The following is a 72,089-nucleotide window of genomic DNA, read 5'->3' on the forward strand; positions in this document are numbered from 1 at the left end:
TTAAAAGGAAGTGGCAGCATTAAAACCACAGCTGCTCGTAGGTCACCTGAGGGCGGGGCGTAAGATGCCGTTGCCGATGATGAAGTGAAGCTTCTCCAGGTTGGAGGTGGGTCGGTCCTCCAGCATGCTGTTCCCCTGGAGGGCGTAGTCGCCATCTGTCAGCCGCCTGGTGACCTGCCGCAGACATTAAAGAGATAAAATTAATAAAAAGAGACGACAAACACTTAACATCACAGACCTGATAACCCTGTACAATACATCCAGGCTCCTCAGATCTTTGGACGATCACATCCACCCCACCCATCATCTCTTTCCAATCATAACATCAAATCAAAACATATTTATTCTCATCAGAGTTCCAGCCACGATAAGCTGTCGCCCTCATTTTGTTTGCTTGTTTGTTGTGCTGTTTTCTTTTCTATTGATGTTTGATTTTCTGTGTTGATTGTTTGTGCTATATAAATGAATTTGAATTGAAAATATTTGCTATTGTCAGTGTAAGTGGCAGCTAAAAGCTAAAATTACAGATGTATAAAGATAAAACACTGGTGATAAGATCAGAAGTTGTTGCTGGTTTGAATCTCACCTCCTCCGTGATCTTGGTTTTCCTCTTCAGGGTGAGAGACACAAGTTTATGTCTGACGCTGTTCCTCTTCTGGATGTCTATGGAGCTGTTCTGTAGACACAACGACAGTTTGATTACAGCTTCCACTGTTGGTGCTAGATGTGACCATCAGTAACGTGACCGTCCTCCTTCCTCATGCTGGCAAAATGCTCAACACTAATTTCCTCCCACCTCTCCTTCCACCTGCAGCTCCTGCAGCTCCCTCTTGTAGGTCCTCTTGCCGAGGGTTTCGTAGATCTTGGTCATGACGGGGATCTTCTCACTGCCGTCATTAATGACCATCTGGCACTTGGGCTCAGGGAGATCCCCCATGAACCTCAGCACGGTGATCCAGACGGCTAATGCAGCCTGGAGGACAGGACAGGACGTTTAAATCAGCAGAAAGGTGAGTAACGCACGTGCTTCGTTTTGTTGACCTCTAACGACAACTAAGGAGAAACCCTGCTTATGCTAAGCTAGGCTAATTAACACACAGACATGGGAGTGGTATCAATCTCGTCATCGAACCCTGGGACAAGAAAGCGATTAATCATATATCCTAAAATATACAACTGTTCCTTTAAGTGAGTTAAATAATGTGAATAACTGAGTGAACAGCTGAGATCACAGGTCAGTCTCACCAGCTGATCTCCTTCATCCTCGTGGAAAAGCAGAGGTTGTTTCAGCGGCCGTCTGATGTAGGTGTGAGTGGAAACGCCCTGGAAGTAGGTGGCCGCAAACTTGGAGAACTTGTACTCGGACAAATCCTCCTCTTCTTCGTCAGGTAACGGCGGAGCTTCATTCAGCACCTCCTCCTCGGCCTCCTCGCCGTGAGGAGTGTTCTCCAAGTCCTGCGTGGCGGGAGAATACACGCAAAGAAACGCATCAATAAAATACCCAGTCAGGATGAGACGGAAACAGGATCAGCAGAAAAACAAAAACCACAAACACGTACTTCAAAGCCAGATGGCGCTTGTCCGTCCTGATTGGGTAACGGCCCCGAGTTCCCCAGGAAACCGAACACACGGTCGACCATGTCAGAGTGATCGACGGGCTGCTCCTTCTCCCTCTCCATCTGCTCCAGCATCTCCTTCTTCCTCCTCGCCTCCTCCCTCTCCTCCCGCTCCCTCTCCTCCTGCTGCTGGACCAGTTGTACGAGCCGCTGCTGGTGTTTCCTCTCGGCCTCCGCCTTGGCCCGCCGAGCCGTCATCTGGTTTCGCAGCTGCTCCTCCTCGGCCAGGCGCTGGCGCTCGGCTTCCAGGCGACGCTGCAGCTGTGAGGGGAGGAAACAGAGGCACCAGGGTTCACAGAGGCAGGTAGGGTGTTGAGCCGAGTAGTATTTTACTTCTTCTGTTCTTTAATTCTTGTCTGTTTAAAACTAGAACTGAGGAACTGAGGGGAAACATCACAGGCGTAAACAAAAAGACATTATTCTAAGAATTACATGACTAGACACCATTAATCAAAGCTGAACACAATATAAAGTACGTTTACCTGTTAATAAGGGCTTATGGTAAATGCTACAGCAGAATAAATTTAAACTTAGTATAATGTAATAAAAAGCAGTGTGGAGGTCAATGTCATAACACAAATATATACACAACATTGACAACATGTAACAGCAGCCGCCTCTGGTCCGCACTCGACGTCCAGCTGCAGTTCTTCCACTTGACGTCTTCATCGTCGGATCGCTGGAACCTGCTCAGGAATATTATCTGACATTTCTCTAAAAGCTGCTATTTAAATTTCTAATCAATTTAATAACAAACTGAGATTAAACAAACATTTACAAAACAAATGATTTATTTAGGAAATGTGCAACAATAGCAGAAAAAAAAAAAACTGCATTTTTCTTTTTGTTTACTAAAAACACAAACATCGTTAAAAAGCTCACAAACATTTCTGTGATGCAACAAAAAGACATGAAATCATGTTCAAACAAACTCATTTAAAAAGACGGTAAAAAAGAAGGTTTTTACGGTGACAATGTTTTAGGCCAGTGTTCAATACAAAATGAATAAACAAAAATAAATAAGTAATTATGAAAGATATTTGAACATGAATAAATTATGTAAAATATACAAATGAAACAATCACTTTGAAAATAATTTGAAAAATAATTAAAACTTTATATTCTGCAATTGCCCAATACTCTTGTCATTGGCAACATGTTCAGAAAAGGAAATAAACTTTAGGTATTGATTGGATTCGGAATCCAGCACCTTTTACTCTTGGTATGTCTATTTGAAAATATATCAGAAAATAATCAGAAAATAATCTATTTATTTTAGCTTTTTTAGCTTAGCTTAGCATAAAGACTGAAAATGGAGGGAAACAGCTAGCCTCTTTCCAAAGGTAAGAAAATCACAACTTGTACATAATAAACAAACTAGATATTATGAGTTAATTAGGTTGTTTCAGAGGTGCTTTTCTGACAAAGGCTAGCTGTTTCCCCCTGTTTCCAGTCTTTGTGCTAAGCTAAGCTAACCACCTGCTGGCTGTAGCTTCATATTAACAAGAGTGTCTCCCAAAATGAATCCCTTAAAATCAGCTGCTGACACAATATCCAGCAAGTCGTTGGTGTTGTGTGAGAAAAACCTCCAACAGTATCTAATCACTGCATTACATGAACAAACGTAATAAGGCTTCACAGTTTCTTTCAACCAAGTAAATAATAAAATGTGTGACGTCCGCCCTCAACACGAGTGTCCCTCTCTGTCTGGCTTGTCATCAACATGATTCAAGTAGCAGTAGTAAATATAGTAACTCTTTACCTCTGCCCTGAGCCTCTGGCAGAGGCGTCTGGCTATCATGCCCCTGGTGTAGGCCTGGATGGTCAACACGGCACGCAGACGCCGCCAGAATGTCTGCCGGATCAGGAAACCACGGCAACGGGCTTGGATGAGAGTCACGCGGAGGCGAGTCATCCGGTAGCTTCTGTAGTGCTTCCTCGACCTGTAGACGGCCTGGAGGCGCAGGAAGCCCGACTGCATCTGGAGGAGAGGAAAAGAAAAGGTGCAGTAATGACATGGTGACACGTGACTTACGCAGCTCATAGCAAATAAACAGTGAGTTTTTCAGGGAAAACTACAACTCTTCACATTGACGGTGTAAAGGACTCACAATTTGGTAATCCTTCCTGCACCGATAACCCCTCCAGACCTTTTGGATAAAAATCACAGCTCTCTTCACTCTGAGAAAGTTAGTCCTGAAGAAGAGTGACGACAGAGGAGACAGAAATTAGATCTGACACCAGGACCGAAAAGAACCGCTTCCTGAATCCTTCCTTTAGAGCTGAACAGGAAAAGGAACATGGAGGTTTCATTCATCAAACACGCTCTTATTTAAAAAGAAAAACAACAACGTGTACAAGATAATAAAATAATGTGATCCTTCAGGACTTCAGGGGCTCTGTATTCTGCATGTAGATCTACAGCTCTGTCCGATAAGTTCCTGACCTCTCTTTAAGTCCGCGAACAGCCTTCTGGATGAGGATGACCTTGTCAGTGATGGCCTTGTCTCTCTCGATCTCCAGCTGCATGTCGTGGTGGTCCTGATGAAAACACACAGCGGCCAAAGAAATTAAACAAACTGGAACCTCATTAAATCTCCTTTTTTTTTAATGTCAGTATAAATGATGCACAACCTTCAGGAAAATCTTGGTCTTCCCGATCTGCCAGTCGTCATGTTTCCCCAGCCGGGCCTGGACGATCTGCTGGCAGGTCCCTCGTAGGTCCTCCTGGAGGGAGAGAGAACTTCGTCAAGGTGACGACTCCCAGACTCATCAGATACTGTGTGATACTCATTTTATATATTACAGAAACATATTCTTTTCTTTTTGCTGGAGCTAATTCTTTATAGTAGAAGTAGTAGTCGTCGTCTGAGTGAACTGATCCTTTATTAACGACACTGGCGCCTCATTCAAACGGGACTAACCCGGACTAAAGGAGGCAGCGGAGACAGGTGTGTGACAGGTGTCAGTGGTTTTATGTTGCTGACCTGTTTGTGAGCAGGTTTGACGCCAGGCATGAGGACTCGGTAACGGTCCACAAACTCAGCAAAGGTGTATCTGATGGGATAACCGGCCCGCCTGATCCGGATGGTCTCCATCATGCCGGAGTAGCGCAGCTGACGAATGCACAGCTCTCTGTCAAATAACTGAGAGAAAACACAAGAAAAAAAAACAAAAACAAAACATGTAACTTTAAATCTAGAAGTCAAAGGAAACCAACCAGCACAGCCTGCGTAAGAAGACGGAGACATTTTACAGCAGCAGCTCAATGTCGCCGGTTATTTTAGGAATTTGTTTGGTGACGTTTAATAAGATGAGAAATGATGACAGGTGTATGACACTGGGACAAAGAAAACTTCAACCTGCGATAAGGTTTTGAATTAATTCCAACACACACACACACACACACACACACACACACACATAAATTTCACTCACCATGGGTCTTTTGAACTCGTTGGGTTTTACACAGCGAACGAAGAACGGCTGACACACGCTGAGAGTTCGCATCAGCATCTCCAGGGAGCGTTTGAACTGACTGCTCAGAGTGGGAGAGCGCTTCCTCGTCTCAGCACCCTGCACAATCACACACACACACACACACACACACACACACACACACACACACACACAGATTCACAGTTTTTTATTTTTGTTATTATTCTGTGGTTGTGTCTGTTCAAGTTTAAAAGTTTGGTCTGTAAAATGCCAGAAAATATATATTAATAAATATATATTTTGTGCAAATGCAGAAAATTAAATGATAATCGTTCCAACTCCACGTCATTTTAATTTCCAAATTTATTTTGTCATAGCAGTATTGCTAAAGTGTGATCTGTGACACTGACCTACCCGCACATTCCTTTAGGTTTCTGATTATGTCTGAGAAAAAACCTTTTAAAGGACGTGATTGGTGATTATCTACATTTTATTGAAAGAAAAGAAAAGTTTAAGCCTGTTTAGCTCATTGGTTTGTGCCATAGAGCTCCACTGTGTTTCTACTGACGTTAACTATTGATATAGATTTTTATGATTTGATCATAATTTCACAGCATCTTGAAACTAAACATTTATATATTTTCAATCATTATATCTAATGATTGCTTATTATAAGATTATTGCTTTCCATGTTTCTGTGTGAACAATCTCAACTATCAAACAATCAGGTTTTCAGTTTTGTCCAGATAAACATCGTGTTTCCACACAGCGGTGATTAATAACTACTTTTGACACAAGCATAAGTTACACAACGCAAACACAGGGTGCAAACACATTACTACTGCTACTACAAATATAACAGGAAACAACACAAAATCTCTGACACCTCTCTTCGCTGCAGTTGTTTCAGTAACGCCAAAATATAACTTCCTGTTTCAAAAGCCTCAAACGCCTCTGAGAGGTTCAACTCCCTTGAACCACATTAGACTTTTTCATGTTAAACCTGGTGAGAGAGAATCAGGTGTCAGAGAGTTTGCTCATTAATGTTCATAAACTTCTCTATAAATTTCCTCAAATCAACACAATTTTCCTTTTGGTTTCTGCTACGACAAAGTTCACACCTGTGGAATAAAAGAGAAGAGCTTAAAAGGAGAGAGGGATGCTGCTCGATGGAGGCGTGAATATGTGGATTCTTGGGTTTTTATTCAGTTTAAACACACACAAAAACACACAAACACACACACACACACACACACAGGGTTTGAGTGAGCGCATGTCGCTAGAGGCCGTTGATTACCTTGGGAGCAGGGGTGCTGGGCTGCTGATAGCCACACAGAAACTGATGTCAGAGGAAAAGACGGAGCACACAGAGAAGAGACAGCAGAATGAGAGGAGGGGTGTGCCATTAGTAAAAAGCCAGTGCTGTGAGGAGAAAAGCTAAAGGGAGGCAAAAGTCACCAATGACATTATCTCCTGAAAGACAACAGCGACAAAAAAAGGAGGTGAAAAATATTAGTCCACCATTATAAGTATTGGTGTGTGGTAAAATCCTTTGGCTCTCACCATGGCCACGTCAGCCTGGAAGATCTGCTTGATGAACTTGTTCTTGGACGAGTGGACGAGCTGGATGATGTCGGTGTGGAGGCTGTCCCGGTTTTTCTCCAGGAATCCTGGAGGAAGGACGAGAGAGAAACTGTGAGAGTGATTTCACGCCCGTGTGTTGATATATTTAGTCTGGATATTTATTATTATTGTTATTTAAGTTCTAGCACCAGAGGTATTCACAAAGCTGCTTAGAGCAACTACAAGAAGCTGATTAATCTGACAATTAATCAGCTGTATAACCATCATAAACAAGAGATGAGTGAGAGAATGCATGAAAACACGCGGCAAAATGAATGAGAGCGATGAAACCGAACGCACCTCTGGTCTCGTAATGCACCACACCAGCAAAGTGTTGGATCCCAAACTGGGTTTCATAGCAGTTTTTAGGGGGGATGTAGTTGGAGTTGAGCTTGTGCTGTGAGTTGAGCTTGTAGAGCATTGTCGCATCGGTTCCCTGACGAACGACAAAGAACCAGGAATCAATGATAAATGTCATTTATCATCCATGAATGTTATAGAGAATATACCAGTGGTCTTCAAGGTTACACCTTTTAATGCGATTGTACCTTGGGGAACTTGCTCTCCTCGTCGATGAGGGAGATGATGTTCATGGGTTTGTTGGCGATCATGTCCAGCGCGTCCTGGTTGTCCGTGAACTCGATGTGCTGCCAGCTGATGTCCTCCAGGTTGTACTCCTCCTGCTCCAGTTTGAAGACGTGGCGAACGAAGAACTGCTGCAGGTTCTCGTTGGCGAAGTTGATGCACAGCTGCTCAAAGCTGCGCGGGAAAAGTGAGAAGAAGAAGGTGTGAGAGTATTAAATGAACAGAAACATAACAGAGTTTGAAAATGAAAAATGGAGCTACGAAAACAGACCTGACACTGTTTCTAATCAAACCACAAAGTATGAACGACCTGTTGACGATGAAGTTCTCGAAGCCAAAGATGTCCAGCAGCCCGATCGACCTGCGTATGATGTTACTCTCGCAGGACGGCGGTCTGAATATGGCAGCATTAATCTTATCCACAATCCAGACAAACAGCCTGCCGTAGATCCCCTGGAGGAGAAAAGTCAATATCAAAACAAACCTTCCATCTCACAGGCCCCCTTCAGGGACCAGTAAGATTTCTGTAAATCTCTGCTCTGAATCATCTTTTCAGCTTTTACCATTCGACGTTCTAAACCTTTTGTACTTAAATTCTTAATGCTGAGCTGCTTATTTATGGGTAGTGATAATTAGGAGACAAGTTTTCAGGGGCTTTAACGCAGTCACAGATCAGCACCTTGACAAAGGCATCCCTGACGTCCAGGCCCTGCCCCACACTGAGAGGCGTGACGACACTTTCACCTCGAGTGATCAGGGTCCGTGTGGTCAAACACACCATCACGTCCTTTGGGTCCACCTGCAGAAAACAACAAGCAACTTTAAAGAAACGAGGGGAAACAGGAACAACAGTGATGGAACGAATAAAGTTCAACTTTGACTTCAATGTAAAGAAGCTTCAATCTTTTCAAGACGACATTTGGTTTGTTTTTCCATTTATGTATTAACTTATTATTATTATCATTATTTGTAGTATTTAATTCATATTACATTTAATTAACAGCTGCTTATTAAGCCATAAAGAGCTGTTAGTTCACTCCTGCTCCTGCTGACTTTGAGGGATTATTGTGAATGCAGTGATTATCAAATGTAAATAAAAATAATTAATGATTTATTTGTGATGACAGTTATTTTTAACTCCACAGGCTCGCTCTCTGGTTCGATGATAGGACGATCTGATTATGGATGAGATCGCACAACCCCAGTACAAACACGTGTAGTACACACTCATATGAACACACACCTCCATGAGTGAAGCAGCGGTCACCAGGTCAGGAGATCTGACAACCACACAGGCGTCCAGGTTGTCATACGTCCGAGCTGAGGACACCAGAAAGAGAATCGTTTTTCCTCACGGCTCAGAAAAATATGGGATTAGAAGATTAGATTAGATATTAGAAACTGAAGCTTCTGACTGAAGTGTGCGTGCAGAGTGACATACCCTCGAATCGCAGGTTTCCCATGTGCAGGATGGCGGCCAGCAGCTTGGAAATCTCCCAGTTCTCGGTCTCGGTGAACATGAGGACCTTCATGGCCGACAGGATGCTGGAGTAATCATTCAGGTCGTCTCGGCCGTCGCACTCCGTACAGTTACCCTGCAGGGTTAAACTTTAGGTTATTAAAGCCGGTTGTTGGGAGCCTTGTTTGGATGCTTCATGCAACATGTAACAACGCAAACGAGACGACGTGTTAACGATAAGTATGAATACGGCTGTGAGTCTCTCTCACGGCCGTACACTCACCATGGTGAGGTAGGCGTAGTCTGTGGCGAGGCCCAGGCCCAGCTTAGCTTTCATCTCTGGAGGCATCCCCTTCAACACGCAGTAGAAAACATGGTAGTTCCTCTCATCTGGAGCCTGGAGGACGAAAAAGGAGAAGAAGAAACTAAAATGTTCATAGACTCCAGACAAGTATTGATTGGCACCAGATTTCAAAAAGACCTGAAGGTATGAAAGTGTTTAATTCAGGCAGAGTGGTGTAAACTATGATCTGATATCTCACCTGTCGACACACTCGCGACTTCTCCAGCAGGTACTGCTCTATCTTGGCTCCTTCGATGGCCCCTCGCTTGTTGAAGTGGATATCGATGTATTTGCCAAAGCGGCTGGAGTTGTCGTTACGGATCGTCTTGGCGTTGCCAAAGGCTGAATGGATTTACACAAATCAGAGAGTGAGGCGATGGAACAAAGCACAGAGGCGGAATACAAAGACTGTACAGATGACTGATTTAACAAACGTGGATTGGATTTGTCTGACCTTCGAGGATCGGCGTGGCCTCCAGGACTTGCTGCTCTATCCAGGAGTGTTGGCCGCTGATGGCTGCGAGGAACTGCAGAATCAGCTTTGTGCTTTCTGTCTTCCCGGCTCCAGACTCACCGCTGTCACACGGAGACAACTGCTATTTTTCCACATTTTTTTCCACATATTTTCCACATTTACAGGGTTTCATTCAGTAGGTTTTTGTCATAAGAGACCAGATGAGATCAAGGAGCCCATGCACTCACATACACGCACATACCTGATGATGCAGCACTGGTCCTTGTTGTTCCGCTGCATGTTGAAGTAGCAGTTGTCTGCTATGGCGAATATGTGCGGCGGCATCTCGCCGATCTTCTTGTTGGTGTAGAGGCGGATCTGGTCTGGAGTGTAGATGGGCAGCAGCTGGTACGGATTGACTGCAACCAGGATCGAGCCTGTGTACGTCTGCAAAGAACCCGACAGTAGAAGAGCAGATGTTTCAGACTTTCATTTACTGTCTTTTATTTGAGAGACGGATTTGCGACTTTTACATGACGAACAATGTTGAAGAAATAACATGTTTGCAGTGTCAATGTAACAAAAACTTCCTCATTTAAGAGGTCACATAATAAGATGTCCCGCCTTTTATCTCGTAATTATAAAACAGCAAGTCACAATAATGAGCAGCTAATGATTACTGTCACCATCAGATATCTGCTGATTATTCCCTCAATTAACTAATGAATCGTTTGATCTGCAAAATGTTGGCAAATTGTCTCATTTTGTCTGACAAACAGTTGAAAACCTAAAGATGGAGTTGATGGAATAATCACTTAATTGTCACAGCTCTAATCGTGAGATAAACACGATATGAGCAAATCTGTTTCTGTCCCTTTTATAAAATGAACCTCTAGTTCTCAGTCACAGAGTGAGCTGGGGATATTCGGCTTTATTTATAGTAACAAGTAAACTCTGCTGCAGGCGTCGAAGGCACAAGTAAACAGCTTAACCTGAGTAAGAACTTAATTGGGTGAATTGAGGAGAATAGTTACTCCTCTTCACCCCGTCACACTGTAGGTGACTGTACACATTTGAGCGCTCTGCAGAGACGGAGCTACAGGGGCGTTTACAGGGGGACACTCACGTAGATGACGCATTCGTTGTAGCGGATGAGCAGGTTGCGGAGGATGCCGGCTTCGTTGAGGTCGCCCAGACGGATCATGTCCTCCACCCCGTGGATGGAGGTCGGGTGCATGGGTTTGATGTTGGTGGCATTCTGGGGGGAGATCCAGTGTTCCTGTGTGAGAGGGGGAGAGGGGGAGTAAGTCAGAGGGACGGGGACCTGGAAGCTTCGTTACAACTTGGGTCTTGTTTTGGTAGTTTTTTCCATCAACTGTGAGAACGTCGCACTCGTCGCTCATTTATCGAGGCGGGAAACACAACACATGTCTGACACGATGGTAATTGTCGCTCACTGCTGTCAGACGTTTCTTAAAGACCGTACGCTCAGTCACAATATCACGAATGACTCCTACGTTTATCAGTGACCTCACTTAACTTACTAAGTGCAATGTAATTATTATTGATGGAGGTAATGGTCAAAACTACAGAAATAAGTTGAAATAAACCGGTTGAAAAAGAAGCAGTTATTAAAGTAAGTAGATGAGATATTAAATTTGATTGATTTTGCTTATAATTAAGTTTAAAGGCTTCACACAGACCACCACTGTGACTCTTCCCTGATTCATCAATTAATCATAATATCCACTATTACGCCTCAGCGCTGGCCGGCTGTCCGTCCCATTCTCATGAACTTCTTTAAATTCGGCACAAACATTCACTTGCACTCAATGATGACCTGATGAGATTTTGGTGGCCAGAGGTCAAAGGTCAAGATCACTGTCACCTCACAAAATAAGTTATTGGCCACAACTCAAGAATTCATGTGCTAATAATGACGGAATTTACCACGAAATGTTTAAAAGGATAAAATGATGAAGTGATGGTGTTTTATACCCAAAAGTTCAAAGGTCAATTTCACTGTGACATCATAATGTTCTGCAAAAACACTTCTGTTCATTATTCAACACTGTAACTCAGGGACAAGAGACGGTTGGCGGTAAGTCTAGTAAAATATACAACAGTCAATCCAAACAACATCTGATTTCATCTAATGATACACTGGACAGTATCTACAGGGTTATACTTAGCGTGCATAGACAATAACAGCACGTTTACTTCCCGCTCTGCTGTGGACTCACCCGGCCTTCATCGTCCAGGACGTGGATCTGTCCGGAGTCGCAGAGTTTGACCACGGCTCCCACAGGGACGTCAAACTCTCGACCCGTTTTAAGGTCCAACCACACATAGTCCCCCTGGGTCATAAAACACAGCTGTGGTTAAATATGGATCAAAAAATAACATTAAAAGAGGAAAATAAATTTGTACTGTACAATCAAACCTTTACTAAGCATTAAAAAGAAAAAGGGAAGTGGAAAAGTTGGTAGAAGCTGGTTGTTCTATGTAACTTTTATCCTTTTTATATACTCTCCTACAACCTTATTGATTCGTGCCTGTGATTAGTTTGTTATGTATGTTGAATAAAGAGGAAATGTTACGGTTACATCACAGACCAGGAGTTGTTTTCCCTTTTCACACTTTTTCAGCTGCCAACTCTCTGTGTGGATTTAGTCTGAAAAAGGCTTAAAACAGACCACTCTCAGCCCACACAGGGGATGATGTAACTCCTGACCTTAAAGCTTAATGTTGTTTGGGCTGGGATGTAAGACTGGGGGTGGTTTCATTTTTAGTGGGGTGCAGCTGAAATCCTGATTTTATCTTTTAAGTGTCATTTAGCTGGAATCCTTGCCTGCGGGGTGTTGATACTGTCGCAGTGGTTTTACTGATAAGTCACAGATTACGTCCCCTTGAAAAAACTTGAAGTACTTACAACACATATTTCTCAAAACGAAAAGAACAAATCTCTCTGCTTGTGCCAATAAAAATGAACACCTCAATAACACACACACACACACACACACACACACACACACACACACACACACACACACACACAAAAGCTGAATTACACTGCTACTGATTTCAAGACAGACTGGATTTGTACAAAACAGTTTAATTTAAAACACGGGTTTATTGGATAGATGAATTTAAACCCTTTGATTTCAAAAGGAACAAATTCACTTGGAGTAGAACAGCGTCAGATGTTATTGGATATTATATTTAAACCTGGAGGTAAAATACTGAATTTACTGAACTACTATAAAAAGTTTGACTCCACTTTGGCTACATCACTTATTAAGTTGACCACAATCGTACAAGCTGTGTTAGCACAAGCACAAGCTAGCGACTCTGTGCTTTGAGCTAAATGCTAATGGTGGCGCTAAAAGGAAAAGTAAGAGGACCATCTAGTAGATGTCGATATATATTTCAGTGGATAATTTATAACTTCAACTTCACTTCTTCTTGTGGAGCCAGAGAAAAACTCAGGGAGTCACCAAAGTTACTACGATTGATCCTGTGGGAAAAATGAACATCCTCAACACATTTCATGACAGTCCATCCAATAACTGCTAAGATATTTAAATAAAATAAAACATATGCTAACTGAAACCAATTTTTATTCAATTCAAGTTTTGAATGTCTGAACATGTTCTAGTTTTAAATGAGGTGAAAATGCTTCTGAAAAAGAGTTTGATCTCGGCTTAAATTAAAATCTCACTATAAAAACGGTTAAAAAATCTTGAAGATGGTGAGATGATCGCACATTTCGACTGTCCCCAGTTTTGTTTGGATGCGTAGCAGAACAGAAGCCGCCGGTAAATCTCTTCATAACAGAAAAAACACGAGGCTCAGCGCTCACCCCTACAGTCTAGACCGTGACCTTAACGATGCTATTCCTGCCTCCATTTAACAACATCCAGATGTCTCCCACTGAGCGAGATTCACAGCCGAGGCTCTGAGCCCAGATTGACACAGTCCAGTGTGTCTGAGTCGCGCCCCGCAGGACTCTGAGGCACCGGGATCTAGTTATTGACAAGAAACTATTGATGGCCTGATAGGAGGTAACCACGGCCGACTGAGTGTGGAGACAAGCCGGCTTCTGCTATATTTAGAGAGCTGGGACATGGCCGTGATACTGAGATGTGAAACGACGATGCACAAATCCTTTTTTTTTTTTTTTTTAAACTTGATTTCTACTGAAACTTTTTAAGTTTTCACACAGTTTATTTTATGCCATTAAACATAATTTTTGTTATATTTGCACTTTAGAAGAGAGAAAGTGCGTTCCTTAATTTGTGAACTGTGAACTGACCCTTTAACACCCTCCTTTTCTCATAGTCTTAATTCCTTTCCCTTTTTATTTTGCTGCATCTGATTTTGCTGTTGCGATAATCTCAAGTATTTATCAAGTTCCATCTTATCTCGTAATGATATTATAATTGCCTTCTGCTTATCTGGGTTTTAAGCAGACTTTTTTATGCACAGTGTCACCTACAGGGGCGACGTAATGACTTCGCCAACCTAAAGACAAAACTGTGAGGAGAATCTGGAGGGAAAATATAATGAGTAACCTTCTGCCCTCCTTCAACAGCCATTACCCAGAAGCCCTAAACTCCCAAATTGTTGCACCAAGTTCGCATTAAATACGTTGCGTTTGTCAAACTCATTGGTTATTCCTCATCCTTAAATCATTTTTACTTGTGAAACATACTGTTTGATGATAGGATCATTATAGGACAAACTTAAAATTAGGGCTAAGTAGCTGTAATGTGCAAGAGAAGATCTGCTGCTTCGTTATTTTCCATCATGTCTTCTATGGATTATGAACTGGAGAGGAAACTGACTTTTTGCCTCCTCAGTGTTTTAGCATTACTGCATGTATGTAGTCATCACATGCAGATTTAACACCCTTCAACAGGCTTTTCATTTTAAAATGTATCATCAAGAAACATTAAAAAGTCAGCAGGAAACAGCACAGCACAGTTTTAGTGTTAGATACAGTAATTTCAGACCACAAATGAGAAACCTGGATTTGTTTGAAATCAGAATCAGCTTCATGAATGAGAGCGGGGCCTAGTGAAAACCTGAGATTGAAAAGAATCAGATGAGACGAGCTGCTGAGCTGCTGGAGCCTTTTCCACCCGACATGAACCTACCTGCTGCAGAATGACCATGGTTCAGCCTCGGGTTGATTCCAGGACATCAGAAGTCACCAAGTGTGGCCTCTGCAGAGACGACAAGTTACAGACATCACACAACCGAGAGAACAAACGACTTCTTCAAACTGAATTATACATAAACTGAAAAACTAATCTGGTGTACAGACACTGAAAACAAAGCTTTGTCTTCAACTGTGCAGCACCCAGCGTACTGCAACGTGCTCAGACTGTTAAAGCAAACATATCTGATATGAAGAAGATTGAGAAATGCTTTGCTCTATTCAGCTAATGCCCCTCAAAACTCAAGATGAAATAATTTGTCAATTAATTAATTTGTCAAGGATTCATTTATTTGTCAAATTTTCAAGCAAAAATTGTCATAATTTTTTGTGAATTGTAAAAGCTCTGAAGAGCAACTGCTTTTCAAAATACACAGTTGTAAATGCACCGGTTAGAGACGTACTGTCACTTGTTTACCGTCTTTATTCTAACGACTCAGTGTCTCAGATAAAGTGTTGGCTAACAGGCCAATTTGTGCCCAAAAGAACGCGTTCATTCAAACACTGCACACAGCAGGGTCAGAGCAGAGACATGGGAGACCAGGGGGAGAAAGGAGGGGTTGAGGGGTGGGGTGGGGGTGGGGGTTGAAAGGTCCGCTGGAGGCTGTCAAAGGCTTACTTGGATTCCTGGGGCTAATCCCAACGCTTAAGTACATGGCATAGTTGTTACAGTTATGACAGCTGAATCATTTTCTCCCCCCCCCCCCCCACCACTCAGCCGTCTTTCCTTTTGTTACCCTCATTCACAACGACAGTGACGTGCTTTTTGTTTCAGGGTAACTACAGTCAGCAAAGAAAGAGGAACTTTGAATCTTTACGTGGTCACATTTTGCAGTTGTTGTGTACTGAGGGGTTGACAGTGTAAAAGCTACCCTAGTAAATGCTTCTAGTATGACGACTGCTAATTAACACAGTCCAGTTTGGAGATGTAATTAAATCAAATAGATTTATTTTAGGGAATATAAACGCTGGTAAAATAAATAGCAGACTCAGCCCAGACTGTATGAGTGATAGAGATAAGGGGGGTGGGGTTGGGTGGTCGGCTAAGTGTATTAATGATCCATTAGTGGTGCAATAAGTAGATTAACACACAGTAATCAAAAAGAGTCTGTATTAAATACAGATTTTACATAGGGGCAGGAAACCTTTTGGGGGAGCAGCAGCGCAGATTTACAGCATCTGCAGTTGATTTCCAGCCAAGTTCATCCATATGCAGCTCGTCTCTGGTCCCTCATATGTTCAGCTTACTCCAAGACAGAGCCTCTTATCCAGAACCGCAGGGTGCCAATCTGGCAACTGTCCCAAACACAGACCTATAGGTCTGTACTGAAAGCCACTGTGTGGCCGTACAAACACAAACCTGCTGTAAAGAATTCAAACCTTGACCACACAAGTCTGAACGTCGGAGTTGCCACAGAAGCTGTGATAGTAACCGACCGCCTGATGAAATAATACAACGCTTTGTGTCGAAGTTGCGCTGAAACAACAGATTGTAAAACTTAACACACTGCTGTTTAATCCCTTGTTGAGGATAAAATGTAGTTTCTCAACCGTTAAGGGTCTCAACCCTCACATGAGACGCAAACACAGGTCAATACATTGGTATCTGTTATTGTTGCTCTGGCATCAGTTTGGAAATGAGACAAATACTGTACAGCCTCAGGTGTTTGAACGCAGCAGTCAGGCGCAGGTTGGTTGCGTCTTAAAGACCAGCGTATGGTCCCTCAGTCTTAGGCCTGTGCACAGCTCTAGTGGTTGGACAACACTTCTTGAATCTGACATGACTGTGTGTCTGCAGCAGCTCTGTGAGTTTGGCAGGAGGCTGATGGGAATGTCAGGTATTTAGTCACAAACAGCTGTTCAGATACATGTATGTTAGTCTGAACCCACGGTGGTTAACTGACCTTCATCGCTCCTAACGTGGCCAGAAAAGGTTGAGAAACCTTCACATAATGTAGGAAAATCTCACCTTAGTCAGACTGTTAGTTTCTTACTTCTATGATCAGCTCATATTGGATGATTTTATTACCATATCTTAATTTCCCAAGACCCTTTTCGCAAAGTTTTATAATTACTTGTATGCTAAATAAGATTTTAGTTTAGCACGAATGGAAAGTAGCATCACAGGTATATCTGTCTTTCTACTGTGACCACGACAAGAAAGACATTTCTTCAAGAGCTAAAACCATCACACAGTCAAAACTGATTCATATCCGTCACACAAAGTCAGAATATTCAAAATATACCATCAGGAAGAAGCTTTATTAAACCCCAGAGTTAAAACAAAATCTCAGCTTTCTGTCATCTCAGCTTGAGAAACCCTGAGTCAACCTGGTCAGAGATTTTCATGTAAAGGCCAACAGCAATCTTGCTAAAGCCTCAGCTGCTAATCTGCGTGTGAGGCCTATAATGCTGCTGTAACAAGTACGTGTACTGTACATGCATCAGTTCTGACTCACATGGCAGGGATTCAGATTCAGAGCCATGCTTCCATGTCTTCACGAGCTCTGTGGTTTAGTATCTGCAAAAAACAAAACACAGACGTGTGTTCATTTATAATATTCACACTCTTAATGCAGAGTTTAGTGGTGGAAAGTAGCAAAATCAATTAAAATGTTTTCAGTATTTCTATTTAATGCACCTCTACTTTAAATTTCAGTGACAAATATTTTACTTTTCACCCCATGAGGCAGTTTGAAGAAAGACAAACTAGCTTCCAGAGTCTTTATGCTATGCTAAGCTAAATGTCTCCTAGCTGTAGCTTCCTATTTAACAGTCAGAGTGATATCAACCTTCTCATCTAACTCTTTGACGAGAGAGTCAGTAAGTGCATTTTCCAAACGTCAAACTTCCTTTAACAAAGCTCTGAGTGAGGTTTAATGTGAGGAAATAACAGCAGTCAACAAACGGTTCAGATCTTTGTGCAGGCAGAAACAGAAAAGCAACATTTCACTGAGTGGAGTGGAGCAGAATGAAGTTGAATTATCACTGAACCAGTTCTTTGTTTAAAGCTAATTCTTCCAATTTTTCTGAGCTCAGCTGCAGCAGTGAGGCTCAAACAGAGACGTGCGTCTCAACACGTTTTAGCTTCTTTATATGGTCAGTATTCCTGATGTAAAAACACTTTAAGAACACGTCCTGATTGTAGTGGCTGTTAAACTGTGTGTGCCTAGTATTTTGATTATGAATGTAAAAGTTTATTCTTAAGCTTGGAAAAACAGCAGTTTAACCCCCGTCTGAAAATCCGTCCTTGAGGTCCATTTTCTATCGTTTTTATAGAGCGTTCAGCTGAAACTTATGGTCATGAAGCTGCGGTGCAAAGCTCAGTAAAAAGCAGTTGCGTGGCCCTCGAGTTTGGGCGGCCCTGAAGAGTTATAATTCTCTGTGAAATTAATATCTTTAGGTTTTTGTTAGAACAAAACAAGACATTTGCAGATGTTGCCTTGGGCTCTGTCCAGTCTTTTTTTGACCATTTCATGGTCTGTAGCATTAATAAAAAATCATTTTAAAAACAATCAGCAGATTAATCTTTGATTTAATCAGTTAAGATGTTTTGGTCAAGCTACCTTGACTTAATCTTACGTTTATTAGTTCCTTCAAACAACTTTTAAAGCAGGAATTATGTTCCTCTCAGTCCTCTGCACTGAATTCATTCTTATCACAGAGACTGTTGTCTTATCTGACAAGACATAATCTCTAATGGAATCTAAATTGGAAGTAAAAAAAAAAACATTCAGATTTATACAACACACACACACACACACACACACACTCTAGAGCCAACTGTATTTCCTTGAAGGGAACATAATGGCTCCTTTAAGTGCTGGCACAGGACGAAGTGAGCAGTAAGAGGCTTTGGCCTAAAGCTACAGCAGCGCAGCAGCACTGTGGCCTGGTAGCAGGCTAAGCCCTGCGCCTTGACCCACGTTCACCTGCCCCACTTACCTCTCAACACATGTTGTGAGGTCCCCTCTTCTTCCTCACTCGGCCTCTTTGGTCCTTGTGTTGTCTGGGAGGGTGTGAGGTGGCCCAGAGTGGACGGTGGATGGTTGACCAGGATGGTGCAGATGAAGCTGGAGGATGAAGTATTTCTCTCTACTCCTGTCTTTTTCTCTGTCAATCCCTTTCTTCTTCTTTATTTGAAAAATCTTCCCCACGGTCTTTCACCTGCTTTCCGTTCTCGCGGGGTCCCGGCCTCCTGCTCGCGGTTGAGCGTTTCTTTGCGGCCCAGTTACAGTGTGATGTCTGGGTCAGTGACGGGGCTCTCCAGACTCTCTCGCTGCGTCTCATTCATGGCTGCTGATCCTGATTAGCCGGGAGGTGGAGCCTGTTGGTGGCAGATACAGAGACCAGCTGGGAGGTGAAGAGGGAGGTGACCCAGGTCATGATTTCCAAGTTGTCACACTCTTACCAAATGCTAATAAGTAATTTTACAGAAATTAAAAATAAAAACAGAAAAACAGCAACATGTCTTTCCAGAAACTGTGAATGTTGCTGTGGATCCACAGAACATTTCCTCAGGAGAAAATAGTTTGTGTGTTTGTTTCTTCAGTGAAATTATTTCTGGAAAAACATGCCGGTCTGTTCGTCCACCACTTTTTCTCAACAGCTATTCAATGGATTATCACAAAAATACATTCATGGTCCCCAGGAGACGATTCCTATCAACTTTTCCTCCAACGCCCCAAGCAGGTTCCCATTTTTTTGTTTTTCTATTGGATGGATTGCTGTGAAATTCATTTTCCCCCGTAGTGTTTACCTGAAATCTGCTATATTTCTATTGGATCACTCAGAAAACAGTCAGCCAATCAGAAGAGAGAAGGCTCGGAGCCTCCTCTCCTCTGATTGGCTCACCGACCTGTTGTTGCTAGAGCTCCAGAGAGAAGCCTGAGAGAGGAGATGTGAGTGTGAGGAGGTATAGATATGAAAACTTCTCCACCTACAACTGAAGCATTGAAAGGATACGACTTGTTCGGCAGCCCTGAAATCTGCTTTCTTTCCAGTTATGAAACATAAAAACATTTATTTTCTTCCTCATCCTCTACTTTATCTTTACGCTCATTTCCATACAATGATGAGAAACTCAGTCCAGTAGGTTTTCCTGTTTTATTTCAAAGTCATGCCACAAGTTGACATTAAATACAAAAGAAAAAATAATAATTTCAGATCGTAGCTATAAAATAACCACAGTGTAACCGAGAACCAAATCCAACAAACACACGCATTGAAAAAGAAAAAAAGGGAAAGCTCACGCTGAAAATAACACACAGACAAGCACACGGTACAGAACACATACAGCACAGCTCTCTGATACGTAGCTATCAGTAAACAGTTTGGAACGCAAGGTAAAGTGGATATATAAAATTAACAAGGTTATAAAATACTGATAAAAGATACTTGTTATAAAGACCGTAGCATCTTCTAGAAGTGTCACCATGCAGTAGGTATTCCAGTCTCCAGTTAATAAACATCAGCAGAAAAATACAAGAAGAATCACAAGCTCATTCCTTGAGCGGACAAAGACTCGATCTCGGATAAAAATGTCAAGAGTCAAATTGGATACAGTCTACATGATGCTGTCATTGAGATTAAACATAATACCTGGTGTACTCGTTCCGGGACTCCATCACAAATGTCTTGTTAATTTAGACACATGCAGCGGTATGCAAGTGGACAAGGCTATAAGATCAGCAGGCAAGCGAACCTCAACTGCGACCGCCTCATCGTTCTCTCTAGAAGTGATAAACAGGAAAAAAAAAAAGCCTCTTTTCTCATTTTTGTCTATTCATCTTATTTCTACTCCCATGATGCCTTGTGGGAATTATTTCTGCTCTTTTCTTGGACACTTTGGGGGAATAACTGATTCGGGATAACGTGAGGACAACCTGAAGGAGGAGTGGCCTCGGTTAACGTGGTTAATATTTCCAGCCGATAAGCTCAAAGCTAAAATCACTTACAACATATTATAAATGATATCACTGCCCGTGGCGGGCTAGAAAAAATATATTCAAGACCTTTTTTTGTTATTTTTTTTCAGAGGAAGCTTTAAAGTCCCATACTACCAGATTAAAGGTGGTAAAACGGGTTCGTTAATGAGCTTTAGAGGTGGATTTTGTTGCAAACTGTTTCTACCCATGAGCGTGGTGTCGATCTCCTCATCTAATTCTTGGTGAGAAAGTGATTAAGCGAATTTCCCAACATGGTGCACACTTCTTTTAGGGTAATAACACTAAGTCACGCTCGTAACTCCTGCAAGGTATCATGGGACTAGGAAAGAGGTCCATCATTCACTTGCTGATCACTAGAGGTAGTGAGCAAGAACATCTTCCTCTCGAGATAAATGTCTAGAATATACTGTATAACATCCATCAAAACATGGATGCCATAATAATAACTGATAAGACAAATTGCTGCTACTTTTATATACATACTGTATATTGCAGGTTATTGAATATAAAATATTATAAAACTGGTATATTGTTTAAATGCATGCAAGTGTGCAACATAAGCCTCGTACTTCACACAGTATGTTTATCAAAGTAGCAACAGCGGATTATGTTCTACAACACGGTGAGAACCAAAAATAGATATTCTGTGATTTGTAATGGCGCGAGCAGATCTGAAGCGGTTTTGCTACATGCACTGGTATTTTTGGATTCGTACAAAAGGTCACCACCGTAGTGAGCAGTTCAGCGTCATCCAAGTGGTTTCGTGTTCTGAAAACCAGCTTTGGCATGGCCGTGCGGAAAATATATATATTTACAGAAAACTCATGAGCTTCATAGCAACTATCAAAAAAAAAAAAACTAAAACCAGTGAAGGTCCGTATACTCCAACAAAGCCTGGTTAGTCTAGTAGCTGGAGTGTTTGTGTGTATATGTATGTATGTGTGTGTGTGTGTGTGTGTGTGTGTGTGTGTGTGTGTGTGGTGGTTAACAGTGAAAGCCATAACACTTGTGGCAAAGGATCACAATGTGCAACAATTACGATGAGTAACGACAGCAACGCAACGGACATCACTTCAAGATGAAGACAGGAACAGAAGAGGAAATGTAGTGGAGGGTAAAAATGGCACCAAAAACAAACTGTAATTTGCCCCGTGTGACATTTGTTCAGCAGGTACACAGCAAACATATTTACAGTGTACAGTATAACTTCATCACCACCCACAAAACTGCCCTCGTCTTTTTGGCACTGCTGCAGCACACGAGTAGAAGGCTGAAGAGGAACGCCTCGACAAGATTTCACACACATTACTCTTATTATTATTATTATTATTATCATTACATACTTATTATTACTGCAGGGTTGTGAGCGACACAGTGACTCTAAAGCCCAAACACTATAAATACACCAAATGTTGTATTTATGTGCCACATCCACACAAATAATAAAAACTTGGAGCCACAAAATAACTCAGCTGCTGAAAACCTGATGGAAAAATCTTCAGCGTGAAACACGGTTGTGGCATCAGCTGAAGAGAAACTCTAGAATTTAAAGTCTATGACGACTGAGGAGAAGCTGTCATTCATTAACACGGCACATTAACGAATACTAATCGAGTCCCTCGTCAGTTTTAACCTTGATGTCCACTGGAGTCACGAGCAAAGCGTCGCGATGGCCGCTCGTTTCTCTGCTCTGCCATCTTCGCAGATGAAAGATACTATAATAACTATACTATACTATAATAATTGGTGACTTTTAATGATACAAGATGTGAAGTTATTTTTGAATGATGCATTTCATTTGGTGTTGAGTTTTACAAAAAAGAATTTACAACCATGCTAGTGGCTGTGAGGCAGGTGTGATGTTCACCATGATCAGAAGCTTAGTTTAGCTTGTTAACATGCGAACATTTGTTTATGTCTGACGGGAATATCATTCGTTTTAAAAAAAGGTTTTTGGTCACAAACCAAAGAATTTGGACAAATTGGAAATTGGACCTGATGGCGGTGGGTGCTATCTGCAAAGTAAAACAATCACTGAATGATCACTCTCAACAAAATTCAAGCCAATCCTTCCAATAAGTTGTTCACTCAAAACCACAAATATCAACCTGCTGGTGGCGCTAGAGGAAAAGTCAGAGGATCGCTAAAGTTATTAGGCTTCATCCTCTAAGGATCATGAACATCGAGATATTTCACTAAACAATGAAAATGTCAAGCCGTTGGTGTCTGTTAAACACAGGTCATGAATGAGCTGCAGGAACATATGAAACAGGCTGATAAAACAGAAAAATATCACGGAGGAAATGCGGCTGCTGAAGATGCTCCGCCTCTGAAACGCTTCCAGTGGACACGAAGGGGTTAACAGCTTTTATGCAATGGGAATTGTAGCAGCTACTGTATAAAACTAATGCACGATATTATTAAAATCACTTATGCCTGATAGAGAATTAACACCATTTTTGTTTTTTTCTATGGCACATCCAGCTTCACTGTGAAACTTCTGTGTGAAATTAAAATACAAAGAGATAATTAAAACCCATGTGGTTTTATCTGTTTGTTACCACATTAATAAGGAGGCAGGATAAAAGAGGGTATTTCGTCTAGTTTGTTCTTTAGTTGTTGCCAGTGTGATCTTATCCCTGTTTGTTCTTCTCATGTGTTACTGTTACATTCAAGCTAAACATAAAACATATACCTGATGATCTCTGAATAACCCAGAAGGTCGTTAAACAGAAGCCGAAACTGTTCGCAGAGTATTTCCAGTATCCTCAAAAATAAAAAATATTCTGTAAGCACCGTGATTCTCAACAGTTCATAGTATTTTCTACCCAGGAAGCCAGAAATGACGTACTGTATGTCCTTGCTCTCTTTGTAAAACAGAAGATATACTGTATCTCAACATGATATTTTTGTTTGATAATAGAAAAGTAAAACCAATACAGACAAACAAATGGTTAACTGAGCAAGCACAAGCACAAACTGAGCATTTAGTTTGGATTAGGAAACAGATTAAAAACATTTTCAATCTTTATTTTTTTCATTTGCATGGTCAGAAGAGTCCGTCAGTTTCCTGGAAATACCTTCAGAACAGTAATCTGTTTTATCAAACAGCCCTCTGGGTTCTTTGAAGGTCGCTGGATATTTGTTTTTTTTTTTTGGAAAATCCGATGCTTAGCTGTGTGACTGAAATGTAATGGTGATCCATGAGAGGCACAAACTGTCGCCCCCCTGATCTGTGCGCTATCAATTTCAGCAAAATCCATGTAGCCACCTACGCCTTTGGCACCAATAATCTCTGTCTATAAACCCTGCGGTCCAGCCTGCCTTCCACACCACAAGCTGTTTTTGTAAAGATTCACAGTATTGACCTGTGGGGGATTAGAGTTACACAAATATGGACAGTCACACCTGGAAGCTGCTCTGTACAAATAGCCGACCGTGAGGAGTGTCGGCTCCACTGGAGCAGTTAAGACCTCAGTGCCTTGCACAAGGACACTTCAGCAGTACTTAGCGAGGGAAGGAGAAGGTTTTCCTCTCTTTTCCCACCCTGGTGTGTAAATAAAAACCAGCAGCTATTCAGGATCATGCTCCCGTGTCTTAACCTCGCGCTGCTTGGCACTACACAGTTTCTAGCACTGTCCGTCTGCAAGCTGACGTGACGTTTTCTGTTACTTCACTCTCATTTTCTGTCCCTTTCCGACTAAAAACAACAGAAAAAAAAGAGCACAGAGAAGATAAATAGCACCTAAATAGTCAACAACTGCTGCTAATGTTCACCGACACTAGAGGCATGATGAATGCATCACTGTGTTACAAGACATAACTGTTTCAGACCGGTTGATATGATCAGACTGACATGAGGTGCGTTCGTGTAGACATGCTGACTGCTCAGAACTAGCATCTCCAAGACTTTTGAGATAGAAAGAATAAATATATATGTATATATATATATTATTAACAATTGAACAGTACAATACAAGGCCATGAACATATTAGAAAATAACCCATGCAAGACACATTTATAAAGATGCTGTACACAAAGGTGTGTGATCATTTAAATGCCACGTGTGACAGTTCAAGTAATGGAAAAAGGCGCTGAAAGAAATCAGGAGAACGGACTTGATAGTTTGTCTGAGAGATTAGTCCACTAACTGTCTTACATTCAAAAGGAAATGTCTCAATAATGACAGTAACTTACATTTTGAATTCTTGTTATGAAACACAGGGGGGGAGGGGGACCCAGAAGTCAATAAAAGGTGGAATGAAAAGTCTCTGTAGTGACATTGCACTTTTGAAAAAAACTAAACAAAAACAAAACATAAAATGAGATTTTCAGTTCACAATGTGCTAAAAAGGTCAAACTGGATGGCAACATGAGCTACGCAACAAATGCCATGGTTCATCAGAGATAGATTACATTATACCAGTATTGGTTCAGTATGCAAAATCCTACTGAAATCCCTTTGAAAGTGTTCAACAGTTCATCCCATGTTCCGCGCTGTTTTCTTGCTGTGGAGGCAAAGCCAGGACCAAGGCAATGGCACAGGTTGTTTGGCAGGACGTCTCCTCTTCTTTTAATCCTTAAGGGTTTTTTTTTTTTTACCCCAGTAAAACTAAGTAAAGTGCAAAGGTGTGTTTTCGCCTAAAGGGCTCTCTTCCCTTCGGTCCACACCTTTCCTCAGAGATCGTTTTCTTCCCGGTTTAACGTGGATTAACAGATATACATTCATCCAAGCACTCACAGATACTAACAGGACACACACACACACACACACACACACACACACACACACACACACACACACACACACACACACACACAAGGGCTGGGCGATTAATCAGCTTTAATTTTCAATTATGATTTTGGCTTCCGACGATTATGAAAACAAGATAAAACGATTATTGTGCCGCATTCTGTTTCGCAATGACGCTCGTGTTTTGTCTTGTGTTGAGAATCCAGCGCACCCCTTTCCTCTGCAGCGGTGTTCTCTCACCCCTCAGACTCTCTCTCTCTCTCTTTCTCTCTCTCTTTCGGCCAGGCTGTGGCACGTTTAGTTTTAGCTTGAGCCAGGATGAGCCTTTGGTCAACACGAAAGGTAAAACCAATCCAGCTGTTTGGTTTCAACACTTTGGTTTCAATGTCTGACGAGGAGCAACAACAAATTCTGTGAGAGATTTGTTACATGATGGTGTTTTCAGTAGGTTGTGGAGCTGCACTACAACATAGTTTATCTTACTTATTATGTTTACATTATTTATGTAAATGTCTATGTATTTATATTCAGGGAAATCCAATGTTCAAAAGTTTTTTTTAAGTTCAATAAATGCACAGTGTTTCCAAAATCAATTAATAATCGTGTTAATTAATCATATTTACCAAAAATAATCCTGATTATGATTTTTGCCATAATCGAGCAGCCCCAACACAAACACACACTCTCTTCTCTCTCTCTCTCCAACACACACACACACACACACACACACACACACACACACACCCCTGTTCTGTGCCAACAGCAAAAGCACAGCTGCCGTCTCTCGGGGTCACGTGGCATGAGTCCTTGGCCCAGGCCGACAGACTCAAGACAGAGGAAGCGTCAGGCAGTGGTGTTGCCATTAAGAGATGATGTGGCACAGGGGGTGGTGGTTTGTAGCTAGGCTTGGGCCAGGCCAGGCCAGGCCAGGCCAGGCCAGGCCGGTCCGAAAGGGACTAAGAGAGCTAAGGGCCTGGCTCATCTTTGGTCCCATAAAGCACTTGATTTATGTCAGGGTGAATCTTTGCACTCCGCTGGGCTGGGTAGGTGTACACATGGGGGGGGGGGGTGTCAAAGGAGGAAGGGTTAGCACTATCAGAAGCACCGGCTGCTAAGCTACGACTGAAGAGATGTGCAGCACAGGCAGAGTTTAGTTTGTTTTTGTTTTTTTTAAGCCATGCAGTTTGGAGATCGTCCATAGCAACCGGCAGAAAAGCGTCTCAGGGAGTTTCGAACGGTGCTAGTGATGGAAGACGGGAGGCAAGATTTCACACATGAGCACGCTCACAGAACAACACAGGAAAGCTCTCAGTAGAGGGGAGAGAGAATAGCTGCTGTTGGCGTTCGTTTGTAAAGTCCACAGTAAAAAGTGACAGACAGTGCTGCATGCTCTCCGAAGCACCGGCAAACTGGTGAAGACTTGAGGTGTCTGGGTGGGAGGGAGGATCATCCACAGATATAAAAAGAGCAAACGTCAGGTCAATATACAGGAGACAGAAAACTAAAACTAAGACAAAGAGGTGGGGCGCGATGCAGATTTTAAGGAACACACTGTGTATGGAGGCTGTGCTAACACCGAGGAAAGCTGATGGAGAACATAAAAGTCTATTTAACATAACCCACCATTTCCTCAAGGTGGAGAGCCAGACTCAGCCTTAAGGCAATGCATAGCCCTTGGAAACATTGGCACATGCATGGCGAGTGCAGAAAGGTCTGCATATGTATCGTATGTGCATGAATATGAGTGTTTGCGTGTGTGTTTTTTAATTATAACAAAATGGAGAAAGGAAAAGAGAAGTTTGTGGATTAGGCTCAGACTGATGAACTGATAAAACTTCAGGCTAACATCAGCCTTTTCTTAAAAATCTGTTTAACTGTAGCTCAGTTGTTGATGGAGATTGTGGCTACAAAATCGGAAATGAAGATTATGTCAAACACTAAATAATGTACAATTTTGGCAGGAATGTGTTCAAAGTTATTCAGTACGAACCCCAGATATGGACACCTCCCATCCGGAAATATAGATATAGGCCTTCAGAAACACATGTAACAAAGTGGAATTTAAAAGCGGAAGAAAAAAGAAAAACAGGGGGAAAGTATAAGAGACACAAAGAGAGCGCAAGCGGCAGAAAATAGACACAGTGAGCTCCCATGGTGGTCAAAGGATGAAGAGCGGGCACGACTGAACGCCACCCTCCAGCGCTCGATCATCAGAACCGCACAAACGGTCGCGTCAGATGTTGGTTAGCGTCGTGGAGGTGATGAGGCGCACAGTGAGCGTGCCCGGAAGGTCGTTGTCCTGGCGGTTGCCCTTGTCGCGGAGGTGGAGCGTGTGCTGCTCCTGCCGCTCGTTTGGGTCGCTGAACAGGATCACCTGACCCAGGAAGGTGTCCACGATCATGTTCTTGTTGTAGATCTGTTGGCCGCTCGTGGGAGGAAGGCAGAGATCCGAAAAAAGCAGAAGGGGAAAGCGGGAAAAGAGAGGAGAGAAAAGACAAAAGGCGATAAGCAGTCACAATAGAGAAACCACAGGAGAAAATAGGCGAGGAGGAAAAACACTGAGGATTAGAGGAAGAGCTGATGAAGAGACTTTTTGTCGAGCAGCAGAATGAACCTTTCATACGTGCTCAAAGATAATTAACTTGTAGAAGACTTTATATTTTATTTCAAAGAGAGAAAAGACGGTAAAATCTTTAGTCTATAGCTACGTTTGGGTCAAGTGACCTTCATGAGATCGAACGCTGCTCAGATCGTTAATCCCCTTTTCAATTTGTGATTAGCGACATTGGGCTACATATATAAGATCTGACAGACTGACTTATGGGAGGCCGGACAGCTGCTGCTACGCAAAAGCTCGTGTAGATGTTGTTTTTGAAGCTTTGCATGGACAGAACACATTAGAATACAAAAGAGAGGAAACAACGGCCAACATCTTGTTAACAATGAATTTAAAAGCAGCTGGAGTTAAGAAACGACACAACCGGAGAGACTACGCTGATGAGCAGTTCGGTGAAGAGATGGAGGAGAACGTACAGCCTCACATTATCTCACACATCCCTGAATCAGTTTGACAGGTTTACAGATTTTATATTATGAAAACAAACAGTTGCCTCAGACTGGGAATCTGTCAGCTGATACCCTGGGTTTGAATATCAGGGGAGAAGATTGGTGCTTCCTTTCGCCGCGATACAGATGAGGCAATTTCACAGGTCTGACTGAGTAAATTCAACATTACCAACAATAATTCCCTAACAAGAACACTGGCTCACGCATATCGTCTGATATTGAGGCTGTAATTGATTGGTTATGGATGTTCAGCAAATTTCCTTAGAGATAATCACTGGCACACACACACAGACACACACACACAGATGATGAAGGGAAAGTGGAAAAGACAGGTGAGAACTGTGGCGTTAGGTTTCAGGAGCTGAGATGAATCAAAGACAGGACAAAGGACAAAGACAGACTATGTTTGTTTGAAGGTGTTTCCACCACAGGAACCTTCCCCTGGGATGAACTCAGAAACTCAACCTGTGTTTGAAGTGGAGGAATGATCAGGGAATAAATTTAGTTCCTAGATTAGAGTTCCAGGGGTAAAAATGTCCCTGCTCTGGGGGTAGTACTTTCTAATAGTCCAGGGGAAGTGTTTAAAAGATTGAACATCGCTGATTACAAATACAAAAACAGCTGGATGACTGTCATTAAGTCCTCATGTCTAAAAAGTGATTGAAATGCCACTTGAATGTTGTTGGTTGAATTTAGTCTTCACGAGAAACACAAACTGAAATGTACAAAAGGAACTTTCAGGTTCTAGTTTAGTTCCGGCCTTTGCAGCTGAGGAGACGTTGTTGCTGTATTTTTTAAATTGCAGTCTTCCCAGAGACTTCACATAAAACCTGAGCAAATAAAACCAGAACGATCTGCATGACTAGACACCACCAGAGGTAATGAAAAATATATCATGTTCATCTGAAATGCAGGTAAACGGCCTCTTGGCTGAGAAGAGTTTTAGGTGATAAGGAGACTTCCCACCTCTGAAGGAGCGTCTCCTGTCAGCGAGGCTGTGAGGTCAGATGTTGGATAGCTAAAATCTTTAATAGTTTATTTTATTGACGGAGGTGTAACTTTTGGAAGCATTTGTTGGCAGCACAATAAAACATGGCATGTGTGGAGTGTAATCATTGCCAGTGAAACATTAGCATCTCAGATGACTGGTCTGGCCCTTCAACCACTCACAGGATCTGAGCTGCAGGTCGTTGTAGTTCAGCCAGGTGTCAGTGTGTAGTCCTACGGAGCGATGTGTGCAGAGTGACAGCTCACCTCGATGTGGATGCCCTCCTTGGGTTTCTTGCGGTAGAAGAGGCCTTTGATGTCAAAGTTTGGGCACCGTGCGTCTTTCTGAACCGGCGAACGAACCCTCTCTCCTTCACAGGTGATGATCACGTAGGGATCCACAGCTGCAGGGAAAAATGTTTCAATCAGAGCACTGAGCTGATAAATGAAACTAATTAATATGTGTGCACTTGGTTTGGTTTTACATCAGATTTTACAGGTTGATTAGATGAAGAGTTCATTTCCAACATATTGAGCTGTACAACTATTGTCATTATCCTTTAATCTGCTGATTATTTCCTCGATTAGTCGGTTCATTGTTTGGTTGAAATAATAAAAGATGCCTGTTACAGTTTCCCACAGCACAAGATGACGTCTTAATATTCAGTTTAGAATCATACAATACAGAAAGAAAAGCAGTTAATCCTCACAGATGAGATGCATTTCTGCTGAAATAAATCATTTAAAATAATTGACTGATTCAAATCAAAATAATTGATAGCCGATTAACTTTCTGCTAATCCACTTATCCAATTATTTGTATCATGAGGCAACAGAAGTTCATCATTTAGTGTCTAAAAATTCACTCTATATTTCTCAAAAATTATAACTTGTTTGACCATGCTTATTAACAACGCTTCAGTCCATACACTCGTAAACTCGTTATTCTTGTTCACAAGTGGAAGAGCTCCGTAAAGGGTTTCATTTATAATTAGCTCATTGGCCTTAATTAGTACAGATTACATTGAGGTGCAGCCATTTCTCTTGGATGTGATCTTCCTGGGCTGTAGACAGTGTATAGAAACGTAGTATTGCTGTTTGCCTACATGAATTTTGTTTTTTTTAATTTAATTTTTTTTTCAGTCTCAGATTGAATCCAAACTCTTCATCTTTACAACAATTCATCAAATGAACTCACATCCTGCTGAGCAGTGGTGGAAAAAGGATATTTACTCATGTACTGCCCTTAAGTACAATTTCCATGTACTTGTACATTACATGACTATTATCATTTTGTGTTACTTTACAGTGCTCCACTCATTTCAAGAAATAATGTACTGGTTTAAAAATAATTAAGACAAATTTATGCAGCAAATCCGTTCTACATTGAGAACCACTGGATTTAAATACATAACTGTATATAAAATATCTAAAGCTGCACCTTAATCAGCCACAACAGTAAAATTGATGCATGAGTATTTACAGTCCAATAATATATAGAAGCAGAAAAAGTACTTTGACTTTTGATACCTTAAGTACATTTTACTGTTAATACTGGAACTGATAACGACTTTTATATAAGCAGGATGTTGAATGGAGCACTTTTGTAGTATTTTAACATTGTTGTATTGGTACTTTTACATAAGTAAAATATCCTAATACTTCTTCCACCACTGCTGTTCACTAAACAAAGGAATCTCAATATTAAAGCCACTATGTGGAGGATATGGAAGATTTGGTTTGGTGCCATCCGTTGGAGACTGTGGCAGTCAGCACGACTGAATCAATAGACTGGGAGCAGTGCACAGACTGCACCAATTCGCACCGGGATTGTCTCATTATTTTTATAACCTGGGGCATCAGAATAAACTGAAAGATGCTGTAATCATTTTGAAATTACACAGTGGCTTTAAAGGTGACTAAGAGATTTAAGGAGGTAAGGCTAGAACTCAATAACTAAACTAAGTAACTCTGCATCTAGTTTCAGCAGGTGGCGCTGTGGTACCTTGTGCTTTGCTCAGGAGTCTTTTCTTATTGGGATTGAGGCAGTGAAGCTCTGTGGGTGTTTGTAGGAGTTTAAAACGCTTTACAACACAGCAACATGGTCTTCAACATGCAGATGCAATGCACATGACCCAAAGTGGAGCCAAGATACAGCCACTATTCACTGTGTGTTGAGGTCCTACCTCCATTGGAGTCCTGTCCCTGCAGACCCTCAGCGTTCAGTACATGGACCTGAGTGACCAGCTGAGGGTAGCCACACATCCCAGTCCAACATGTCTGAGGAGGCTCGTCCAGAGTCAGCTCTCTGCAGAAGACAGAGCACACGTGTATGTTAGAGAACTGTGGAAGCTAACTGGACTGATGTATGAAGAGAATACAAGAGAACCAAATTAGCATTAGCATTTACTCGTTTGGCAGAAGGTTCGGTGCAGTAGGAGATCCATGTGTAGGTACAAAGTACAACATCTAGTCAAGTCAAGTGCAAAGAGAACACATGCAACACACAGCAGACACAAAGTTGACAACATACCCTTTAATACATGCGCAATCCTCATACCCCTGACTCTGACTTCACTGTCTGATAAGTGGGTGGGTATAGAGGTGTCCTCTCTTGGCAGTAAATGCTGTGAAAGTTTACCAGCTCATGAGAGACAACGTAGGCTGTTAGGCTCAGCACTCTGCACAAATCTGTTGTCCTAACAAAAGTGAAATCCTTTCTGTGAGCGTATCAGCATTGTGACTTGTTGACATGCATTCTGGTCATAAAACAATGGAAGAGTAGCTAGCTAGCAGAACTGTCTGACTGACCAGTACATCTCTTCTATCCAAACAATGAATAATATAGAAATAAAAGTCTACACTATGTAGAGTCAAGAAGTTGCTTAATTTGAGGAATGTGCACATTGCAGCCAGACCTACAGTATGTCACTTTATCCTGACATGTATTGTACTAAACAACCGCTCTAAGGTTCAAAGCCCTTCCTCCTTCGTTTCAGCCTCCCTGCGAACTGGAACAGCATTTTTCTACCACAGAAACGGAGCTTTATCAAAACATTTTCCAAAGCTTTGAAATCTTAAAAACACCAGCTTGGTGTTTCATTGTGTTCTGGGTAAACTGAACTCTACAAAGCTTTAGGGACTGAGGTATGATGTGACAGAAACACAGATGACTGGATCACAGATTTACTTGCAGTCTGAAGGCACATCAGTGAAGACGCGGAGCAGGAAGTCGCCCTGCTGCCCGGGGTCAAAGGTTGTGGGAATGATGACGTAGCGGCCCTCCTTCAGCTCCTTCCTGAGGAAGACGCAGCGCGAGTTGATGTAGATGGAGCCCGCTACTTTCTGCTGGGCTGAGTGCATACGGTACTTCCGATTTAGCTCCACCTGCAAGATGGAAAAACGTTCATGTTCAAGTGTTGTGGAGGTTTCATGGTATTTGTGTGTGTGTTAGTTTGTGTGTGTGTGTTTCTACCCGGTGAATGTCGAAGCCTATGGCGAGGTTTTCCCCTTTGCCCTCTTTGGGTGTGGCTCTCTTTTCTTTTTGCTGTAAGCAGATCAACACCTCGTCCTCCACCTTCTTCACGTCGAACACATACTGCAAAGAGTAAAAAGGTGAAAATCAAATCACACTCCAAAACTGCTCACACACACCTCTCTGTAACACACACAAACACATGCTACATCACTAGCACAGCTAACCTGAGGGTTCTGCAGGAAAGTGGCCTTGTGATTGATGCAGCCTCCGGATCGGTTGCGGAGCGGGTCCTGGCGGTGGATCCAGGAGCCCCTCATCACCTCCTCCTCCCAGGTTTTGTGGATGCTCAGGTAGGAGGTGTTGATGAGGCGACACAGGATCAGGTCAGTGAAGTACTGGCAGAAGTCGTCGAACGTCATCCTGCAGGAGGGCAGGAAAAGAAGAGGAGAGAGGAGACCGGAGAAAGTGGATACCGACTAGAGGGAAGAGCTTGAAAGAAGAAGTTTCAACAGGTGTAAAAATAGAGGAAATGAAACCAGGAACAAAGGAAAGGGTTACACGTTAAAGTGAGACTAGGATTTCTGGTGTTGACATGGAATGAGATGTAACTGTAACAGTGTTTCCCTCATGATTTTAATAATGTTCGTTTGGAAAAGGCTCTTTCAAGAAATACTTTAATGATTTGGGAAATTCTCTTTCATCATCTTGCCATTAGATAAGAAGATTGATGTCACTCATCAGCCTGATTTTTTTTCACTGGTACACTGACTTCCATAGAAATACTCTGGCACACAACACCCACATAAAATCAGAAACTGATGTTTTTTACATCAGTTTTTGTACAGATTAAACAAACAGGACATAATGTGTTAATTGGCTTCAGGGGTGATGGACAGAGACAGGCTAACTCTTCCCTCTGTTTCCAGTCTTTGTGCTAAGCTAAGCTAACCGGCTGCTGGCTTTAGCTTCATATTGCAAGGCAGGAGAGTGATCTTCTGTACTAACAGCAGAATAATCAGTTCAGGTGAGGACAGTATTAATCAATCAGACCATGAACATTCAAATATAATCAAACTTTCATACGTTTCTAGCTTCACTGCAGCTCCTTAATGATCACTCTGAGGGGAAGGGAACAACGCAACAATCAGTACATTAATGGTTCTCACCAGAACTCGCCGTCGTCCTGCACGGTGACGCCCAGCTTCTCTCTCTCGCTCTTGCTCACCTTGTTCCACTCCTCCGAGCTGCAGTGAACAAAGACAAGCGAGCAAACACTTTATTTAGAGAAGCAGCCTTTTAATTAAAACATGCTTACATTGCAGACGAGCTCTTATTTCTAATTTCCCCTGATTTCTAAGTATATTTGGTCATATTTAATAAGAAGCCTCACTGGTTTTCTAATCTGATCCTGCTTTAATTGCTTTTGATCCTGACTGATAAAAACTCAGTAATTCTTCTATGTTGCTGTCTTGATAAATTCAAGATAATGTACTTTTTTTTCTTGTACAACAGAATAACGCATCACATTCAAATGATAATCTGTTACACTTCCTGCAGAGATGTTTCACATGAAAAACCTTCCAGCTGCTCAAACTGTTTTAATTCCTCACTTTCCTGAAAGGCTTTTAATGTGAAATACATACTGGTTATAATATTTGAAAACTGAAAAATGGCAAATTAAAAGCAAAGAGAGAAACTCAGAAGTACAGATGAGTGTGACCCTGTTGTTGTACTGATGGAATTAGAGCTGTGGAAATGAACATGTGGACAATGAGTTTACATCTAGTTATATAGTCAGGTAATGCACCTGAGCCGAGCGTGGCCCAGGTGTGGCACTGAAGACACCAGATGAGAAACAAGTTATGGGCTTATATTACACTGTATGTCATGTGTTATATTGAGCATTGAGCACGGACATGATGAGACCATTTCCAAAGGAGATTTTAATGTACAGAATGTTAATAGTTAATAATTTTATCTGTATAAAATTAATGATATTAATATAAATATACAACAGAGCATTTAGCCGTGAATCTTTTAATAATATTTCAATTGTAAAATGTCAGTATCAAGTTCAGACATATAAATTGTGTTTGTCCCTCCTGGGCACCATTATGTTATGTTAAGTAATCTGTAGTAAAAACCTGTGTGTAGTTGTAAGTGTGAATCACACCTAAACATCAAGGTCCATTCTGTGTTCACTCCTCGGGGGAAACACAGACATTCACTGGACGCATTAGCTCTGTGTTTATGTCTTTCCGTTTATGACTCACTGACGAACGTCCACATCTCAACAGTCTGTCAGGCTCCATTTACAGTAACGTATTTTGTCAAACCACGGATAAATTATTCAGCGAGCGCGAGTGAATGATTGAGAAAAGACGAGCGATGACTCACGTTGCTTTAATAACATCTTTCTCTCTTTCGAGCCTTATCAATAATTCAGGCTCCATTACGATCCGGCTTTACCACCTCCCTGCTTGTTTCACAGAGTCTGGTAGCTAACAATTCAAAGACGGCGAGAGATGTCCGGGGAGCGACTTTATCTCACTTTTTCCTGGTCCCGCAGCAGGTGTAGAGTAACAGAAAGTGAAAGTGGAATGAAACACTCTTTTCTGAGATGAACACAGCTTTACCAACATGATTGAACAGGCTGCTTGTTCAAACCAGCCATTTTGATTCACCCAGACGTTTGAATTGAAGGTTTAGAGAGCTCAGTTCTGGCCCTGGCAGTTTAGGTAGGGTCTCTGGGAAAATTTAATCTGAGCTGAGCAGCACCGTTTGATATTGTTCTCTACAAACAAACACGGCTCCCACAGAGCTGAATTCAGCTATTCTCGTTCACCCTGTGGCCCATTAGCTTGATTGCATCTCCATTTTTTATCGTCTACATGACATTTCCCCATTGTGGATCTTTTCTCGTCGACACTGTGAGCATTATAAATGGACTGGTCTTTGTTCAGTCGCTTGTTGTTTGCTCATTCATTAGAAACCAGTCCGTCAAAATTTTGAGAGACAAGGAGGACGAGTGCGTTTTGACATTTTAAAAATGAATTAGTGAAACTGGTTAAATTGGTGCAGGTCACAACAAGGACACACGAGAAGAACGACTGCATTGTTTCTGTTGCTCTTGAGAAAAAGTCACGTGGGAAATGCAGATGAAGAGGGTTCAACGAGCTCTAATGACACACTTCACCAGCTGCGGCCTGTAGGTGGCAGTGTTGCGATTACCTGTCGCTCCACGGGCCGCTCCACTCCTTCTCTCCCCAGGGATTCCTCATGCGGATCATGTGCAGCTTCTCCGATTTGAAGAAGGCCAGCAGTCCGTGACCCAGCCGCACTTTCCGTACGTCTGTTACAGCGTACGCGTGGCCTTTGACCAGGCCGCAGTCCAGCCGTGCCTCCATGTCCTCTATTGTGGTCGCCTGGAAAAAAAAGAAAGACAAAAGATCAGAGATGCTATTGTGAATCACTAAAATTATGTAAAAGACAGAGGCTGGTACAGTTGTCTGGGAAACTATTAACAGGTAGAAGCAACACACACAGGGAAGCTGTTGCAGCCTGCAGCAGCTTGTGTGTAGCTTGGGAAGCAGCAGGTACAAAGATTCATACACGGGGAAGTTGTGGAGGATTTTACAGTTACTGCATGAAACATTCATGGATAATTTTGGTTATAACAACATTTTATTCCTGGAATGATCCTTCAAAAGATGCATTAACTGTTCACGGTTGTGTAGGGAAGCACATTTGAAGGAGGTGTGTTTTTGTTTTGTTGTTGTTATTTAGGAAAGCACACACTCTGGAGGACTCTCAATGAGCGCATATGTCTGGCAAATAACAGTGACGTGAGGCTCTTGAAATTTGTGCACTGCACCATTTGTGAATAAAAAGCTTTGGTGGTGAGAGATAAAGGGGAGAGAATCTTCCGGCAGTGTTATCAGAAAACTGGTTCTTCGATCCATTAATTATGTGTTTGGTGGACTCGGCACATTTCATACATTATTATCCTGACAACGCACATACAGTACAGACAGTCAACCACACAGACAGATGTTCTACTTAAGAAATATATGCAGTTTAAGTCTGTTGTACTGTAAATTAAGTTCAGAACAAATAAACAAAAGAAAGAAGAAAATTAAATCTCAATTTCTGACTCATTCAACAGACAAACAAACTCGTGACGTTCTTTCTACAATGGATCTTTGCTTTCACCTTCTGTCCCAAACTGGCACCATGTTATGACACCTTACCACTTGATTTTTTACCATTCAAGGTTTTTCACTGGACTTGATAAAGACTGGGAAAACATGGGGTGTCCTACAACGACTCTAATCGAAACTCAGAGTGTGTCCGGTAGAAAATACTTCAAGAAATAGGCGGGCAATTGTTAAAAAAGTATGCTGCTTATTTTCTGAAATTTGATTCTAAGATATCACATCGGAGAGAAAATGATTGTCTTCTGTCGGGTGACTGCACAATGATTTCTGACTTTTAATCATTTCTATAAATCAGTCTTTGAAGCATATAAACAAACTGTTTTTGTAATTAGTTTCTATGATGTTACATTTATTCTTAGGACATTATAATTATTTCTATCGCTGCCCTTCTTGGTGATGCCTTCCTGTTGACTAACAGTGCATCATACTGCTGCCAGTGTTTAGGTCAAAGGAATTCTGGATCAGGTGTAACGTGATCGGCACGTCAGGTTTTCGACCCTCTACTGGACACTATTGATTTCAGGGCCACATTGTCATGTATCATCACTCTTCTTTCTCCCTGTTTTTACTTAAATGCGTTCAAGGAAGCTGAACAGCCTTATATTCCCTGATCCGTGAATATTAGCGAGCGACAGTAAACACATGGCTCTCTCAGAGGTGTAGAATTCATGCATCGCCAGAACAACAATTTGTGATTGAGGAATAGAGGTTAAGGTAATAAGAGCGATGAAGAAAGGTGGAAAATACGTTTTTGTATGGTATTGGTTATGTTCTCTGAGCTCTCATTACTCTTTCTGTTGAATAATAGACAGAATAAAATCTCATGCATTTAAAAGAGCCGTATCATTTAAGAATTGAGCAGCACCTGATTCTGAATCACAATAAGGGATTGCGAATTAGTTCTTGCTGGAGCAGGACGCCAGGGGAATAAGATTGGAATGAGACAGAAGACCAAGGGCCGAACCTTTCTTTCCAATGACAGTGAAATTCATGAGACGGCATAAAGTAGTTTTCTTAACAACTAGACTTGAATTCACAAAAAGCAGAGAACAAAGAAACACAGGTCCAGGATTTTTCTTTGCCTAAAATCACAAAGTGTTATTCATGAAACTTGATTTGAAACACAAATATCAAACTGAGACTTTAATACACTACTATTAAACCGTTCACAGACTTCTTGCTTTTTTCCTGTTCACTCTTTTAATCTTGATCTACATCCTCAAAACAGACTAATCAGAAATGCATGCTCTTCTTTTGTGTCTACAACCTTTCACAAGTTGTAAGAAGTTACGCAAAGATCTGGCACTAAAGACAAGCGCTGTATTTGCTGCGTCTCAAGAAAGTCAGTCACGACGGACAGAGGGTTTTTCATCACTGGATTCTAACTATTAAAGGGCTCTGGGGCACAAGGAGTCAGCTTTGGTGGACTGGGAAATTTTCAGGGACCAGGTCTTGAAATGCTGCTTGGTCACATAAATCATTTATTTAAATACAGATCAAACTGTTTAAGGACTTTGAAGAAGCCAGAATTTGACTCTTAGACTCCAACGAGCGTCAAACTCCAAAAACACTTGAGCCTGCTTCCTTCCTGCCTGTGAAACGCCCTGATGTTCCTCTGGTTTGTAACGCAGACTTTCTGTTTAATATTCAAACATCTACAAATTTGTCTGGTGCCATCAACAGGTCAAAGTTTTCAGTTATTAGGTTTAATATCTCATTTACTGGATGGATCACCACAAAATTTAACAGAGATGTTCATGATTCCTCTGCTGCCACTGCGAGGTTGACGCCCCCCCCCTCTGGTGAACTCTCCGCTTACCCTGATGGAGCAGCTGATGAGGCCGTCTCTGTTGTGGACTTTGAGAACTCTTTCGAACAGCTGGTTACGGGCCACTTCGTCTGTAGCCATCTGACCCTCCAGCAGGTCCACGGGTTCCGACACACCACCGGTGAAGTCCACCAGCGCGTCGGCCGTGTTTCCCCCGTCCAACGCCTCGTAGCAGCCGTAAACCCTGCAGGAAGAGGAGGAGAGTTGGGAAACGTTTATTAGAGCTGCAGCAATAACCTTGTTGATTAGATTAGTTCGTTGACGGTTGCAGCCGATCGGCATTTTCAGGTTTTCCAAGTTTTATATCCAAGTAAATTGAATATCTTTGGGGTTTGTTAAGACAAAACGAGACATATGAAGACGCCGCTTTAGATTCGGGGAAAGTAGGACGGAGATTTTTCACTATTTTTGGATATTATAATAGAGAAAATCATAAACGAATTTCTGCATATCAACATGAAGTTATGAAGGTCCTAAGTCATCAGGAAGACTCTTTTCCTTCCCTAAAACTGGATCTGTATATTTGTTGGCACCGATACTAACTTGGCGTAGGCCTTCTCCACCAGGGCACTCCAGAACTCGTTGCTGTCATTGGAGTGGCAGTACACCAGCTGGTTGTCCACCGTCGGCAGCCGGTCGTCGATCACCACGTCCACCCACTCGCCGAAGCGCCAGAAGCGGAAGTGGAAAATCCCGGCGTACGAGTCTGGCTTCTCTGTATCCCACTCCTGCTCCTTCCAGTCAGGAATGACCTGGAGGACGAGGAGCAGAGGGCAGGTAAGCCAAACAAACAGCCGCTGGTCCACGGAGCATAAATAATGTCAAGGTGGAGTGGGCTGCCAGAGTGAGACCGAGTGCCCTGTTGTCTGCTGATGCATTTAGGATCCGGGGACAAATTTATCACCTTGGCCCTCTTGCTCATAAATCCAGCTGTAATAGGACACGGGTGGGAGGTAATAACTGTTGGACTGCAGTGTGTGTGTGTGTGTGTGTGTGTGTGTGTGTGTTTCAGCTGCCTGCATTTGCTGTGGTCCAGTGAAACCCATGTAACCAAGCCTCCATTTTGTGATCTGTAGTTTGTTTTGGGTTTTTTTTTTGCCTAATATAAAATACAGAACACACTGTGCAGTCAAATGGAGAAATATAACAGATGGAAAACTATTAACATGAGGACAATACTCATGATAAATGTAAAACAAAACAAATGTTTAACTTTGTTTTATATAAATCCACATATATTCTTTTTATTAGTACTACTTTCAAACAGCTGAGTGAAAAGCTTCCCTTAAGTTTTAAGGAAGGGTATGTATTATATATTATATATAGTACAGTATATAGATAATGCTGAAGAGTGTCCAGCCCCAGCGAGCAGAGTAACAAGTTCTTTCTGCACCATGTTATGTTCTGATTGCTCTTTAAAGTCCCATGAGCCGTGCTGTGAGCCGGAGTCATAACAGAGCACCCAACATGGAGGCGACCTGCGAAACCTCTACCGGTGTGAGTATGGCAATAAAAACTGCAAATGACGCGGGTGAGAGACACCAACACGTGACCTCACTGACACTGTTCCAGCGGGTGTCCTTGGAGATGTCAAGGTGCGCTAACTGAACAGCAGTTCCTGTCAAACCTCTCTGCAGGTGGTGACACTCAGCTGATGGAGAAAATCTGGCCTCTCCAGAGAACCGACCCCGTGAGGCAGCAACAGTTTCTTTACAGGGAAGAGGAGGAGGAGGAGGAGGAGGAAGATTAAAAAACAAAAAAAAAAAACAAAGCACTGCACCACAGAAACCTCAGTCATTTTGTAATCCTTCGGGACGCAATCTCTGTTGCGCTCCACCCTGCTGTTGCTTACTCTCACAGACTCTGCACTGTGGATAGTGAGAGAGAGAGAGAGAGAGAGAGAGAGAGAGAGAGAGAGAGAGAGAGAGAGAGAGAGAGAGAGAGAGAAAAGGCTCTATCTATCTCATCTTTCATCTGGACCCAGTGTCGCTCTGCAGCAGCTGAATTCTGGTGGGTAGGTGACCTGACGACTGACCAGAAACACAAGCAGAAGGCACCTTGGCTTCCCCCTCGCCACGGTGAACGAAGAACCCCCCCCCCACAACCTCATTCTGAGCCACTATACTCCTACTAAACAGTTTTGATGTTCACATTTACACTACCGCTCACGCAAGCCTCTAGGATCTGGCTCTATTAGAGTCAAGAATCTGTAACCAAGCAAATGCGTGGGACAAACAAATGTGAGACAAACAGTATTAAACGCAGTTCCCTGAAGGAAAACCTTGTGTCGTGGTTGCAAATGTCATTAGATCCGGTTGCCTAGCACCTCTGCTCATCTGTACTCTGCCTCCACCCCCCTTCTATTAATGTTACACAGACATGTACACATGCATACTGTACAAGCCTGCAGGCAAGAGAGGAGAGTAAAAGTTACTGGACAGAGAGAAAGCGAAGACGCTTAGTTTCGACGTAGCTGCCGATTTGATCCAGCCTTGTATTTGGTATTGACCTCTGAGCCTGCTGACGTGTGCCGTCCAAGCATGTCTTCAGAGTTGGAGCTGCCCTTCCGGCCGGACTCCCAGCTGACGGAGGTGATGCGGCTGCGGGTTCAGTCCCTGCAGCAGCGAGGCCAGAAGAGGCAGGACGGTGAGCGCCTGCTGTGGTCCAACGAGGCCGTGTACCGGCTGGACTTCTCCAAACAGTCCCTCCGATTCTCACACTGGGTGGTGCAGCTGGCGCAGCCAGGACGCCTCACCGTCACGGCCACATCGCAGCTCTGGACGCCTGACCTCACCAACCTGATGACGCGGCAGCTGCTGGAGCCTGCTGGGGTTTTCTGGAGGGCGCCGGGCGATGCCGCCGATGCACCCATCCAGTGCTACGAGGCTGACGCGCACGAGTTCGGCGAGAGGATTGCAGAGCTGGCTAAGGTAAGGAAGGTGATGTACTTCCTGTTTGCATTTGCAGAAGGCTGCAGCCCCGAGACAGTCGACTGCTCCATCTCCTTCACAGTCGACAGTTGAGAGCTGGAAGTCAAAAACCTGGACAGATACTCGCTACGAACTCTTCTTCTGGACTTGCTCTGCGCTTGGCTGCTCTTAGTTGAATAAGAAAAGTCGATTCTAGGTTAGCCCTGCATTATTTGAGGCCTTCAATGTTGCAGCTGACGTCCTGTAAGAACTCAACAACAAGATTACACTCTCCACGTTTCCCTTTATCCTTTTGAAGCTGCACTTACATTTTACATGCATTTACAAAGATATAACTTATTTCTGTTTCTTCTGTTCTGAACTTATTGATCACAACAGGTCTTTCTTCATACCTTTGTATTCTATGATACTGGGCATTAATCAGATGAATGTAAATAAATATAATCAATCAAAAAGGTGTATCTGGATTGTGTTATCCGATGTCTAAACACAGATGATTTTTATTGGGCTTGTGCGTTATCCTCCCTCTCCTCCTGTTTGACAAACAGCCAGCCCTGACGGGTTTGGTGGAGATGAGTCCCAAATGAGATAATGGATAGAGACAGTGTGTATTTGTTTGTATGTGTGCGAGTATTCCCCCGGCGGACGGCTGAACAGGTTCCTGCTGCCTCATCCATCTCCGTCTTGCACGGTGACCCTGACAAACAAGAGAGGGGAGGCATGTGGATTTCATCTCTCAGCTTCCTCCTCCTCGCCACGGGGGATAAAACAGCAACTGTGACTGCGAATGAGAGGACGCGTGTCAGATGAAGTGTGAGGGAAGAGAAAATAACTGAGATGTCAGGAGGTATTAAGACTCGTCTCTTGTCAGTACAAAGCATGTAACTAACTTGCCACCTGAACCGTTGAATCTTCGGAGGCTGAACCTCCCGTTTCTCTGACAAAAAGTCTCACACTGCACATTCTCAGGAGTCTCAATTAAATCGATCTTGCCTACAGCCTCGAATGCATGAATATAAATCATCACTGGGTGTCCTCATTGGTATGTGTCCTTTCACTCTTTGTGTCACTTTTTAATGAAGAGTTAAACAAATGGACCAGGTTTGGAGGAAATTAGCACACGGATCATCTTATTATCAAATGATGATAAACAAATAAACCATTCTAATATTTAAACCTATACTGTGTTGAGTGATAACAACAAAACGAGAAGATACAACAGCTAAAAGGCAAAACGAAAAGCACTTTAAATTTGGCAGTTTTTTTTGCAGGTAATTAACATGTACAAAACACAAAATAATTATGTTTTGAAGTTGCAGCACTCAGTTTCACTGGGGATCAGTATCTGCTCCTGTGAGACTTGGACCATCACTTGTTTTGCTTTCATAGGAAGTAAAGCTCGTGGCCAACAGGAGACTGGGAACAGATGAACATCTCTGCACAAAGGCTGTTTGGACTCTTCTGCTTTACAAAGGCAAAACAGCAACAGCTACATAAACCCTGAAGCTGAGACAAAAGGGTTTTAATTGTATAAAAGCTGTTAGTTATAAAACTTTAATATTAGGAAAAAATTAGCTAAGACTAGTCACTGCAGTTTCAAAGAGAAACGAGGAAAGGCAACAAACATGTGTGTGTGTGTGTGTGTGTGTGTGTGTGTGTGTGTGTTTACAATGACTACGGAGTAAACAGAGAGGGAGATGCCACGTTAGCAGTCCCGTATGTACACACACTTTCTGAGCAGTCTGCCACAATCCTGCGTCTCCCTATAACAGGCCGAGACATCTTGTTTCAAATCCCATTAAACCTCAGTAATCAGTTTGTTTCCTCCGTCAACATGGATGCCAAAGAACATTTCAGAAAAATCCTGACAGCCAAATCTCCAGAGCTCTGTGCAGTTCAAATTATATTGTTTTTTATTAATATGACATTACTAATTTCATAATAGAGCTGTGGTGCCAATCTCCATGCGAGAAGTTGACACATTTATTCTAATTAATGTGTAAAAGGCTTCAAACAGCATTTACAATGAAAGACAATAAGTTAACAGAAACGGGAATGAATTAAATTCTTCGGGGTAGATTAAGGATCTCTAATGCACCTAACTCATTATTCATTTAATATCATTAATGAGGAAGGAAACACATTTTAACACGTTTGTTAGATCTCAAGGATAAAAACAGTGTGTTTTGGTGAGTGACACTAAATGCAAACAGAACCTGTGTTGCTTATAAAATAAACCCCCCAGGGAACGTTTTAATTTGAAATGCAAGGGGGTTTATTCAGTTTGGGATCTAAAAGTTTGTTATGGTTCTAAACTACCATTTATTTTTCGATCAATAACTAAATTGTCTCAACAGCCGACATGGTGTAACATTTACACCTGAACAAGGCAACAGCAAGAATTCATAATGTGACTCGGTGAGATGGTGCCCTCTCAAAAGGTCAAAGACTCTGTTGTGTTCCCTGTCTTTGTCGGCAGTGCGGACGTTTCACTCTCCTCGCGGTCACACATTTTCCATGTTCCCAACAATGTGTGTGTGTGTTTTTCTTCCCATGTCAGCTACATAACTCTATTGCTGCAGCCTGATAGGCTGATCGTGCAGATGACGCTTGACCCAAATGCATAACAGACACATTTATTACTGTAACTGCTCATCAGTTTATCATCGTTAATGTGAGGATTTTTCAATGTTTTAATTATCGTTCTCATGATGGTGAAATTAAAAAAAAAAGAAAAAAAGATACTGATAAAAACACATTTATTACTGACAGAAGTCAGGACATCCATCCAGTCTTATGGCGTCATGCCGGTCCGGAGAGACTCCACTTTAGACTCAACCAATCAGGCTTCCACTAACTGATGGAGTCTGTTGAGACCAGGGAGGCGTTGTGGTGCTGTAATGAGTCCTCTGGTGTTTACTGCTTGTCATAATGGTTCCTAATGGACACTCAAACACTAAATATGGAATAATTACGATTCGGTACATTTGGAGTTCCTTTTTGAAAATGCATTTCTGTGCAGGAAACACTTTCTTTTCCGTTATCTCTCAATTAGAAAAGGTCGTATATGTAAAAAGCATTGACTTCCCCCCCCCAACAGCTGTCTTTCAGATAGTTCAGAAAGTTGGTCATAAGGTGGTGTTGAGCTGTTGAACGCGTTTCTGGCACATTTGGAAACAAATTGTTGGTCTTTTTCAGCAGCCGAGCAGCTGACTGAGCATCAGCAGCAGAGTGAGAGGAAGCTGAAGTGTGTACATGGGTGAGTCAGTGATTTCATACGTAAACTGAAGTGTGATTTCCTTCTACCGCACCGCAAGAGCAAAAAGCAAAGCAGAACATTATAGTGCAAGTTTCTACTTTTTCTATCCTAAACATTAGAGAAGGTTTAATCAGATTTACAGAAAAGTGGCAGAAAATAATGTCAGCATGGCAACTACCAACTGGCCATTAGCTGCAGTCTTTGAGTTCTTTTAAAGGGAAAGTTAAATGAGAAGATAGACACCACTGTCATGTCTGAGTGTTAAATACAGAGCCTGGGTCAGGACATGGTTAGCCTAGCTTAGCATAAAGACTGGAAGCAGGGGAAAACAGCTAGCTTGCCTCTGTCCAAAGTTCCTGTCCGGCTCAAACATGTTGTTTCTTTTGTTTAGAAGGAAACTAAAAATTTAAAAACACAATTTGTAGTTTTTGCTGGACCTACATGCTGTAACTGTTTCTTTAAGAACTGCAGATCATCATCCACTTTGTACGTCTGTGCCGAGTGTCTGGCTATGGTTTTGCTAAGGGTTTCTGTACAGGCGCAAGTCAAGAGATAGTTAACCATGTAACTCCCCCTAAAATCAAAATTTTTCAATTTTATATTTCTGTTTGAGAAACCCCTTAATTAGTAAGGAAGAGAATCCAGGTTAACTGTTTATAACTCGTTTCCAGTCTTTACACTATGCTAAGCTAAGCTAACAAAGTCCAGATTCAAGCTCCTCACTTCATGCACAGGTATAAGATTGAATTTGATCTTTCAATGTCACCTTTTGAATGAGTGAATGATGTCTCAAGATGTTGAACTAAGAGTAGGTGTCTGTCTGTGCTCGGTGTTTTAGGATCAGGTGAGTGCATCAGGTCCACACACATCCACACACTTACATGAGATCTACATCAAAACATTTTGGTCTTGAAAAACAACAAGACAATGAAATAACAACGAAATAAGGAGGATGAGGAGGAGGAAGAGGAGGAGGAGGAGGAGGAGGAGGATGGACGACACACATGCACACATGCACAATTGCACACACACACTTACTTTTTGCCACAGAGACTCTCTGGAGGCCAGGCTGGAACACGCCGCTACGAACCAGCAGTTACCCAGCTGTCCCTGATGGAGGTCATGTGCGCTGATGCCATCAACAAATAGGTGAGGGTCCTCACACAGCTCCTACACTCCAAAAGACAGACAAGAACAGCAAATGACGGGACGAATCACACTGAGAATTTTGAAAGTGTTGATTTTGTACCAAGGTAAGATTTTTTTTTTTTTTTTTGTCAATTTCACAGTTCACTGGGTGAAAAAGGAGCATGACATAGGGTTAACGAATTATGCGTACACTCAGATCCAAGACCCGGCGGAACATAAATGGAGTTATCGAGGCAAATTCATGAATCAGAAAGAGACCATCTGTCCTTGTGCGCCCACGTATCATATTCACGATCTTTAACCCGAGTGTGGGAGAGCTGCGTGCATCTGTGAAATCAGACTTCCCGTGGCTGCTGTGCTCAGGTCCATTTTCCGCCACAGTGTGTGCGGTGCAGATCTCCATTACTGCAAACAACATGGTGCTCAACAAGCTGCTCTTTTTCTCTCTTGCACGTTCACCTGACTCACACATAAACACACACCATCAGACTTCCTGTGGTTTCCATGATAATGTGTGGGATGATTACTACTCTGCCACTTACAGGAGGGACACCCTGTCCTCTACTCTTTTGTCTGAACAAAATGGCTACACCCGAAGATGTACATGTTCCAGCCCCCAGCCCCCCCCCCCGGATGTGCCAAAATGTAAGAATTATTGGCACTTTTTCCCAAAATAAAACAAATATCTCAAAAATATAGAACAACAATATGGAACTTTAGATGTTTAGATTCTTATCCATCATCAAAGTCACAGCCACATCTTAAAAAACAGTCCTCAGCAACAAGACAAGCTACAGGAGGAGGAGAAACTACAGATCCAGAGGCTAATGGAGCGCTCAGTGTCTATGTCCAGCAGTTTTTGGTTTAAATGTTAAAAGCAGAGCTGACGTCGACGAACAGAACGCAGAGGTTGCTGTTAGGTGACTCCGAGTGTTACACTTTGTGGTGACGAGCTCGAGTCGCTGCGTCTCCATCAGATCTGTTGACTCAGTAGACACAAAAACCCCCACAGAATAAGGAGGAGGAGGATTTCCTTCTCACTGACTCTGCTCTTCCTAAAAACAGGAAGCCTGCTGAACTTAATAAGTTGCATTCATTGATTTGCGTTTGGTCACTTGGGAGCAGAAAACCTCCACAAGAATCTAAAACACCCATAGCTCTGACATTATCTATTCCCTTATACAGTTGTTATGGCGAACGTGTGAGCAAACAGCTGAATATTTACACGTTGAGCAGACAAGAAGCACAATAAAGCAAATCATATGTAAGACCAACATTCACTGACTAATAATGGATGAATAAAAACTATTCAATGCATTCATTTTGAAAGTTTCATCGGCGAATATCAGAAAATATTTTGTAACAACACCACAGACACAGACGCAGTTCACCAGCTTGGGTTGCGATGCTGTTAGCTGCTGTCCCATCTGTGATTGGAGCACTCTGTACGTTTCTCTGTAGGTTAGTTTCTCTGCGTCATGATTCAAATCACAGAGTAACATATGGAGCTGTGAAGACAAATCGCTGTGGGTTTTGTCAGTCTGCTCATTCGCCGTCATAATATCTGCCTTGAAGCTGGACTTATAAATCAGCCAGGCGCATATATCGGCCGATATTAGCTTCTAAATCAATCACACCTTGTCAAATAAACAGTACAAATGCAAACAGTAAAACAGTCTGGGACAACTGCACACAAAAATACAAATGATAAAACCGATAAAGTAGATTAGAAATAGATTTAGAAAACAACAAATAAAATAGATAAGAGGGAATGAAAAGATTTTAAAACACAAATGAATAAAATTAAATCATTAAACATTCTTACGAATCTAATGTTATTGCAGATATAGGTGAACATGCCAGGTGATAAGAAAACAATCAGAGAGCAATAACAAGTGGCTTTCAAATGTAAAATGTCCTGCTGACTCAGTTTGTATAGACTTAAATTCTTGAATATCGATATCAGAATTGAAAGACATCTTAAAAATGGTACGTAAGCAGCGCTGTGTGTTCTTGGATCAGTGTTGGTAAGATACACAGAGCGATGACGTGCTCCAGTCACTCCAGCTCCACCAAACTTGACAGCTTGTCTCTTTGTAACATCAGTTCTCAGATGTCAGTCGACCGCTGGGAGACATCCACCCAGAGATCTGAAGCTTCAACACTGTTTCAACAAAAAGTCCCAAAACTTCAGACATGGAGAAAACATTCACTACAGCTGCAGTTTCATTATGGTTTATACTTCCTGCACAAAATGTGAAAATAATTAAAATGTGGGTTTTGACTCAAAGTTGATTATAAAATGATGACTAGCAAGGAGAGGAGTGCATTTTCTGCATGACTGCTTGCAATGTCAAGTACCCGAGTGTGGGAAAACAAAAACAGCCATTCCTAAAGTCTTTGGTAATGAAAGTGGATGGCACAAATTGGATCACAAGTGGGGCTGATTTCCTGTCTCCTCACTGCAATTTGATTGGCTATTTGCCAAACACTTGGCATCTGCTCGCAGTTGGCAAAAGTTAGTGTTTCTGTTACAGAAGAGAGCAACTGTGGTCACCATGAATGAGGTGGGTTATCCTCTACAGCACACAATTGGAAAGTTTGTATTTTGAAGGAAGAACCTGAGATTAAACGTCTCAGTGTGCACCAGCTGCAGGACTTTCTTACAAATCAAAGCCGGTAAAATAATTGCAGATTTAATCTGGGGTGGTCTTCCAGGGATAAAAAAGGCTAACTACGTTTTTGTCAAATTGGCACCTGTATCAAACTGTGAGGAAAATGCAAATAATGCATTATCTCACTGTCTAAAAGTAGTTGTTTCATCATCATTTTTTCCAACGTAAATTGTCACTGCTCACATACTATAGAATCTGAGGTTAATGCCACATCAGGACCTATTGATTTTACAATAATTGCCTAATAAAAATCAAATAAAAACTGCATCATATCCATCATTCCAATATCTGATTTTTAATACAAGGTTAACACCAGCCCAATATAAAGTATGGAACAGTTTCATCTTCACTGCAGCCTGCAGAGCTCTGCTGGTAGTGGTCTGGGTGTGAACAGTCTGTCTGTTCTCTGCTCTCTGCTTTATGGGACCGGCGGGTCGATGGGCACCTCGGCCATTACTCAACAGACAGCGGAAAGCCCAGCACCACTTAACAGCTCTTTATCTTTACACACTTGCAGCTCTCAACTAGGGTTAGAAAAGTAAAAGAGGGAGACAGAGGAAGAGAGATGGTGCAATCGTCTGCAGAGGGACTGAGCAGAGACGCAGAATGGAAACTGGTCTTTATTTAAAAAATTGGAAAGTCAGGGTCAATTTGATGAGCCTTCCTTTCTAATAGTAGTCTAGTTTCTAGTATACGGATCAAATCCAGATATTATTTAATGCCAGCCACATACGTCCACCAAAGCCGAACTCCAGAAAATCAGGAAAAGAAAATGCAAATTAATGTGCAATTCCATCCACTACCAGCGTGAGAATTCTGGGAGTGGTGCACATGTGATAAACAGTTGGTGGCGCTATTTCTCCAGTTGGGAGTGCAGAAGAAGAAGGTGACACAGTTAAAAAAAAAAAAAAAAAGCTCCAATCAAAGCTCAAACAGATAAGACTGTATAAACATGATGAAATTGTATTTGTTTCATGTATTAATTTGAGGAAGGTTACAGTCTCCTCGTCGCTCCGCACAGGTCTGTTTTCATTTCCTGCAATTTTCAGTCTCTTCAGCTGAAGCTTCAGTGGCTGTTTAAAGTTATATGTTTCTGTACGTCATGATTTATTCACTGGGAGTCTGTTTCCATTGCACTTTGTCTCATTTTGTTTTTATCACTACACCAAGTTTTCCTCCTCAGCCAAGCGTAAAAGCCCAACAATATTCCAACTTTAAAAACCCCCCCAGCATTTTCACTCAGGGTTTTTCTGCACAAATTGAAAATGCACACCCAGACTAGATGCAGACACCAGTCAAAAAGGTTATGCACTTTAGTAGATTAGTTACAACAATAATGGTTTAGCAAGCTGGCTAACAACAATCAAGGATTAAAACTAACGGTGGATCGTTGTGAAAAAGCTCAAGGGACGTCTCAGGAAACAAAAAAAAATATATATATTTTTTTTAAATAACATTTTGCTGTTTCAGTTAAAGTTAATTTCCTGTTAGTATGAAACAATAAAGTTTGCTGATTTTGAAAACGGTACACTATGAGGAAATAAAACATACTGTATGCAGTTAGTCTGAACAGTCACAGTTATGGTCCTGAAGATCATTAAGTGTCTCACGGTTCTTCGGTTGTTTCCACCACATGAAACAGGATGTGCAGGGAGTGAATCCTGCCGCTTTAATGTAGTGCTGCAAGGACTCCATCAACAAAATAAATAAATCAAAAATGTTGACAGTGATTTATCAAGTAAAACGTGTCAAACATTTCAGCTTCTCAAAGGTAAGGATTTACTGCTTTTCACTATTTTATAACTGTCTTTTTGGTTAGTTTTTGAATTTGAAGACGCCACTGTAGCGTCTGGACTGTAGCAACTTGAGAGAATTTTTTTTTTACTTTTAAAAGGTTAAATGATTATTCTAATCATCTTTAAACTGACTGATAATAAAATTAGTAAATAGTTGCAGCACAATATCTATAATCAATACCTTATTAATAAGTCTACTTGGGTTAAGTTCTACTGAATTTATTTACAATAAAAATAAACTAAATATTTCTGCATGTGGACGACCTGGGAACAGACTGACGACATTTCTACCCTCCAATAGATCGTATGGAAGAAAGTAAATATTTTATGACATGCTAATGTAAAGGTGCTGAATACCGGCAGAGCAGCACAGTAACCGGTGGTTAGAAACCGACTGACGCTACCAACCAGCTGCAGCCTCTCTCTGAGAATTCTGTATGCCTGCTTTAATCATAAGCATCAGTATTAGTGCTAAACCTACAAAAGCATATGAGCGTATCACAGCATATACACACAATGGCATATGTTCAAGTGTGGGAGCCAAAAGCATGGACACACCCACACACAGGATACAACCAAGGTCAGTAATTTGCTGACTCTGCAAAGCTGATTGCTGCAAAAGCAAACTTTTAATCAGAAGCAGTGGCCACTGCAGTGCTCCCTGGAGGCCTGCAGTCTCTAGCAGCGGACCCTCTCCCATTACACAGACCCGCACCGAGGTGCTTCCTGCCTCCAGTGTCTGTCCCTACGTGTAAGTCAGCGCGATTTTGTGAAACGGTGTCTGACCGATGCGGGAGTTAAGATCTCTAATCACTTTTTTCTTTTTCTTTTTTCTTTCCGCAACATCATTGATTGTTGGGAGTCTGAGCAGCAGCGAGGGCTCCCTGTGGTGGCCTGCCATCCAGGGATTGGCTCAGGTGGAAGAGTAATAGAGTATCGATCCCTGCCGGGCCCTGCAGACACTGAAGTAATGTGAATATTGTGGCTGAGCACAGCCTAATCATTTACCCTGCTACTGAGAACATTTCTGCCAGCTTCATAGCCGTCCTCAGCTCCATCTGTCAGCCACACGCACAAACACACAACCAGCCATGAGAACAAACACACAGAACATAAAAAAGTGGAATACATCAGTACATATCCAAAGATCCCTGTAGGGTGAAAGCCAGAATGTGAAGTTTTCTTGTATACATACATTCAGTGTGCTTCCTGCCAAAGCACACTGCGTGATGAATCCATTTACTCAAAAAAAAACATTTGCCAAGATAATTTTTAAAATATTTTTCAACTTGCAAGTTTTCTAACTCGCAGTCCTCTTCTTATCTGTTTGCATTTCTTAGCACGACCAAGTGTGGATCAGTGCAATAGTGAGAAATGCAGCAGGAAAGCTTGCGTAAGATACAATATGAATGAGCACCAGCTCATTGAAACATTATCCATAGCACCACTAGTGCTCAAAAACTAGTACCTGATACATGATCCACTTCATCAGATCACTATCAACAGCAAAATCTGATCAGGTGGCTCAGATCGGGGCATCCCAAGCAACTCTGCCCACAACGCATCAAAATGTATTTAAAAAGGGAAAGCTAGTTTGGTATAAATGCTTTTGAAAACTCAAATTTCCATCGCCTCACTGTAAAAACAAAACAGTCAACTACCAGTCAAAAGTCTTACAATGCCTACATTTGTCCAGTTATTATTGAAATTGCATAGTTTCATGTCTCAGTGTTACTGAAATTAAAGCATAGAACAAATACACAAAGGGAGATTTTAAGAAAAAGGAATCGCAGTATCTTCTTGTTGAACTAAATGTACATTTTTGACTCATTCAGGAGGCGTGGTGGCCTTCCTTCTCCAATATAAATCAAATAGTATATATCATAAACACCACAAACCCGAGGAAGAGATGGAGGCAGAGGAAGAGAAGAAGAGCAGCAGGAAAGAGACAGACAGGCTGAGAGACGAGGAGAGACAGACAGGGAGGAGGGACGTTTTATTAGAGGCTGCTCTTTATGCTCGCACGCTCTGCCTCTGGGACTTCATTGCAGCCATAAATATCGCCTGGATGCATCTGAGCAAGGATAACAGCGAGCACAACAGGCTCTGAGGGGGTTTAAGCCTGTGAACCTTCACCCCGACACTGATCGCACAGCCTCTCAGATCCATGCATTCACACTGTGAGCAGCTTGACACTTGGACTGTTCGACTGACTGTGAAATATCTTAAAATACAATAATCTAACCTTTCAACCCAAAATATTTCAATTTATACTCAGAATCTACCTCAGTGCTGCATGAATCAGTTGTTCCAGAGTTTTACTTTGTCCAGTTCGAGGGTCTAAGGACAGAGAGTCTTGTACAGATTGTAAAGCAACATTAAATAAATTTGTGAAATTGGGCGACATACAGAAAGTTGAACAGACATCTTGTTGAGACTGAGGTTTGCTGCTTCAAACCAGAAATGGAGCTTTTCTGGCAGTTAATGTTATGACCAGAAGCTCTGAGAGTTGTGGTTAAGAAGAAGCTCTTTCCTCCATCACCGACCGCCTCGCTGTGGTTTTTATTGACAAATTACAGTGGGGGAACTGTCAGGGTCCTTGAGCCCCTAAGGCAGGCCAACGATAAATCATTCTCCTTTTATATTTATTTGTATTCTCGAAAGCAATATCCATAAAATCTGAATGTTCCAAAGTCAAAATTTCCCAACACCAATGCAATTTGTCTCTATGGAAAACATGGAGCACAGAAAGGAAACAGACCCCCTTCCCCTCCCCCCCTGTACTGGCCTATCAGGATCCTATCTTGGCTTGTTACTAGGTCAAAAACATGTCAGGGAAGTTTGTGATTGGTTGTTCCTCTATGGCTTTGTAGAGGTCCTCGCTAATACAGCTAAACAAAGCCACAGAGGGACATCGTCACTGCTCTATTGATACATAGAATTAAAATGTGATTGATTAGTTTTAATGTGTAACAGCTACAAGTCTTGAGGAAAGCTCACAAGAACTGCAGCTGCTACAACCAAAGTAAGGGAGGATTACTGTTGCTAGCTTGTTGGTAAGATGACTGAACTTGGATAAAAATTTGAACTGGTAATCAAGCATCAAGCAGCTGCTTAATAAGTTGGTATAGCAGTTATAAAAGGGCCCCACTCCAATGGTTGGTCAATTAATAAATGATCAGCTGTTCCACATATGTTTCACATAAATCAGTATATCACTGTATGTAAACCTCAGAGGAAAATGGCCACCTGGTTTCAGAGCAACGCAAAAGGACTAAAAGTTTCAACCCTACAGGTCATTTCTCATCTATTCCAGATTAAATGAGATAAAAAGATGGTGAAGACAAGTGTCGTCTTCCCCCGTCAGAAAACACCTGTGCCTTGTTTTTACTGGTGGAGACTGCGGATTCAGAAGCTCCCAGATAAAATGTGACGCCTCTCTGGGAGCTGGAATCCATTGAGATGATTTACCATTTTGTTTTTTTAAATGTCCACTTGCTGCTACATATCAAACTGCTGCTGACAGGCTTTTAAAAACAACATCTTCCAGAGTTTCCCTTTGAAGCTGTAAAAGGACACTAAAAATTATATCTGCATTCGGATATGTATGGAAATCTGCACCACTGCGCTCCGACAGTCAAACACATAAAGCTGAAAATCACACCATGTTTGTAGGTACACCATACCATTCACAATGTATTACATAGCTCTAAATATTAAGAGTCCCATTAATCACTACATCACAGTCCTTCACCGGGTTACCAGGACCACGAGCTGCGCCCATCATCGTCACTTCTGACAGTTTTGACAAGCACGACCTGAAGTATCACGTTTAATTGCAGCCCAGAGGCCCAGTCGTCGAATCTGCAACAGGCAGGCTACGATTTGCAACTTCAGATCACTTCCACTTTCACAAACGCCGTGTTCGCAACAAGCACATGAGCATATGACAGTCCTTCAGGACTCACTCATTTATCTGCAGTTTCTGTGGGACAGTTACTTGGGAAACTTTTACCACTATTTACTGTCTGCATGGAAGCAGTGGCAGGAGACTGGAGTTTGTGTCACAATACAAGAGAAACAAGTATTACAAATACTGTAGCAAGAACTTTGGTACTGGATGTTAAAAAACGTTGTCACTGAAAATAATCCAGGGTTTTGCAGAATTGCCCAATATCAGCAAAATATCAACAGATGTAGACCTGTGTTATTTGTAGAAACCGAACAGGATCATTATGGGAATTTTCAATTTATGAAAGTAACTACACGTAACACCTAACACCTTTACATATTGTACTGTGTGTGGAGTTGGGAGCACCCAAATGTTTAACCTTGACTGTGCAGAAATGCACTGTAGAATGGGTGTGTATGTGTGTGTGATAATTTAAACAAGGTTTTGTCTGAAACTTCATTAAATTTTGACTGTTCTGCACATTTCATTTTCTCAAACCCACTCCGTGCTTAAGTAGTTTAGAATTTAACTTCATTATCATCCAAGACAAGTTGAACCGAGGGAAACCAGATTTGGGTGTAGATAATAAGAGACGTTTCACCTCTCATCCAAGAGTCTTCCTCAGTCCAGTTGCCCTCAATTCAACTTGTCTTGGATGACCATGACCTGGCTGACTGAGGATCCTCACAGACTTCATTATCATGCTCCCCTGAATGAAACACTGCATTGATGATGAGCTTTCAGAGACCATTAGGAAGAAGAGAGAAAAACAGGGAAGGTTTTTAGTGAATTTGTATTGGTAGGCTGAAACAGAAGTGCTGGTGAAATTTAATGAGTTTTACTCTCAGAGTTTTGCCTTCCTGTTGTCTCTTGGTTGGTTCCATTCAGCTTTTGTATTCAGCAAAATTCATCACTGTGTCTTTGTGAGATACTTGAGATGCTTGGTAATGTAGTGACCACCCACAGGTTTAGCTGGTCATTCACAACAACACCCATGAACTCTTTGTCTATTTCCTCTGTACTGTGTAGTTTGCTCCTCCTCCACATCTTGTTGTCAGGATGTACAACTTTTAATTCAGTGAGTTTTACTAAGGAACTGAAAAAGCAACCGAGTTAACTGGCTAACTAAGTTTTTGCCATTGCTACATAGCCACCGTTAGCATTATCAGCTGTTTACTTACCAGTCTAGAAGAAACTTTGCATGTTCAGCATCAAACTTCATTCCTTTACTCACTAATAGCTGCCTCCAGTGGTTCATTTTTTGTTGCGTTTGTAAATTCACTAAAAATAGAAACTTTTGGAATTACAGTCCAAGTCTGCAGCAGCGGATAAATATCAAAATAAAAGAAATGCTGAGTTCAAACGTGCCTGTTTGGCGTTAATAAACCTCCCAACATAAACCGCTGTCAGTGAAGACACAAATGAAAAGGCCGCTCCTCCTCCTGCTTTTCTCCTCTTGACTTCTTCCAGTTTTCAGTCTGCATGACTGACATCCGCACAGGGCAGAACATATAATCTGTGTGACCCAGTTTCCATGGCAATGCACGTTGGCTGTCGCTGCAGCGGCACACAGGCAGAAGGAGGTTACTCCATCCAGAACCACAGCCTGCTGTGTGAGGGGGATAACAGCGGCAGGGGAGTCAGCTCTCTAAATCCTGAGGCCCTGCTTCTGACATCATGTGCCACTGAAACATACATACAGTACCGGCCTGTACGAGGAGACCGAAGAGCAGAGTGTAGCAGCGATTAATGAGTACTGACATAATGTTATTTGGTAAATTATAAATGATTAGTCATAATGTAGATCATCAAACTCTTATCCTGCAGGGACCTCTGGCACTGAGAGCTCCCTGGTTGAACGTTTTAAAGGAGCAATAACTGCTCACCATTTATGCCCGGTTGTACAAAACGATATATATCTACAGGGGGTTTGACAAGAAGACTAACTGACACCACTTCCTGACTGACCAGGTACTGAGGTTTCGTTTATGCAGTCAACGGTCAAGTTAGTAACATTTGTCATTCAAGTCAAGTCTTGGTTTTCCAGCTACATGCACATGAGTGTCAGTGTGTGTATTAATACATCCTGTACGTTTATATATTCTTATTTATTATTTTCTGTTGTGAAACACTTTGTAATGTCTGTTTTTGATAGATACTCAATTATTATTAACTTATTTATTATCACAAACTGCAGCTGAGGTTGATGACACTTTTGCAGGTGTTTGGTCATAAACAAAGTACTGGACAACTTGAAACTTTTCAACTTGATGATGGTAAAAGATAAAAAGTGCTTGGGTCACCAAAGTGATTTTTCTGAATCAAATGTCATTGCAATCTAATCAACAGCTGCAAAGACATTTCACTAAAAGCCAAGAATGTAAACAAGAGGAAAAGTTGGGGGGATCACCAAATTCACTACAGTTCATCATCTGGGGACCATGAATGTCTGCACAACATTTTATGACAATCTAACATATAGTTGTTGATAGATGTAGATGGATATACATTTAACAGGCCGACGGACAGACGGATCTGTGGCGCTAGTGTGGCTAAAAATGACATCAAATCACAATGACAACACATATTCTATTAATGGTTTGGCTTTGGCTTGATTATCAATGAGTAATTAAAAAATAAATCAATAATTGAAATAAACAAATATGAAATACTGTATGTGCTCTCATTGTCATTTTGTCTCAGACACTTGGAAAGCTATCAGAAGCGCTGATACCGATAAACTTTTTGGTTTCCTGCCCACAAACAGGAGACATTGCGGTGGCGTTAAATCGCCTCCAGACTGAACTATTTTGAAACTTTTGGGGCCGATAATGATCACTAAGCTCCATCAGCAGCCACAAACCAAAGAATATCTATTTGTTCTCATCAGCGGAAACTCTTTCACTGCACAAACAAACTTACCCGAGGTCTCTTCCAGACCACACGTCCGATCCTGTTGCCCTGGTAAAACAGCGAGTCGTCCGTGGCGGGGAAGCGGGGGTCCTCAAAGAGCAGGCCACTCTGCAAGCACTGCCTCTTCAGGGTGGAGTACTGCTGCCCCTCGAAGGCCTTCACTGAAGTGAACATACTGCAGCCCTGAAGGACACAACCAGGAAAACAAGAGGGGGGGGGGCAGAAGTCAGACCAAAGCTGTACAATGAATATCCTCCAAATGCACAGATACACATCATATCATCACACTTTTACTCATCACAAAAACTACTTTCTCTCCAGAAAGTAGCATTTTTTTTTTTTTAAACCAATTTCCCTTCCTACACCTCTTCTCTTCCACTCACTCACTCACACACACACACACACACACACACACACACACACACACACAGCTGACTGACAGCAGAACCCTGCAGACTTTAATACCTTAACAGTGAAAGCCCTCAGTGGAAATAGGAGGTCGATGTGCACTTGTTGCCTTGAGCACCGCCTGGATTCACTGGGTCAAAATGATCAATCTGTCAATTCACGGATATCCTCCGGGGCCTAATTATCACTGCCATGCATTGAAGGAGCCATGTGCATGTCGGTCAGCTCAGTACCAGCAGTGCATGCAGAGGGAGTGGTGAGTCAGGACGGAGCCAAACTAAGATGGGGCTACTGAAGGGATAATTGATGCTGAAACCATGGATAGTCGACAAACCTTTCTACCCTTTTTATTCCAAATCTAATTATATCACCTTGTTGTTATGACCTGATGATCAATATGTGATTGCACTGTGATAATCATTGCAATACAATTGTTGTCCATATTGTCACTATTTGTTTATTTCGTCATTACGTTCATTTTAAAGCTGCATTCATATTTTTCGGCCACTTGGGGGCAAATCCTCAACAACCTAAAAAACGAATACTTTATTCAAAATATTTCCCTATAAATATAAGCATGATGGCCAACAGTTGGCTATTTACACATCCAGCAACCACAGAGCATCATCAGTGCTCATCTGGAGCCAATAGTGCCCATGTGATGCCCATGTTCACTCTACTTTTAGCTCCGTTTTGGTCTCTACCAACATCTTTAGCTTCACTATGTTCAACAGTTTATCACTAGCTTTGTTGGGTGATAATTCTCTGAGCCGAACCTCTTCACACACACTTCATTTGATGCATTGTTAATATGAAAATAGAGCCTGATATTCATCGCTTTCACGAATTCATGACATGAAAACCAACAGGTTTCAGTTACAGCTGAAAATACTTTTATTCCAAGAAATTTGCTTATTAAAATGAAATGATTAATTCGGACTCTGTGGCTGTCGGACTGAAGAAGACATCACTTTGAAGTCAGGCAACTTTTTAACGGGAGTTCGTCTTAAGTTAGAACATTTCATAGACTGGATGATGAATTGATAAGTATGTAATCACCATAATCAACAAGTCCTTCCATTTCACGAGCTGAACGCTGAGAGAGCCTCCATGTGTGGACAGGCAATATGTTTTTCGGATGAGATTATTCATGCATGAACTTTTCATGGTCATCAATTCACCTTCGTCCTTTTCTGTCGGTGTCATTCCATTTCATGATCAATGCTTCTGCCAGACACAACTATTGACAGGAGATTCATCACAGAAAGTCTCTTGGGTCACTGAATGCCTCAACAATATTTCAAGCATGGTCGTGTTGGTTACTGGCTGAAAACTATTTTCAATCATCAATTAATTGGCAGATTATTTTCTTGAGTGATTGATTGTTTTGGATATACAATAAATAAAAATGACTAAAGACGTTCCATACACACACATAAAAACAAATGTGTTCATACAACTCATTGACAGGACCTTACAGACCTGTACATAAGAGTACTATTAGTCACTGTTATCCCAGTAACCATGGAAATATTGAATATAAGAGAGGTTCTATAATTCTATTTTCCTAAAATTACCATAAATTTGATTTTCTCCAGTTTTAAATAAAACATGACAACTTTCAACCACCTGGCATGAGAAGGGAGGTTTTGGATTTTTATAATTAAATAGGATAAGACGACAGGCTAACAGGCAGGTGAATACAGCTACACTGTAAATATTCATAGAGCAGGCAGCATCCTCTGGTTTTACACTAAAAATACCTGTGAAAGGATTTGGCTCAATCTGTGCGTCGTAAGCATGGCTCAGAGATATGAAGACTGAGCCCAAGAAATTATGCAGATCAGAGCATGACCACAGCACGTGAGTCAAATGAGATGCAGACATTTCACATCTGTCACAGGTAGGACCTATATTTGGCTAATTTGGCTTTTGTTAAATGAACTTTATGAATAATATTACATTGCATGTCTACTACAGGAAGAGGATGAAAAATGCATTTAGAAACATAAGCCCACTGCAGTAAATTAGCAGTGCAGAAACAAAACTTTATTTAATGTGGTTCGGTCACATCTGTCCGATACCTGACCCAAATGATAAGATCAGTTTCCAATCAATACGGTAATGAACAGGTCTGCTTCATCGTTGGATTTACAGCATTTTTGCATTAATGAAATGAAGTACATTACGTTTCCAGGTACTCAGTTCACTAGATTAACCAAAAGCAGATATTTCCACCTGGCTGTTTGATCTATATCTTGCTTCAGCCTCAGTCAGAACAGAACGATCCAGTGGCTGAATTGCTTGAACACACAGAGCTGTGTGTTTTCATGCCACACTAACCTCTTTAAGGAGCTTTAATAGGATTCCTGAGGACCTGACTTGAACCTAACAGTGTACAGAAGTAACACTGGCTGGGTAGGTACCTGGGTTAAGTATAAAAGTCTCAGAAATGTAACGTTATAAATAGCCTTGGATGAGATTTGCCTGAATTGAATGAATAATATTGAGGAGTGGAGACGAGGATGGAGGAGAACAGAGGCCACCTTTATAAACCTTTTAGTGTGGTAGAGGTCAAGACTCTACAAATCCACATCTACATGCAGATCAATACAGACCTGTCATCCTCAAGGTTAATTTGACAGCCTGCTTTATTCTGAGTGAACTGTCAGGAAGCATCTAAAAATGAAGAATTTACCTTCACAGTGGATGAGGACAGTTTTCAACCCCTTAACTTTTATACATTTTATATTAATGGTTCCCATGCTGGGGGTCAGGACCCCCCCGAACTGCTGGCATGAAAACAAAGTTGGGAACTTCATATGTTTCCTGTCGCTTTGAAATAATTATCGGATTAGAGCCACTCTGAAGTGGATATTTCGGTTTTCTTGGTCTCCTGTGATAGTTGGCTGAATACCTTCTGGATTAAACTGTTGGTCAGACAAAATAAACAACAGGAATATGTAAATTTAGGATTTAGAAACTTGGGCAAACTGCACTATTTTCTGACATTTTATAATTAACTGATTAATCAAGCAAATAATCTGCAGAACCATATGAAGTGATACAGCATGCAACAACATATAACAGAAAGAAAAAAGATATAGCAAACATTTAGTGCATGTAACACATGGTGTAACTGTATAATCTTCCTGCGAGCACACTGCAGCACAGCAGTGTAATAAAACCAAATCCAGCTTAAGTCTCTTAATTACTACCGAGCAGCAGTATCAAATAAAGTTATTTTTAATTGGGCTGAGTTGACCTGTTCACCTTCCAGCGGTGCTCAATGACTCAATCTAATATCTGGGGAAAGGGAAGTGAACAGAAAATGGAGGGACAACAGGAGCAGTGTGAAATCTGACTACTGCACCTTTCAAAAAGCATAAAACTGACGGCGTCAAGATCCAACTTGTCCTGACATTCAGGGAAATCCAATCCTTGTATAGTAGATTTATGTTGAATCCAAAAGGCCATGTAACCGGCTATGGAAAAGCATCATGAAACTCAAGCCTTCACTCACCAGAGGTAAATCCTAACATCAGCCTGAGAGCAGTAATTATACACATGCAAGCACTCGAGGCATCCCATAATCTCCATGATCAAATATGCATATGAATGAAGGAGACTTCCCTTTAATAAGATCCCTTTAAATACCTTCACCAACTGATGGAGAAGGTCCACGAGTGTAGGTCACAAAGAACACCTGGTCTGTGTTGAGTCTGCAGTCTCTGACCTTAATTAAAGAAAATATCCAGTACATTCCATTCAGAGGAAGGAACGAGCGAGCTGCCTCTTGAGTGAGTGATAAAGTGAATTCCTGGGGGAATGAGGAGGTCGCAGTTGGAAGCTAAATCTGACAGATGGCCTGGTGTCTTGGCTCATGACTGCATTGGGGAAAACCATGCTGTCATCTGGCCTCTGCGGACGGCCAACAGCATCACCTGCAGAGAGCAAATCCTGAGAAGCTACTGTGCTGAATGCCTTTACTACTGTGGCAAGCACAACAACAAGCGCAGCGCCGAATTACAGCCGCAAGCTTACTTTTATGGTAAGTAACTCTCAGAGACAAAGCATATCACTGTATGATGCTCAACATTTCCAAGGCATTTCGTCTTCAATCATCCAACTTGGGTACAACAGAACAAGCTGCAAACACAACATCTGACATATTATGACCTTCTAAAGTTGATAATGTAACATATTAACATGCAGTTGCCTATTTGCCATCCAGCAGATACGGACATTAACCGTCATTTGGAGTAGAGTTCTTTACCATATAATGAATCTAAGTCCAATACTCACTCTCCTTTTAGCTCCATTATGGGTTTTCTAAGTTGTCTATGATAAGAAATTGAATATCTTTGGGTTTTTGACTGAACTCACTCCGGGAACTTGTGATAGGTTTATTATTATTTTTCTTCGTCTTCTCATTATTATTCTTTGCAGCCTCTGCCCAGTTGCAGTCTAAATAACAAACACCTCTCTGGTTAATCAAATACAATTCAAGACCACCACAAACTACACAGACTACCTCCAAAATGATCATACAGTTTAATCAATATTCTAATCTTCCTGAAGGAGGATTTACTGTTGTATTACACTGTATTAGTTTTAGCTAGATCTACATAATAAATTGCTAGTTCTATCCAAAGTGTTTCCTTCTGAATATCCCCTTATCTGGTTAAATAATATTTCATTTCCATCCCCTCAGACAGACTTACATTCTGTATGTTCATTACAGATCGACACTGCTGTTCTAAACTGATGGTCCTGTTATGATTACTTAATCTAGAACTAATTATTTTTAAATTGTCTACACGTCGTACAAATTGTGTAGCATCTTGTGATGCCACGCAACTCTAAATCAAAGTTATTCATGCCTGCCGTTTCTGCTCTATGTGAGACACCAAAGTCTTGAAAAAAAAGCAGTTTGTTAAAAGAAATTCTTACTTCTTCAGACTTATTTTGCCAATGTTAGTTTTTATTTAACTATGTCATTGTTTCTGAGCTGTGTCACCTCAAAAAGAGCCAAAAGTCACATGACATTTGATTAAATCACCTGACATAAGTTTGATGAACTTCTTAAAGTGTGCATTGCAATAAGTGAAGCCTCAAAGCTTCCACCAGTATATGAAGGAGCACAGATGCTTCAATGTGTGAAAAATGCTGCTGGACTGCAGACAGATGTTCAGGGGAGACGTGATCTGCGATGATATAAGACTTCAGCTCTTCTACAAGTGGGGAAACAAAACAGATGGGAGAATATTTAATGGAATAGAGTGGAAACTCAATAAAAAATTGCCTACACTGCAGGAAGAATGGGACTGCAACAAACCACTGGAGACAGGGAGGATTCTGTCATAATGTGGCTAAAAAAGAAGTGGCCAATCTGAACATTGACTTCTCTGAGATAATGGACAATGAAGACAGGAGGGAGAGAGGGGTGGAAGAGAAAGTGTGGACGTCTGCACAGTGAAAGATCATGTTTGAAGAAAAAGGTAAGGCAGAGAAGTCTGAATGAGTAAACGCGGTGAAACATGAGAATGAGGAGAAATGTGCAGAGGAGGACGAAGAAATGACAGGTAAAGAATTCATGAATGACAGATGATACGGGCCCCACAAAAACAACAGAGTCATGATTCAGAAATGACAAGTCCTGCAGTGGAGAGAGGGGAGACGCTGGAGGGAAAAGCCATTCAATCAATGATCAATACTCAGAGGAGTGAGTAGAAAGGAAACAAAGTGCCCCGTCCAACAGATGGGAACACTGTGGACATAATAATACACTGTCTAATGCAGTGTTTCTAGTAATGTGTGTAAATCATGAGCTACAGTGCAAATGCAAAGTGTTGATCCAGGATGACAAATAATTCATAATACTTTCTGTGTGCAAAGCATGTCCTCTGCTCCACTGTTTACTGAACGGTATTAGACGCCTGTCATCTTGTGAGGTTAGAGACTTTCGTGCGGAGGCGAAAAGGAGTCCTAACAAACCAATCCCAGTCCCAGACCTGTCGACCATCTCTGCTGTAACTGTGCAACACACGAGCATCAGTCCAGACTGCAAATTGCCCTTGCCTCATTCTGCTATGCTAGCCTTACTGAGCAGCAGTAACTGCTGGTCAGCAGATGTCAACATTCATCTCATTCAACTGGTGTCGCATGGCACTGTGCAGTACTGGCAAAGGTACCACAGAGTTTTAATAATGCTACAATGTCAAACTAATGTAGGGCTAACAAGCACACTTCTCGTTAGAAAAAAAAACAGTGCAGTGGTAATGTGATACTATCTACATAGATGCAGAGACACACTTAAGAACGTAAACTCAAACATAAAAATATTATGTTTAATACAACTTTTTTCATGTTATATATCATTTAGATAATTGAACTTAACACGTTTTAATTGGGCCAAATATGTAGCATTCACTTAACAATAGGACATATTTCACATTATGAAAAGTCTCAACAAATTTTGGTGTTGAGAGATGATGACAGATTCATGATCTAGAAGTGTAGGAGCTCACAGGTGATATAAATCTCAGGAAATCCCATACAGTTAAAAATGATACCGTATTGGCCCATATATAGAACAGCCCTGATTATGCGACAAACCCTGTTGTGAAATAGGAAATACGGTAATATGTAAAACTCACATAAGTGTACTGAATCACTGACTCACACTTTCTTCCGTCAGATTGTTCAAGTGGCCAAAATAATTTTCTCTGACACTCAGCAGTTTTCTGCTTGAGTTCATCATCAGCTGTAATTGTTGGCTGTTTGACAGATTTTCTCCCTGGTTCATTTCAGCAGTGAACACGTTGGAAGATACTGTGAACTGGTTTTCAGTTGTAATGAATTTGTTTCCTCCGTGGCAACAAACCACACTGCAGCAGCGTTCAGAAACTCCTGACATAAATACATGCGCTAGCCTGGCAACATTAAGGCTACAAGCAACTCATAATGCGATATCTGATGTAAACACGCAAATGTCTTGTCCTCAAATATACAACAACCCCACTTTTTCAAACCCAATTTCCAGAAAAATTCAGGCCAAGCATTAGCTGTTGTAGTTCCTTCAACTGGCTGACTAACTTTTCATTTCCGGGTGTCAGACTGGTAATGATTTTGGATCCATCTCAAAATTATGGCAGGAGGTGTTAATGGTTTCTGAGATCCGCGTTAAGAAGGAGGAGAAGAAAAGAGATGTGAGAATAAGATGCTGAGGATGAAGAAGAAGAAGAAGAAAAAGAGGAATACAGATTAACGCGGGCATGAACCCAGGCACCATGGACAGCGCATGATCTGATTACCCTGCGGATCAGTGTGAGCAGTACCATGGACAGCTCCTTTGTTGCAGCACGGAATGGGACCAGAGTGTTTCACCCTGGACGGCCTTGTTTTTTTGACCAATCAGCTGGTCAGAAAAAAGGCAAATCTACTTATATCCAGAGAGGCCGTATCACTAGAGGATAATAGTGTTCTGGTCTACAATTAGTTTTCTCCACACTCTCTCTGGCATTGCAGGGAGAGCCTGTTACTTTAACAGTTTTATTCTGGGTCTGATGTGGCCATGTTGTTGCTACTGAGTGTAGGCAACCAAGTTTTTCTACAGTGACAAATTCAATACTGATGTACAGTCTGCGTGAAGGAGGCAGCCTGAAAGCTTTATCTTCTTTAGACCCACAATATAACAAAAAGTGGTTGGTTATTGTTTTGTTTTTTTTACTTTTCAAAAAAATCAATTTTACTGCATTTACTACATCATTTTTCTTTCTCGGGCGCCTCAGCCTCACACCGTTTTACTTTTTACATTTGTACTGTGATAATATCACTGCGTCTGAAGTTTTGCACTCCCTAAGGCCACAGGGAAAGAGTTTTGTGGACTGGTGAAACTAAGGTTGGATTGTTGGAGAGGAACATGCAGCACTGCATAAGCTGCAATAAGGGAACTGCATACCAACATGAAAACTGCAGCTGCTTTTGCTGGACGGCTCAACATCATCGCGGGGGAAAATGAAAGTTCAAACAAAGAAAATCCACTTTTTGGATTCAGATCACAGACTTTAACCCAGTAGAGATGCTGTGCAATGACCTGAAGAGAGCTGCTCACATCCTAAGAATATGGCTGAGCTGAAGCAGCTCTATAAGAAAGAATGGACCAATGTCGCCGCTGAATATTGTGCAGCTCTGATCAGCAGCTACTGGAAGAGATGCTTTGAGGTTATTGCTGCCAAAGGAGGTTCAACCAGTTATTAAATCCAAGGGTTCACTTACTTTTTCCACCAGCACTGTGAAAGTTTAATGGGTGTGCTCCATAAAGACACAACAGATTACAACTGTACGTGTGTTATTATCTTAAGCACATTGTGTTTGTCACCACGTGATTTAGATAAAGATCAGATCATATTCCATGACCAATCAATGCAGACTGACTTTCTCTTGCCATTGTATATCTTGTGTCCAAACACTAGACAAATTAAAGATTGATGCAAATATAAAGAGACAAAATGCATGAACATTATAGGCTATGATAAGAAAACCATTAGAGATAACAAAAGAAACCACATCTACACTTCGAGTCTCCAACAAGAACATTAGTGATTTATTGTCAAGGAAAACATGATTTTTTCCCCCGTTAGAAATCATGATTATAACGGTCCACAAACCTGTGTATCGCACCATTAACGTGCACAGCTGGCAGCAACAGATTCTGGCAGTACTCTGGTCAGAGATCAGGGAGGAGTGTGTTGGGTGTCGGTGGTGCTGGTGGTGTGGGAGTGACTGATTAAGTCTGCTTTTGCTGACAGACTGATTACACTCTGGGAGGTGAACAGGCAGCAGTAATGCACCAGTATACCAGGGAGAGCGAGAGAGATAAAGAGAGATAGACTGGGAGAAAAGAGAGAGAGGGGGGGAGGGAGGGAGGGAGGGAGGGAAGGGTGCGCCAGACCATCCTTCATCCACCCGCACCCCCCTTCCTGCATCAGGGAGGAGGGCTATCCCAGCTTCCCATCCTCCAAGCATCGTGATCTCCTCTCTGCAGTATCTTCTCCTGCTGCCAGCTCCTGTAGGCTTGGCCATGACATACAACACTTGCAATGAAAGTCACTTTCCTCTGCTTACAAGTCTTGATTTTTCCTCTTTAATTACTGCTGCCAGGAGAGCTCCCGTAGATTTTAAGGAATTCAATAAGACAAGAAGTTTCTATGCACTCATTATTCGAGTCACGTTTAATCTTGATAACATCAAAGCATAGATTTTTATTGAGGTTCAATCAGGTGGGACCTTGTTTTTTCGCTCTCTAATGAACAATAATCCCAATTAGACACATATCAGTGTGACACTATTTGGTTTAGACGTTACTTTAGCTTTAGAAATCTCATCTGAAGTTGACTGGGATCGAGTGACAGAGAAGCTGATGAATTTTCCAATCTAATAAACTTTATTTCAATTATGTGTATGGGAAGATTACTGCTGTTATTTTAGTATTAAATTAGACTGAATATCATTCTACATTGTGCATGTGGAGATATGTTGGTAATGTTATTAAAAACAGCCATTCTCACATGTCTTCTGACAATGTGGAGTGATTTAAGACCCCAGGGATTCCCCTGTAAGAAGCTTGTAGTCTCGAGACTCCACTTTTAGGATCTTAATGCCTGGCAAGTAGCCTAAACTGGGGCTTCCACATGGGCATAGACCATTATCGTGTATTTATTCCTCTCCCGGTACTCTGCAGAACAATATACTTCTGAAATTATTAATTTATGACCCCTCATGCAGTGGAAAACAGACTCCACAGCATCACAGGCACAGAGATATACTGTAAGAAAGTCCCTGACTGAGATCAGCTGACACCAAAACTTAGAAAACCCTTAGCTTTTCCAATGGGATCCATCATTGATGACTGATTCCTTTATAGTCAGAGCAATATAATTTTTGTTTTATGATATAAAACTACAGGCTTGAAGATATCAATACTCCTGAAGGCTCCTTCCATCTATATTTAAGACATCCTTGACTTTATCTGTGCTTTACACAGTAATTTTGGAAACAATATTAGATTTTGAAATAATATAATAAAAGCCACACCTTTGCTATACCCAATTAACGCCCATGTATTCCAGTGAAGAGGAGAACAGGCTCAGCGTAAAAACAGAGACAGTAAGGCGGGAACAGCGGCTCCGATATCCCATATATGCCGCTATTTATGCGCAAAGTAAAGACGTACAGCCCGCGTCTCACCGATACAATACGGTGTTTCGATAAATATCTCCCCTCACCCCAACCGCCCGCCATCAACTCAACAACCCCGGTCACAGAGGCCATATAAATCAAACGACTACGGTAAGTGAGTAATAGGATCTCAGATCTCCAGAGATTTAACAAGCGGTTTCGTGCGGCTCCCCGACCGCCGCCTCTCCATCTCCGGCAGCCTTTTCAAAAAAAAAAAAAAAAAAAAAGCACCTGCCCGCCCGGGAGAAGCAGTATGAACCGGTTTCACGGCACGGTTACCTGAACTGAGGCCTCTCCCGTGGCAACGTGGTTCCCTCTCGAGTCCTCCTCCGGGGGTCCAGCCGGTCCGGCTCTCACTCTCCTGGGGCTGCTGGGATTCCTCACCACGCTCTCCCTGGTCCGCTGGCGGAGCTCCTCTCTCCTCTCCTCTCCTCACCTAAGCAGCGTCAAGCTGCCGCGGAGCAGACGGGAGGAGGGGGAGGGGGCAGGATGCTCTGTCCTCCTGATTTCAAAATAAAACAATTTATTTTTAAAAATGTAATGTTGGCAGATGAATACAAATTAATTTCTGCAGAAATATTAAATCGGCTATTATCAATATTTTTTTAATAATCACTTGTAGATAATTATAGGTCATTATTAGACAATGTGGAAACCTTATGCACTACCCTATACCAAGAGGATTAAGGTAGGGTAGATAATTATCAAAGGACTCTACTTCCCTTCAGTTTTATAGCGTCCTTTAACTCATTGCTTTGGTTCTGTTTCCCCTTACATAAATCTGAACCAGACCATTTCCCCAATCCTGATCAGTCATCTTTTGAGATGCTTAACCAGCCTTAACCCAATGATGGAGGAGGTCAAAATAAATCCATAACAGGTAAAAGTCCTACATTGAACATGTTACTTGGGTAAAAGTATGTAGCCCAAGTATAATCAGGAAAATGTACTTTCAGCAGCTGTCAAAAGCAAATTACTCAGTGCAGAGGAGCCTAAAGAGACAACATCAATGTGCGAACTCATCTTACTTCTGAGCTTTAAAACCGGCGCACAAAAGGAGATTATACATACACTGGCGGTATGAGAAGCTAAATGTCAAGCTAACTTAGCTTATGACGAGAGTAACGCGATAGTAAATCAAAGCAATTTTATCTTTATCAACAGACACCATGACCGTATGCAATGCTAGTGATTGATATTGATATAAACAGGTAGGAACAATGTCAAACTCTAAAAGATAGGTTAAAACCATATTTAAAATATAACGTCGTTAACGTCGAGGGCGACGTCATAATCGTTTCTCTGTATATGTGTTTCTCTCTGTAATAAATACGTAATACCTACCGAGCTAGCTAGTTGAGTAAATACAATAATATTACGAGTATCTTACTTTTTTGTGGTGAATTAAAACCGAAGTTCAACACTTGACGTCTTCCGAACAATTTGAGTCGCTCGAGAAAAAAACGAAAACGGACTTTCTGCGGCTGCGCGAGTAATTTTTGGAAAAGAGCCATCGTGATTGGCTGTCAGCAAAGCTGGGAAAGATGGAAATGGTGAGCCGTGATTGGTCCGCTGCAGTAAATTTTGGAAAAGGGCAAAAGTGATTGGCTGTGAGCAAAGATGGAGAAAGATGGAAATAAGGAGAGGTGTGTCGCTACCCGATCTGCGGACCGACCCGATTTGCTGAACGACCCGTTTGCGCATGCGGCCGCCATCTTGTATGGTAACTCCACTTGGACAAACTTAATTATACAACGGTAACTCCACTTGGATATCATGGTTACCATGGTTACTACCCGATAGCGTCTTTTAAAACACACACAAGTTTACACAGCGGATTTCTACAACAAAAACACAACAACTTCACACACGAAAACGAAGCATTTCACATATTACATCCATTTGAAATACTTCCTTTGTAACGGTGTATTCATTAACCACAGATTCCTTTTATTTCTGTGGTGATCACCATGTAATGTTAGTATCTTTTCACAATCAATGTCAATAAAGGGGGAGGGGGGGTATGAAGGAAAAGAGAGGAAAAATTGAGAAATTGAGAGAAATTAAGTGAACTGATAGTCATTAGTGTCTCTGCTGCCCATCATAAGTTCTTGGACACAGTTGACCAAACAAGACACTTAACGAGAGTATGGCATAGGAAGCTGCGGATCCAAAGGTCGCCGGTTCGGTTCCCGACTGGAACATGTTGCTACCCAAAATTACCAAGCATTGTAAATCTATCAAATATCACTTAATAACTGATACAAATTGGATGGGGATTTCGTGTGAATGCCATACAGCCAAATAGCAGTTCATTGTGTTGTTTAGTGTTTACATAATGTCAAATTTTTATTATTAATAATGAAATAATAACAAAACTTTATATAGCAATGTAAGAAATATTTGTAAAAATCACCACACCTAGACACATACGTTTTGCATTTACTTTTGGCTAGAATATATTTGATATTTATTTTTAAATTTCTGACCAATGAATACAATAAGTATTGAAAGTACTGCAACAATGTAATTCTGACTTATTAGTTTGCATGCTTTCATGCAATGTGGAACTGTTTGAAATTCTATTCTGTTCCTTTGTTGTATTTTCATTATATGCTAGTGTTTGAATAAGTGAAAGATACTTCTGTAGAAATATAGCAAATTTATTACAAATTTCACACCTTAATTCTCCCTCTCATACACACACACACACACACACACACACACACACACACACACACACACAAACACACCTATAATTATAGCACACATACTAAGAAATAAATTAGGTGCATAAAATAAAATAAATAAAATATAATAAATGAACTAAAAATAGAAGATAAATAAGGCTAAGAAACTATTTGAATAAGAGTAAAATATAACAAGACTTTTTTTTCTTTTAAAACTATTTACATTACATACACATAGAGACAAAGAATGTCACAAATCTATTTTTTATCTGCCCTTTTCCTCCGCATCTCCTCCATCCACTGGCATGTTGGCTTTTTGGGGACAGTATATGTCCATAATACTGATACTTCAGTGATGCCAGGGACACCTTCCTGTCGCAGCTGCTCCCGCTTGGCTTGCCGCAGCAAGGCAACATCTCCTCTGTCCCACTCAAAAATACAGCTGGACAGTTTGGCCATAAAGACAGGGTACAGAGGATGTGCGTCCTTTGTACATCCGGATGCCAGTCGGCGCATGAAGTGGTAGATGTCAAGCTTGACAACCAGGTCTGCTGTATCTGCGGATGAGGTCAGTTGCCATGATGTCCAAGGCAGGACCCTCTTGAGCAGTCAGGACACTGATAAGGATTTGGCCTTTCTCGTTGCTCACAGATGTAAGCCACAAGGCCGTCCCCTCAGCAATGCCTGATTGCTTCTTGGTGATCTGTAATGGCACAGAAAAGACAGTGAATGTTTAAACAATTTATTTAATTTATATGCGAGCGCTTGTATAATAGTACTATGTTTCATTTCTAAATTTCATATTTTACATGCATGTATTGCTAATGCTGTATTTTACACTACTTTTGTTTATAATGTAGTAATTTACGGTGTTAACAGTTAAAAATATTTACCTTCTTTGTAGAGTCCATTTTTAGAATACTGGGCGCCAAATCCAGCTGGTCCGAGACAGTCTTGCTGGTGGAAAGGTAAGTTGTTTTGCAATCAACTACACTGCACCAGAGAGTCTCTGTTATCATCAGGTAATACCTGTCGACATCCAGAACATGGCAGGCTCT

At 41.6% G+C, this 72,089-nt stretch overlaps 3 protein-coding genes across 3 annotated transcripts in view; 1 reads left to right on the top strand and 2 right to left on the bottom strand.

Moving 5' to 3' along the window:
- myo7ab (myosin VIIAb) overlaps positions 1-14,743 on the bottom strand; it is a 27,332-nt gene extending 12,589 nt beyond the window's left edge. The window contains exons 1-26 of the mRNA XM_023404181.2: positions 14,678-14,743; positions 11,762-11,875; positions 10,645-10,797; positions 9,781-9,965; positions 9,519-9,640; positions 9,264-9,406; positions 9,005-9,118; positions 8,704-8,857; positions 8,506-8,582; positions 7,942-8,061; positions 7,573-7,715; positions 7,226-7,436; positions 6,978-7,113; positions 6,618-6,724; positions 6,352-6,393; positions 5,055-5,192; positions 4,604-4,762; positions 4,251-4,343; positions 4,063-4,157; positions 3,728-3,812; positions 3,379-3,597; positions 1,560-1,877; positions 1,246-1,455; positions 797-973; positions 587-676; positions 47-174 (exon numbers count right to left, since the gene is read on the bottom strand). Coding sequence (XP_023259949.1) covers positions 47-174; positions 587-676; positions 797-973; positions 1,246-1,455; positions 1,560-1,877; positions 3,379-3,597; positions 3,728-3,812; positions 4,063-4,157; positions 4,251-4,343; positions 4,604-4,762; positions 5,055-5,192; positions 6,352-6,393; positions 6,618-6,724; positions 6,978-7,113; positions 7,226-7,436; positions 7,573-7,715; positions 7,942-8,061; positions 8,506-8,582; positions 8,704-8,857; positions 9,005-9,118; positions 9,264-9,406; positions 9,519-9,640; positions 9,781-9,965; positions 10,645-10,797; positions 11,762-11,875; positions 14,678-14,695 — 3,551 coding nt within the window. The 5' untranslated portion in view covers positions 14,696-14,743. The remainder of the gene's footprint in view (positions 1-46; positions 175-586; positions 677-796; positions 974-1,245; positions 1,456-1,559; positions 1,878-3,378; positions 3,598-3,727; positions 3,813-4,062; positions 4,158-4,250; positions 4,344-4,603; positions 4,763-5,054; positions 5,193-6,351; positions 6,394-6,617; positions 6,725-6,977; positions 7,114-7,225; positions 7,437-7,572; positions 7,716-7,941; positions 8,062-8,505; positions 8,583-8,703; positions 8,858-9,004; positions 9,119-9,263; positions 9,407-9,518; positions 9,641-9,780; positions 9,966-10,644; positions 10,798-11,761; positions 11,876-14,677) is intronic.
- A 5,088-nt stretch (positions 14,744-19,831) lies between these two features.
- Positions 19,832-57,874, bottom strand: capn5b (calpain 5b). Its single transcript, XM_087173454.1, has 13 exons — positions 57,701-57,874; positions 46,245-46,376; positions 39,561-39,769; positions 39,009-39,201; positions 36,204-36,397; positions 34,139-34,216; positions 33,197-33,392; positions 32,970-33,092; positions 32,685-32,881; positions 31,681-31,802; positions 31,500-31,550; positions 29,762-29,898; positions 19,832-27,857 (listed from the first exon to the last, which is right to left on the bottom strand). The coding sequence occupies exons 1-13, from the start codon at positions 57,863-57,865 to the stop codon at positions 27,675-27,677; spliced, it is 1,980 nt and encodes a 659-aa protein (XP_087029580.1). The 5' UTR covers positions 57,866-57,874; the 3' UTR covers positions 19,832-27,674.
- On the top strand, positions 41,404-42,665 carry ompb (olfactory marker protein b). The gene has a single exon (XM_023404174.2). It carries the CDS (start codon positions 41,558-41,560, stop codon positions 42,038-42,040), a length of 483 nt encoding a protein of 160 aa, XP_023259942.1. The 5' UTR covers positions 41,404-41,557; the 3' UTR covers positions 42,041-42,665.
- Positions 57,875-72,089: the final 14,215 nt, after the last annotated feature.

This window comes from Seriola lalandi, unplaced genomic scaffold (assembly GCF_002814215.2).
Source record: "Seriola lalandi dorsalis isolate HSWRI2012SDOR001 ecotype SW California unplaced genomic scaffold, Sedor1 jcf7180002054230, whole genome shotgun sequence".
NCBI classification, from domain to species: domain Eukaryota; kingdom Metazoa; phylum Chordata; class Actinopteri; order Carangiformes; family Carangidae; genus Seriola; species Seriola lalandi.

Bases quoted from the DNA above. Each gene is read 5' to 3' on its own strand.
- ompb (XM_023404174.2), top strand. From the start codon at position 41,558: ATGTCTTCAGAGTTGGAGCTGCCCTTCCGGCCGGACTCCCAGCTGACG.
- capn5b (XM_087173454.1), bottom strand. From the start codon at position 57,865: ATGTTCACTTCAGTGAAGGCCTTCGAGGGGCAGCAGTACTCCACCCTG. The intron at 31,803-32,684 runs GTAAATCTGTGA...TGTCTTCTGCAG, and splicing joins GATGTGCCTTCAGACTGCAA to AGAGCTGACTCTGGACGAGC. The intron at 27,858-29,761 runs GTGAGCTGTCAC...AGCGGCCAACAG, and splicing joins AGGAGGGCATCCACATCGAG to ATCTACAACAAGAACATGAT.